Genomic DNA, 72,089 nt, shown 5'->3' with positions numbered 1-72,089 from the left:
AACTTTCCTATGACATATTGTCAGTAAGGAAGGGATCGAGGTGGACCCAGCCAAGATTAAGACAGTCAGAGATTGGCCAAGGCTAAGGAAGGCCTTAGAGCTTAGGAGATTCCTTGGATTAGCAGGTTATTACAGGTGTTTTGTGGAAGGGTTCTCAAGGATTGCTACCTCCTTGGAGCTTCCTTGAATGGAAGGGTTCCAGGAATTGAATGTAACGACCCAAAAATGCTAATAGGGTGTAGTGCCTTGATTAGCGTGTCGCAGGGCATAATTGGATATATGTGTGATTAATTGATTGAATGTGTGATTATGTGGCGTGCGTGATATATATAATGATTTGAATATGTTTCCTGGGATGAAGAAGGACATGGTTGAATACGTGGCCAAGTGTTTGACCTGTCAGTAGGTAAAGGCTGAACATCAGCGACCAGCGGGGTTGTTACAGCCTTTGGGTATTCCCGAATGGAAGTGGGAAGACATTACCATGGATTTTTAGGAGGCTTACCCAAGACAGTGGGGCAACATGACTCGGTGTGGGTGATAGTAGACAGATACACGAAGTTAGCTCACTTTCTGCCAATGAGGACGACCTATAATATTTACCAGCACGTCGAGTTATATGTGAGGGAGATTGCATGTCTCCATGGGGTTCTTAAATCTATATTATCGGACCGGGATCCCATATTTACCTCCATGTTTTGGGGTGGTTTGTAGAATGCTATGGGAATTGAACTAAAGTTCAGTACAGTCTTTCATCCTCTGACTAATGGACACTCTGAGAGGACAATTCAGATATCGGAGGACATACTTAGGGCGTGTGCACTAGACTTTGAGGGGTCTTGGAGTAAGTACCTCTCGATGATTGAGTTTTCATACAACAACAGTTATCAATCAACGATTGGAGTAGCTCCATATGAGATGTTATATGGAAGGAAATGTAGATCACCCATTCATTGGGATGAGATGGGGGAAAGGAAATATTTGGGGCCATAGATGGTTCAGAAGACTAATGAAGCTATTGAGAAGATCTGAGCTATAATGCTCGCTTTGCAGAGCAGATAGAAATGCTACGCTAATCCTAAGCGTAGGGGCATGGAGTTCTAGGTAGGAGACCACGTGTTTCTGTAGGTTTCACCATTGCGAGGGGTGAGGAGATATTGGAAAAAGGGCAAGCTGAGCCCTAGGTTCATAGGACCTTTTGAGATCCTGGAGAGGATTGGGAAAGTAGCCTATAGATTGGCTCTGCCACCATCATTATCAGGAGTTCACGACGTATTCCACATCTCTATGCTTCAGAAGTACGTCTCAGATACGACCCATGTATTGGGATATGAGGACTTAGAGCTACAGACTGATTTATCATATGAGGAGTGACCTGTTTAGATCCTAGATTGGAAGGATACAGTTTTGAGGAACAAGACAATTCCTTTAGTCAAAGTATTATGGAGGAATAGCAACGTCGAGGAAGAGACCTAGGAGCTATCAGCTATCAGATATGCGTGATCAGTTGGTAATTATTTGGGACATATCGGGTAATGGGTAAGCATTTGGTAATTATTTGGACATGACAGGGTTAATTAGGAATAGGATGATTCAAGGAATTAGCGAGAATTGGGGTTAATGACCATTTTCCTCTTAAGGGCAATTAGGAGGCAGGGTTGTACAAAGGGGCATTTTGGTCATTCTAATTAAAGAGATATAGTTAGGAGGTGATCAGAACTGGGTAGAACATATCAGAACTTCTTAGCACATTCTCTCCCTCTCACTCACGTACTCTCTCTCCTCCTGTCTTGTGTCTAGAATCTAAGGGAAAATTGAAGGAAAAAGCGAGGGAATTAAGCTTGGATTTGAGCTGGGAGAACCTAGGGGATTAAATCTAGGATCAGTCAAAGAATTTCTAGAGATATTAGGCCATCAACTGGAGGTTACCATTAAGGCTCAGGACTGAGGATCGTGCTCGTAACCGTTCCTATTCTATCGCTCGGGACTCGAGGAGAAAACTGCACCCAAGTGGTTGTGAATGGGACTGAGATTCCCTGTAATTGAACATATGTGTTCTGTGAATTATATATCTGTTATGTGTGATATGACAGTATGGCCTAAGGGAGTCGGGGCTGATGATAAGCGTATTGAATGCAACTCGGCCTAAGCGAGCCAGGAGCAGCTAAATAACCAGAGGGCTCGGCCTAAGGGCGTTGAGACCTAAACATTTGTATTAATGATTTAGTTATAAGTTTGAATGTATATGTTTATCATTGCCTAGCTTAATACTTGTATTCGGCTGATTACTTGAACTGATTGGATTAAAGTTTGTTATATGTTCTTGTTGCTGTCTATCTTGTTGATTATGGTTTTGTTGTTGAGCCTTGGCCCATGACTGCTACGTGGTGTGGGTAAAGGCAAAGGAAAGTTGGACCAACCATGAGTTGGAGAGCTTTGGGGGCGGAGTGTACATTGACAACTGCTCGATTGCCACGGCCGAGGGAATTACAAGGACTAGAGCTCAAACTTGTATTTTTCCATTTAGAATGGCTATAGCTATATTAATTTTTTAGAGTTGTTTCCGCCATGTAAACCTTATTTTTGGGATCCCATGTATCTAACTCTTATTTTAATAAAAATTAAACATTTTACGATCAAAATCTTTTAGCCCTAACTTGTCAGATGACTTTAGGAACACATTTTTGGTACAAACAACCTGATTAGCAGGTATTGCACTATTTTATACACACAGTTTAACAGTCTTGGCTACCCAGGGCATTACATTGAAGCAGATATTGATTGCAACTCCAATTATGAGTCTCTCGATAGATCAGAAGAAGATTTTGATATACTGTGATGCCTCGCATCAGGGTTTGGGTTGTGTTCTTATGTAGTCGGGGAAGGTGATTGCATATGCATCACGTCAGTTGAAAGAGTATGAATAGAGATACTCCACTAATGATCTAGAGTTGGCAGCAGTGTTCTTCACATTAAAGGTATGCAGGCATTACCTTTATTGGGAGAAGTGTGAGATATACACTGACTACAAGAGCCAGAAGTACTATTTTACACAAAAAGATCTGAACATGAGACAAAGACATTGGTTGGAGTTAATTAAGGATTATGATTGTGAAATCCTATATCCCGCAGGAAAGGAAAATGTGCTGGCAGATTCCTTAAGCCAGAAGGGTCCAGGACAGATTTACAGTGTAAGACAGACATCCAAAGAGTTGGCAGAGGATATGACCAGAGCTGGTATAGAGTTACTGGTGGGCCATTTGGACAATATCATGCTACAGTCTACGCTATTACAGAGAATAAAATAAGGTCAATTGGGTGATCCACAACTGACAAAGATCAGAGAGGACTACTTAGCTAGAGTGTCTAGGGACTATACAGTGTTAGATATAGGCTTACTGAGATACAAGGGTTGGATTTGTGTTCCGATGGACACTGTTGTCAGGCATGAGACTCTGGATGAATCTCATACTACTTATTCTTTGGATATAGGCACCATGAAGATGTATCAGGATGTGAGATCGCTGTAGTGGTGGCCTGGGATGAAGAGGGATGTGACAGAATATGTGGCTAAGTGACATGTCAGCAGGTCAAGGCTGAGCATCAGAGTCCAGTAGGGCTATTATAGCCTCTCAACATCCCATAGTGGAAATGGGAGGACATCGCGATGGATTTCATTGTGGAGTTACCCAGAACTGTGGGTCAACATGATTCGGTATGAGGCTCCAAGGTCAATCGTGTCAAATCAGGACCCCACATTTACTTTCATGTTTTGGGGAATTTTACAGAGGGCCATGGGTACACAGTTGAAGTTCAGTACTGCTTATCATCCTCATACAGATGGAAAATCTGAGAGGACGATTAAGATATCAGAGGACATGCTACGAGCATGTCTGTTGGACTTTGATGGGTTCTAGAGTAAGTATCTTCCTTTGATGGGTCCTAGAGTAAGTATCTGCCTATAGGTTTGCCCTACCACCGACACTGTCGGTCGTACATAATGTATTTCATACTTTAGCTCTTCGGAAATATTTGTCAGATGTGACTCATGTGTTGAGTTACAAGGATCTGGAACTTGAGGCAGATATCTCCTATGAGGAATAGCCAGTCCAAATACTAGACAAGAAGGACAAGGTCTTGAGAAACAAAACTATACCTTTGGTTAAGGTATTATGGAGGAACATCAAGGTGGAGGAGGTGACCTGAGAGCTGGAGTCAGATATGCAGAGTAGGTATCCCTAGTTGTTCAGGTAAAATTACGAGGACGAAATTTCTATAAGGAGGGGATAGTTGTAACGTCTCAAATTCCCTAATGTGACTTAGTGCCTTGATTAGGGGGCTAGGAAGGCAATAATTGATTTACTGTGTTATTATGTGATTATATGCAAGATTATGTGAGTTATAATATTATATAGCTATATTTGCATGCATGTGGGCCCGTTTCTTATTAGAAGGGCATTTTCGTAATTTTGGCCCATTGAAGGCATTTTTGTATATTTGTCCATGTATGTGATATATGTCTGAGACCACATTATTATGTGGATATATTTGAGATACTTAGCACGAGGCAATCCGAGGAAGCAAGTTAGCGGTTTAGTCATAACTGGATCAAATACCCTACTCAGGGTGAGCCCAGGGGTAATTTGGTACTTAGTACATTACTAGGATTAAGCGGGTAATGGAAAACTATTTGGGAATTATTTGAGAAAATATGAAATGACAGGAATCATGAGACGGTAATTATGATAAACGGGACAATTGACTAATGACAAGTTTTCCCTTGAGGCATAGGAAGGCAAGTTAAAGGGTAAGGGGCATTATGTCATTTGGGAGGCAAAACTAGTGACTGAGTCACCTTTTCCCTTGGTTGAAGGATCACTACAGAACACTCTAGCTTTCCTTTTCCCCCTCTCGATTGTGCTCTTTCTTTCTCTCAGTTCGTCACTCAATTGGACTTCAGGTTTTGGGGCAAGCTCGAGGATTCAAAGCTTAAGGTTTGGGGTTGAATTGCAAAAGCGAAGGGGGTTCAATTCACAGCTGAGGTAAGGGATTACAAACTCTATTTTTGGTTGGTATTTTTCTATGGTTTTGGTTGTTATTAAGCTTGAAATTTTAAGGTTGTGATAGTGTTTTGAGTGTGTTAAAGCTTGGGTTTTGATGCTAGTTTGGTGATAATGTTGTACTCAATTTTAGTTCTGATTTTGGGATTGTTTGGAAATTATTTTGGTTGAGTTTGGGCTAAATAGGGGTGTTGTGTTCGCAGGGGCGCCCCGCCGCCGTGTTCTTGGGCGTCGCGGCCCGTGCAAACCTTAGGGCCTAAGGAGGGGCTCTGTCTTGGTGGCGCGCCGCGACCCTCAAGGGAAAGTTGCGGCCCGCCCCTGGACCTAGACAGGGGGGATTTCTATATAGGAGGCGTGCCGCGCCCCCCTGGCCATTATTGGCGGTCTTAGGATTTTATGAAGAGTTTTAAACCTAAAGGCTCGGGCCAAATCTATTACCCGATTTGGAAGAATTTTTGGTGCTGAAGGCTAGAACTTTGTCCAGAAGCCTTTATTTGCTCTTAATTGACGATATTCTATATTTGGTTATGACTAGGTTACCGCTAAGGGCTCTAGATCAAGATCGTGCTCGAGGGTCGTTCTTATTTTACATTATACTCGGACGTGAGGCAAGAAAACTGCACCTATTATGTGACATACATGATTAGGGCTTAGCCCGAATGCTGAATATAGTTTTGCTTGGGCATTGGCCCAGTAAATGTGCATAATTATGATTATGCCTGAAAATGATAGATTAAAGCATGTTGAATGCTTATATATGGATATTTGTTATATAATGAATGATTGTTAGCGTTATATACTTGAGAAAAGTATTGACTTTTTAGTCAAGGACTACAATAGCGTTGAGCACTGGTCATAAAGAATTGACTTACTAGTCAAGGGCGGCAATAGTGCGTTGAGCGCTTGTCGATACGATTAGACCTAATCAGGAGCGCATTACATGCTTGTTCGACATAATGGTCATAGAAAAGTAAAACGCCAGATATGCTAGGTCAACTCCAAGGCTGGTTATACAAAGGATAGGGCAATGGGTGACTTATTAGTCCCAGATCCTAGTGCGCTAAACCCCAGTATGATTTATTAGTCATGTACTTGGGCAACGGGCCCCGATATGGTTCTGTTAATCATTTAATTAGGGCATTTGGTCCCATATGACATTGTAGTCTTTTATATGATTGGTATGCATGCATGAGTAGGGTTATTACTGCTGGGCATGTTTATTATGATTTGGAAATGTGCTAATCACTGCTTATGAGCATGTTTAAGTTTTCATGCTGGGCCTTGGCTCACAGGTGCTACGTGGTGCAAGTAAAGGAAAAGAAAAGTTGGACCACCATGAGTTGGAGAGCTTAGGTGGCGACGTGTACATATGCGGCCGCTTGACCATCACGACCAAGGTTTCTCAAAGGAACTAGGGTTTAACCCTATTTTTGACGCTTAGGTCAACGAATTGTAACTTTTGAGTTGTAATGACCATCTTGGAACTGTAAACAACTTTGTAAACATTTATTATGGGAGCCCATGTATAGTTTGATGTTTTAATGAAATATCCATTCCTTTTAACATAAATTTTTAACATTGGACCATTAATCACATTTAGATGCACTTTTGTGTCTTAATAACTCGTTTAGCGAGTTAAGAAATATTTAAAATACACAGTGTAACGGTCTTGGCTAACTGGAACGTTACATACATGTTCAGTCAATCTCCAGGAACCATAAACCTTGGCACGCTCTGATACCAAATTGTAACGCCCTACTACCCTAGAGTCATTACCATGCAATTTTAAAATGTATCATTAGCTTGTTAATCGAGGTATTAGACCAAAAAGTGTGATTAAATTAAAATAAAGACTCATTTGATGAAACTTAAGTAAAAAGGTTAAACATTCATTTAAATCATAAAAGTATTACATTGGGATCCCAAAATATTGTTTTGAAGAATATTTACAACTCAAAAGTTAGGGTACACACAGTGTTCCTCAAAACTACCCCAGCCGTGGCGGGCAGGTAGGCCAAATATGTACGCGCCACTCCATGCCCTCCAACTCATGCTCGGTCGACCTTTCCTTTGCCCTTACCTACACCATAGAGCACCCATGAGCCAAGGCCCAGCAACAAAATTCCACACATAAAATATAACAATTCACTCTAGTAAATGCATAACTTTAAAAAGATGCAACAGACTATTCACAAAGCGGCCTATGCTGACAAAGGTACATTACTAGGCACCGGGTTCACGGTCTTCATTGAACGATTGAGTACAACACCCTAGATGGTTATGCCATGGCGGCCAGCATTCAACATGCTTGTTGTCATTCTCGGCCTTCGCCAATCAGTCATAATCACACAAACATGACATAACAATTATAAATATTCATACATAGCATTAAGCAAAGATAATCAGGAAATGCCCTTCTCTACAGGCACAAGCAGTTTTCTTACCTGTGTCCCGAGCTGACTGAATAGTGCGATCCTGAGCATGATCCCCTAAACCCGAGTCTTAGCAGTAAGACCTAGTCACAATGCAATAATAATAAATATCCATCAAACCCTAAACCAATTAAAAACTTTGGAATAATATTCTAGCCTCTGGGACCTCGAATTCTACTAAACCGGGTAGTAGAATCCTTCCCGAGACCTTAAATTTGAGTTCCTGAGCTTAAAACCCTATTTTGGCCATTTCCCCTAATTTGAGCTGCAACCCAGCCCCTATGGTCGCGATGCGCTAAAAGTCATAGAGCCCCAAGGCTCTCTCCTAGGGGACGTGGGCCGCGACATGCCCTACTTGCGCTGCGGTGCCTGGGAAACTTCAAAGATCCTTCAGGGGAAGCAGAATTACCAATGTCTTTCATGGTAGGCAACTAGAGCTCGCGGATGGACAGAAAGGCTTCGCCTCTCTTGTTTAGGGTTCGGATTACTCTTCCAAGCAAACGCGACACAGAAGCTCGTCAGCCCTCCCGGACTCCCTAAGGGGTATCCTTCGGGGAAGCCCCTTCCAGGAGAAGCTCTTCAAGCGGTCTTCGCGGAAACAGTTCCGTGCCTTGCACGGAACAAAACCAAGCGGTCGAGTCATGGAGGAGGCATATTTGGAATGATATCCACTGACACAGGATCCCGCCTGACACGCCCGACAGGTCAAAGCCGCACACATCCCAGCACGCCTAAGGGTACCTTTTCGCCTATTGTTCCGCTGACAACTTGGAAAAGACGGCTGACTTTGTGTATTCCCCATACTTTCACGTAAATATACCCACATAGAGTCTTGTAGCCATGCGACTACAGTAATTGTATCCCCTATTTATGGCTGGTGTAATTAAGACTCATGTACGTAGAGAAAAACCCTAATCCGAAACCCTAGCTATAAAGACCCCTTCATTTTACAAGAAGGGGGACGGCCAACAAATCACATAGCAAGAACTCTACTAAAATCTCTCTAGCTTCATCTTCTTCAAGAGGACCCGAGAGAAACACTGTGAGTGTGTGAAGTTCTTGTACACCAGCCATCTTACTGTAACCTTTTCCAAGTATAATAACATCGACTCGTGGACTAGGGCTTGTTAACGCCTGAACCACGTAAAAACACTGTTTGTTTAGTTACATTTCAGCACTTCTACAGTTCTTATCTTTTTATTATTCTGTTTGTATTCGTTTCCGAAAAACTCGGTAAACACATTTCAACTATGCTTCTTTCGTGACTCGACCGCTTGGTCTTCTTCCGTGCAAGGCACGGAACTGTATCCGCGAAGGTAACCTGAAGCGCTTCTCCTGGAAGGACCTTCCCCGAAGGATGTTGTAACGACCCAAATTCGCTAATAAGGCTTAAGGGCCTTGATTAGTGTGCCAGGAGGGCAGGTTGGGATTTATGTGTGATTTTATGAGTTAAATGCATGGTTATGATTTAAAGCATGTTATTTGGCTATTTGTTTAAACTGAGATGCATGGCTGTGTTTAGTAGTATGCATGTAGGCCCGGATTGTGTTAGAAGGGCATAATTGTAATTTTGTCCATGTTGGGCATAACTGTATTAATATGTGATGATTGTTGAGACCACAGTGTTATGTGGGTATCCGTGATTTGTAACTTTCGACACGAGGCGATCCTAGAGAGCTAGTTTACTTAAAAGTCACAACGGGATTTTATATCCGACTCGGAAGGAGCCTAGGGGTACTTTGGGAATTGTTATGGTTAAATTGAAATTTAGCGGGTAATGGTTATTGGTGATTGAGTAACCTGGGTAACCATTAGTTACTGCTGTGAGTAACAAGTTTAGTTGGAAAATGGTAGAATTGAAATATAAGTGGAAAGACTAGAGTGCCCTTGAGGACTTAGTTGGGAAAGGAGTATTTGGAGGGGTAAAATGGTCATTTGGCTGGGAATTTGATATATGGCAGCTGGGTATTAAGGGGTACACGGTTTGGGGCTTGGTCATTTGAGGCTTTGATAAAATTAGAAGAGAAGAAAAAGGAGAAGAAAAGTTAGGGCATGAAGAAGAAGAAGATGAGTGAAGGAGCTGAAATTGGAGACTTAGAGGATGAAGGAAGCTTAGAGATGGATTCTCTACATAAGGTAAGGAATTTATGCATAATTAAGTTTGATTTATGTTTTGATTTGTGAAATTTGGAGCATGGTTTAAGCTTTTTCAAGCTTTGGTTTATGTTTTGGTTTACGGGTTTAGATCTCTTAAGTTGAGATCAAATGGGTGGATTTTGAGTATGATTGTGTTATTGAGTTGGGTTATGATGTTTTGAGATTGAGATATGTGTTTGGGATGGTTTAAGGTGAGGTTTAGAGATTAAAATGGTGGGTTATTCTGGGTTCGAAGGGTCGGGCCGCGGCCCTTGAAGGCTTTGATGTGCTGAGGATGGAGGGCGGGCCGCGGCATGGTCCTTGTAGGGCCGCGGCCCTTACCTGTTTCTGGGCATTTTTGTGGCTCTGTTTGGGGGCCATGCCGCGACATGGTTGGGCCATGCCGCGGCGCTTAAGGAATTTTGGGATTTTGAGAATTTAGGCTTCGGAATTTAACCGCGGGTGCTCGGGATTGAATCTTTTTATATTTTTGGTAAAGTTAAATGTTCCGAGGACTAGAACTTGGTTTAGAAACTCATTTGAGATTTATCTTATTGGTATCATTTATCTTGGTTGTGACTAGGTGTTAAGCTAGAGCTCGGGAAGTGGATCGTGCTCGGGGGCCGTCTCTTTTCTATTTAAAGTATTTGGAATTAAGGTAAGAAAACCGTAACACCCAAGAATAGGGCATGGCCCCACTATGTGAATGTAGGGCATGGCCCCAGATTGTATTATGTGCAAATGTTTAACCTTAAATGAATCATGATGTGTGTGAATGATTATTTCGAATGTACTATATGTGTGATTATGATGAAATGAACGGCAAGGGCCGAGTACGGCGTAGGCCGGGGCGGCCGTGGGCCGAGTACGGCGTAGGCTGGGGCGGCCGTGGGCCGAAAGTAACACCTAGCACATGGGATGCTATAGTCAGGGCGGGGCCCGGTGGATACATTTGTTATGTTATATTCAGGGTGGGACCCAAGGGATACATGAGTTATCCTCGCGGTGAGAACCGATACCCCAGGGCTTTGGTAAGGTTTCTGGGGCGGCATGGCCGTGTTTGCTTAGTCTAATGGTTGACTTGTTTATTTGTGGATTATCTGTTATGATAAATTGTATACATTGCATATGTTATGTTCTGCATGAGTTTTCTTGCTGGGCTTCGGCTCACGGGTGCTCTGTGTTGCAGGTAAAGGCAATGACTGAGTCAACCAACCATGAGTACGGAGAGCGTGAAGCGACGCGTACATGTTTGGCCTGCCCGACTGCTTTGGTTGGGGGTTTATTTGAAATTGGCTGTAATAATCTATGATTTTATAACTGATCAACTGTAAACTTACTTCAAGATGTAAATAGTTTTCAAACCTTATTTTTGGGATCCCAATTGTTTAAAACTAGATGTTTTTATTGAGTCAACGCATTTTCAAAGATTACAGCCTTAACTTTTATTAGTCACACTTTTGCTTCAAAACCTCGGTTAGCGAGTTCATTGCACTGTTTTGTCTTAAAAATTCACTTAGTAACGGCTCTAAGGGAGTAGGGCGTTACAACTTGGTATCAGAGCGAGCCAAGGTTTATTGGTTCTGGAGATCGACCGAACATGTACGCTCGCTGCCAGTGACAAGCTCGACTCAGGGTTGGTTGGTATGAATGATTGACATGACTGAATATATGTTTGAATGCCCTGTTTGCCTGCTTATTTATATGGAGCATGAGGAATGAAATGACATATGCATGAGATGCTGTTGGGCTAGGCCCTTGATTATTGCATGTTGAGATTGATGCATGCTGAATAATACTATTATGCATATGGATGAATATTGGCATAATGGTTTACATATTGAGTGTATGTGGTTAATTTTCTGAATTAAATTCATAAGTTATATCCGTTTATTTGCTTGTATGAAGCATGTTGAGACCTGGATATACTTAGTGATGTTAAATCTGGTAGCTAAATGTGTGACATTGTGGATTTGACCTTGTATATGCTTGTGTGTGCATTATACCTGTGGATATTTGGATCTGGATGCGGTTTGGTTCAGAGTAGGGACCACAGAGTTCAGGAGTTTGGTCGGTTTGACGGGTGAACTCGTGTTGGCTGTTCCTAGAAGGGTTTCGTGGACCTGATATTGTGTTAAAGAGGGGATTCTAGATATAAGTTGGAGTTGAGATCTCCAGTTATCCCTGAAAGCAGCAGCTAAGGGTCACTAGTGTGTGAGTTAGCTGTGAGGGTATGGACAGATAGGGGTATTATATGAAGGGTTTAAAGGGTGTTATCCTCGGGTTTTGAGGAGAGTTCGGACTGACAAGGAAATTTTCAATAGATGAGCAGAGTTAATTCCACCCTTAGCCTCAAATGACCAAAACGCCCCTTAGACCAATTTTAGCCCCTTTAATGCTTCCAAGGGCAAATTTGTCATTTGCTACATTCCTGCTAATTCCTCGAGTATTCCTATGAATCCCCAATTAATCTTGTCATACCCAAATAATCCCTAAATAGCTTCCCATTACTCGGTAACCCCGAACACATACTACGTTCCCAAAATACCCCTAGGCTCACCCCGAGCCAAGTATTTGACTCTCTTGTGCCTATTCCGTTAATCCGCTCCCTAGGACCGCCTCGGATCACACATCTCAAATATATCTCCACAATATTTTCGCCTCAGACATATCACAAAATAACACACATATACATATATATACCCTCAATGGGTCAAATATTACAAATCTGTCCATATTAACACAAATAGGCTCACATGCATATTTAATACACCTAAACATGAATATCTAGTCATTTCATATCGTAACTCAAACAATCAAATATTGATACACATATATCAAAATTAATTACGTAATAACATAATTAAATCAATTATTTTCCTCCCGGCATGCTAATCAAGGCATTAAGCCTTATTAGCAAATTTGGGGCGTTACAAATAGGTTGCAAGTGGGTATTTCGAAGAAAATACAACACTAATGGTTGATACCATAAAGCCTATAAGGAAAGATGGTGGCGAAAGGGTTTAGAAAAAAGGAGGGCATAGATTAATTATATACTTATGCATCGGTATCAAGGACAACATCTATAAGTTTGTTGTTTTCCTTATCATCAATACACAACCTATATGTTCGTCAAATGGATTTCAAAACGACATTTGTAAATGGTAACCTCGATGAGGAGGTGTATACGGAACAACTAGAAGGGTTTGTTCTAAGGGGAAATGAACAGAAGGTGTGTAGGCCTTTTAAATCAATATATGGTTTAGAATTAGCACCAAAACAATGGCATGAGAAGTTTGACGAGGCCATTGCTTCGGATGGGTTTAGACATAATAGTACGGACAAGTTCTTATACTCTAAGACTTGTGAGGACTATGTCATTCTAGTGTGTTTATATATTGATGATATGTTGATATTAAGTAATGTCTTGAAAGGCATAAATGAAACGAAGATGTTTCTATCTTCTAACTTCAAAATGATGGACCTTGGAAAGGTTGATACCATATTAGTATAGAAGTTAGAAGAAATGTAGATGGGTATGCCTTAGGTCCAGCTCATTTTTTTGAGAAAATGCTTGACAAGTTTGGTCATCTTAATATTAAAGAGGCAAACCCACCCTTCGATTCAAGTCTAAAGCTTGAAAAGAATGAAGGGAGAGAGGTGGCACAACTAGAGTATGCAAGTTCAATTGGGAGTTTGATGTATCTTGCTCATTGTACTAGAGCGAACATTGCATTTGTGGTTTGTAAACTAAGAAGGTTTACTAGAAACACAAGTATCTTACATTGGAAGGACGTGGAAAAAGTATTTGGATACCTTAAAATGACCAAAAATTTATGCATCCAATATTCTAAACTTCGTAAGATACTTGAGGGATATTCCGATTCAAGTTAGATATTCGATGTAAGAGATTATCTCTCCACAACCCATTGGGTGTTCACCCTTGGTGGGGGTGCACCGTTTCCTAGGGATATAAGAAAAAACATGTATATGTCACTCAACCATGGAGTCCGAGTTTGTAGCTCTAGTGACAACCAACATAGAGGTTGAGTGGCTAAGAGATCTCATGTTGGAGATACCGAAAACTACAATTGATGTATCGACAATTTCGATACATTGTTATTATCAAGCCACTTTGATTAGAGCTTACAACAAGATATGTAATGGGAAGTCTAGACATATAAGTATAAGACATGACTGTGTGAGGGAATTTATTGATAAGAGTATCATATCAATTTCATATGTGAAATCTTTTAGGAGAGATTTGGTGAGTTCCACAAATAGATGGATGGGACTAAAACTCCTTGACCAATAAATTCTCCAATGATGGCAACCCAACTCAAAACTTGTATACATCAAGTGTAGAGTTCAATGGGTATGAACAAGTCATTGATAAGGGAATAGTTTCAACATTAACAACTTATAAGTCCCATCAAGGATGAGTTAATGTTGGTTGCTACCAGACATGAGGGTTAAGCCATAGGCTTTAATGATATTTTTTTGAAAAGCAACAAGAAACTCTAAAGGTAGCAAAGATGTTGTAAGAATTTCAACTATGTGAACCTAGAGGTTGTGCTGCCTCTCAAGAGAGTAGGAGTTTTCTCTCTTGATGGTTCATGAATGGATCAATCACAAGGCCATAAAAGTGCTAAGCGTGAAAAGTGGGAAATATATGAGTAATCAGATAGAGTTGTGTGAGACATTACCGATTTTTATCACTATGAATAATGGGTTCAATCTTTTAAGAATACCTTAGCATTTCGGTAGAAGCTTTATAGTGTTTACAGTAAGAAAAAGTTCAAACCCAAAAGGTACTTTATTTTATGCATTGATATCGTTTGGCTAGAGAATTAAGGATTTATTTAACCAAATTGGAGAATGTTATGATTGGTTAAATACATGGTAAAATTAGTTATGCATGAGGAGGTGCAAGACCCATAACGATTTCACAAAAGTCAACATGTGAGAGTTTACTTTTGCTATAGGCATTTATAAATCATCTTTTTGGGTCCAATGTGTTTCTTTGGAGTATATGAGAGTACCCAAAACGTTTGGGAGCATTTGGGGATGTTTTGAGACAAATTTCGGAGCGTCAAGTCAGAGACATCGGCATTGCATCGCCTCTAGGAGGCAAAGCATCGCTCATTTGTGAAATAAACACCCAATCAATGTTTCGCCAAGTACTAGGCGACGCATCGCCTGGCAGGGCGTTACATAGCAGCTTGAAGGCTCTGAACACAGCTTGAAGAATGAAGAAAATGGCTGGGCACTAGGTCCTATTTATACAGTTTGAGGAGTGAAACTATCCTATTAAAAAAATACTTAAATCTTTAAATAACCATGATTATGACAAGTGTCATGCTCTTAGTGGTTCTGGAAGATTCTAGAGTTTCTAGAACTTTCTTTTATTTAAAAAAATACTTAATTTCATTCTAACTATAATCCAAATTTAAATTAAATAAAATAGAATCCTAACTTCTAACTTCCTAAATCTCGTAACTCTAAACTCGCCTGTAGGAAAATCAACATAACTGGAGCTTTAGAATTCCGATTTAGACAATCTTTATACTGTTAGAAAGATAATTCAATTATCTACAACTTTCTAGAAATACTTTTTTTTAAAATTCAAAACATAACTAGGTCAAAAATAGGTCGGAAGTTACAGCCCTAAAGTTATAGAAAATCTATTTAATTATCTAAATAACAACCTAATCCACAAATATCTTAACTAACCATAAAATAACAAACTCTAATTCCCTAGGCTGATTTCGAATTTACTAAGCCCAAAATCTTATTGGGCTTTTGGGCTTTATGTACGCTCGATCCATAATACTTTTTAATAATATCATAATTAATTTATTCTTATGAAATCACCCCATTTTCCACAAACAAGACTACTAATATCATAAACCTATACTATATTATAATAATCATAACTACTAAAAAAATTAAACCCTATGTTATAATTAATATTTCTAACCTATAATTTAAACTTATAAAATCCATAACTATTGCTACGAGTGTCCTACTAAGTCCCGACTTGAACCAAAATCCACGGAATCTAACATACTACAAACTAATACTAACTACTACTACTACTATCTAGCTAGTTAAGTAAATATTCTGGGACTCTACAATTCTACCCTGTTGACGGTAAGAACTCGTCAACGATTGATGGTTAGAAAACTTCAATCTCTATACTATAAGAAGCTATGAATTAGATAGAAAGAACTCTAAACAACAGGAGAAAACTCAGGCAAGCATGAGAACCAGAAGCATATATTTCATAAGTCTCGCTTTTACATTCAGTTTTCCAACCCCTTAGCCTAAGGGGTTGGAGCCTATTTATAGGGGGGGGCTCTATTGGCCCAGGATACAAACAAGTCCCAGACCACAGGGACATACACAGGTATTCTGATAGTGTAGTGGCCCAGGGCGTAGTGGTGTCTACCCTGATGGTGTCAGAGTCGTGGCCCAGGACAAAGTACTGTCGGCTCTGGCGTATGGTCGGGGGTGTCCAAGTGGTACCACTACTCTTCGTACAGGTCTGTACTGCCACTACTCCTCAGACAAAGATCATAGGGTCGTGCCTCTGTTCTCTCCACAACCGTACACCCCGTGTCAGCGCACGTGTTCCGTACTCGGTTGTCCTCATCAATTCCCGTTCAATGCTCCATGTTCGTTTGGCATATAAGCAAGGTTGTCCCAAGTGATCTCGTGCCTATGCCAAGGAGGCTTCAACCTATGCATGTCCTGAGAAGTCAAGGCGCCAGGGGTCAGGGCCGGCTTATGCGGGTCACATGGACACGAGACTCGCAGTATGGACGCCGTGGCAAGGCCACTCCCTCGTATAGCGAGGGTACCTCGCGTAGCGAGGCTGGCCCTTTTCCCTCAGGCGTAGGCATGGCTCAGGACACGGGCGTCATAACAAGGCAGCACCCTCGCATAGCGAGGCTGCCTTTCCTTCCCCCGGGTGCAGCGTCGCGAGGCTAGGGGCATGGATGCCACCACGAAGCCTCACCCTCGCATAACGAGGGTGCCTCGTGTAGCGAGGCTAACCTTCTTCTCCCGAGTGTAGACGAGGCTTGATGCCTGCTGGAATGGGGCGCACGCGGATGACCAGCTGGGGACCCTCGCATAGCGAGGGTGAAGTTTGAATTGGAAAGTGGCCAAAGTCCCTCGCCTAGTGAGGGTGACTCTCTTACCCCAACTCCCTCACCATCATGTGATGCCCTTTCAGGATGTCTTGTAGTATAGAGCTTCACTTGTGAATAGAATTCACAAGGAAAAAATTCCACATTTACATACCCCACTAAAAAGAATTCCGTCCTTGAAATTTACTTATCAAACAATTCCGGATACCGGGCTAACATGTCTTCCTCCAACTCCCACGTTGCCTTTGATAACTCTACAAAATAGAGCTATTTTACCATTTTTTATGTGCTAATTGTTGCTTAATTCTTGAGTTTTTAATTGATTTATTAAGTTTTTTAAGTAATTTTGAATTTATTAGGTTTATTTTAATTTTATAGATTTTTGTGTATTTTTATTGTTATATTATTGTAAAATGTTATGGCTTAATTATTTAAAATTAATATTGTTAAGTTAGGAGTAAAAATATGCAATTTTGAGCTTAAATGTTTAAGTAAATTAAATTTTAATTAATATTTTCATTGAACTTTTATTGTATATTTCATTATTGAAAATATTTAGTTTTAATTTAATTTATGTTTGTTTTATAGGGAATTTTTTGTATGAAAAACAAGAAGAATGGTGAAAAAAATGGCATTTCTGTAAAGGGAAAGCAAAGAAAGTGGTATTTTTCAAAGGCCCAAAAGCCATTCCCTACCACCTGCCCAGGCCCAACACATCAAGCATATACTCCCAGCCACCTTTCTCCTCATCCTCACGCCTGGCTTTCTCCAACCATCAACTAGCAAGATATATCACATATATCACCTCTTCAACATATATCACATATATCACCTCTTCAGCAAACACAAAGCAAGCCTCCACGCCAGCTCACCAACCTCAAAGTCATCACTCCAGCATCTCACAATTCAGCTCCTTCATCAAATCACCCACGTGAGCTCCATATAGCATCAACCTCAATCCAGCCACATGGGCCCGAATCCTTCAGCAGAAGGCCCAACTCCAAGCAGCTCCAGCTCTCTACCGAAACAGCTTCAAGGCCCACCAGCTGCCCCATTTCAGCCCGCCTGGCCCAAATGCCTGACCCAATTTACACTCTGCCACAGCCACAAAAAGACCAAAAAGTGACATTTTTAGTTCCAATATTTTTCACTAAAATATCAATTCACTCTTCCCTATTTTTCTTACCTAAATAAACATTCCTAATTCATTTTTTACCCTAACTTTTCACTAATCTTTTACCCAACCAAACATTTCATTTTTCCAATACTCTTACACTTACTCTATTTATCCTACCACTTCCCAACACAATTAAATTAATCAATTTATTTATTTTAATTTGATTAATTTAATCTCCATATTTTTCCTATAAATAGAGTCTTGTAAGACCATTTGGGGGGGCTCTTCTTCTTCATATTTTTCAACCTCTTCTACACATTTTTCTCTTCTTTTCACTAGTTTCTCTCTACCATTTTCATCTTTTGAAGAGCATGTCAAGTATGTTATTTTGTAATTTTTATCTAGTTATGAGCTTCTAATCTTTTTCAAAGGTTATTAAGATGATGATGAAGCAAAATGTAACTAGATAGTATTTTTTATTGTATGTTGATTTCCCATTTGTGTAACATTGTTTATGGATTTTTCTATCAATGATATGCATTTTTCATCTATTATTGAGTGTTAAAGCATATTACACTTAGTTCTTCATTATGCAAAAAAATATGATATTCTTTTATTAAATGTTTTTCATTAAATTGTTCACATCTAATTCTTAGAGCATAAGTATCATATTTTTCCTAAACATAATCTCTTTGATTTTTTGTAGTTTCATTAGGTTGTAACACAACTAATGCTTAGAAATTATATCTTATATAAGTGAAGAAAAATCCTACCTTTTTGAAAGAGTAACTTGTGCTTGAATAGAAAATATATTTTGAAAAAATATATAGTGTGATTTATTTCAACTATATTAAAACTTGGGAATCAATATACTTATAAATACTATTGAACTTGCATTTTGTGGATTCTAACATCTTAATAATCTTATTTTATATATCTCATTTGAAAACAATTCTTCTATTTAATCTTAAATTTTTTTTATTACTTGTGTTTTATTTTTCTAAAACAAAATCTCATCAAATATTTGGAACTAGGTTAGAATATTATTGCTTTGTTTGAAATAGTTTCTTTTGATGTTAGTCAACTCCCATGGGTTCGACCTCGTACTTACATGAACACTATATTCCGAAACGATTCGTGCACTTGCGAGTTTAATTATTAAAACATCCCGTTTTGGGACCATCAAGTTTTTGGCGCCGTTGCCGGGGAGTTGCTAGAAAGAAACGATCTTTCTACAAGGTAAGTAACATTCTTCTACTAGTTATTTTTTATTTTTTTTTATTTGCACAATTATCTTTAAAAAAAAAGTAAAAAAATATATATATATATATCTATAAAAAAAAATTGAAAAAAAGAGTAAAAAAAAAAAAAAAAAAAAGTTATATATATATTTATTTATATTGTTATATATTATATCATACATATTATTTATATTATATAAATATATTTATATTGTTATATATTATATTATATATATATCTTGGTAGTTGATGGCATTTAGTGCCTCCTACTTACTTATTAGTTGAGTGCATTAGTGCCTCCTAAATACTTGATAGTTGAGTGCAATTTTTGCCTCCTACATACTTGAGCAATTTATCTCTTCTAGTGATGGCATTAGTGCCTCCTAGCTTTTATTTTATTTTATTTATTTTTATTTATCTTAGTTGATGGCACTAGTGCCTCCTAAGTTTTATTATTATTATTATTATTATTGTTGGTTGATGGCATTAGTGCCTCCTAATTTTATTTTTGTTGATCATTTAGTTGATGGCATAAGTGCCTCCTAATTTTTATATAACTATTTACTATTGCTATTGTCATTTTATTTTATTTCTTCTTAATTATCGCATTTAGTTAGTTGTAATTTTATTGTTTAAGAAAATACTTGAAAAAAAAAACTAAAAAAACAAAAGCTTGTTCTTTCAACATAAGCAATTTTTGCTTAAAGGAAATTTGGCAAAGTTCCCATCCACGCTTATTAATTAACCTCGGGGAGTTGTTATTAAGTTGTGAGTAAGTGGAATCAAATAGGCCTGGGAACAAGTTAAACAAAAAAAAAATAAAAAATCATAAAAATCATAACAAAAAAATTATATATTTATATAAATATTGTAATCTCTTCTTGTTATAAGTATGCTCTGTGGTTGCGGTTCTAACTGATCTTCCACATCAGAAATTTGTTTTCTTGTGATTGTTTGTGTTACTTGGTGAAATCTGTGACATTGTATGCATCAGTGGCATCGTAATTCAAAAAATCGTTTGGTGAAAAAATTAGTGTCTGTACGTGAAATTGAAAGTGTTTTTGAAAGTTTAAGCATAATGGAACAAGAACCTAATGTTGTGCAAGAAAAAACTCTTCTTGAATACTTTTCACCTATTTCATCTAATGCCCCATCATGCATTGTTTTGCCCACTACTAATGCCACTCATTTTGAACTTAAACCATCAATCATTCAATTGTTACCATCATTTTATGGTTTAGAAAGAGAGGATCCATACATGCATGTAAAAGATTTTTTGGAAATTTGCTCAACCTTTCGTTTTCAAAATTTTTCTGATGAGTCGGTTAAACTTAGGTTGTTTCCTTTTTCTTTAAAAGATAGAGCCAAAGCTTGGTTAAACTCGCTTCCAACTGGAACCATAACTACTTGGGATCAACTTTTTAATAAATTCCTTGCTAAATTTTTCCCCATGTCCAAAACTGATAATTTAAGAAGAGAAATCTCCGAATTTTATCAAAAAGATAATGAAGAATTTTATGAATGTTGGGAAAGATTTAAAGATTTATTATTAAAATGTCCCCACCATGGTTTTGAAAAATGGAGACTTGTAAAATATTTTTATGATGGTTTAACCCCTTCAAACCGACAAATGATTCAATCTATGCATACTGGAAAATTTCTAAAATTGCAAGGGCAAGAGGCTTGGGACGCTCTTGAAGAATTGTCTGTTAATTCACAACAATGGAATTATTCTGAGCCTAGGTCTAGAGCCAACCCTTCACCAAAAAGAGAAGGACAATATGAAATAAAAGAAGAAAGTGATTTAAGAACATCATTTGATAAATTAGCAAGAAAAGTAGAAGCCTTAGTAATAAGTCAATCTATGAATTCTCATGTGCAACCTAAAAAAGATGTTTGTTCTTTATGTGCTAGTTCATGTCATAATGCTCAATCATGTCCTTCTTTTGTTGAAACATTTTCTGAAGAGGCTAATGCTTTACATTCATATGGAAAACCTTCTTCTGATAGCCCATTTTCCAACACATACAATCCAAATTGGAGAAACCATCCTAATTTTTCATGGAGACAAAACCAACCACAAATGAACCAAGGAAACCAATTCCACCTGCCAAATCCAAATCATGCCCAACCAAGTCAACCTTACCCTCCACAAAGAAAACCTTCCTTAGAAGACACCTTACAACAATTCATGCAATCCACCCAACAAATCTTACAAAATCAGTCTCAATCCATTGCCAAACTCGAGACACAATTGGGTCAACTTGCTAGTGCTGTAACCGAGAGAGAAAAAGGAAGATTTCCTAGCCAACCCATCCCAAATCCTAAAGGCCAATATGAAATAGGAACTCCTAGTCATAAAGAAGAAGCTAAGTCTATTTCAACTCTTAGGTCCGGAAAACAAATTGTCAAACCCGATTACATACCTCAAGTTGAAAAAGACCAAAGCCAACCTCAAAGTTCCAACACAAATGAGCTTTCAAAAGATGATGCTCAAATCCTTCCTTCCATCCCAAAAGCTCCTTTTCCACAAAGATTAATTCCACTCAAGAAAGGCAACCAATATAGTGACATCTTAGAATTTTTCAAACAAGTAAGTATAAACATTCCTTTCTTAGATGCCATTAAACAAATTCCTGCCTATTCTAAATTCTTAAAAGACCTTTGCACTGTTAAAAGAAACACAAATGTTCCAAAAAAAGGCGTTTTTAACTGAACAAGTTAGCTCCATAATTCAATATAAAAGCCTTGTCAAGTATAAAGATCCCGGTTGTCCAACAATTTCATGCATCATTGGCGATCATTTCATTAACAAAGCTTTACTTGATTTAGGAGCTAGTGTGAATTTACTGCCTTATTCTGTGTATAAGCAACTTGGTCTAGGAGAATTAAAACCAACTTCTATAACACTTCAATTAGTCGATCGTTCAGTGAAAATCCCTAGAGGTATTGTAGAAGATGTTTTAATTAAAGTGGATAAATTCTATTTCCCTGTGGACTTTATTGTTCTTGACACTCAACCTGTTGAAAATGCTCATGCTCAAATACCCATCATTCTAGGTAGACCATTTTTAGCTACATCTAATGCAATTATCAACTGTCGTAATGGTGTATTGAAATTATCGTTTGGAAACATGACTGTTGAATTAAATGTTTTTAATGTTGCTAAATCCGTTGAGTGTGAGGAAGTGCATGAAGTTAACATGATAGAGAGTATATGTGAAGATGATGGAAGTGACTTACTTGATTTTTGTGAAAAATACTTTGGTATGAACTTGCATATTGATGATTTTAATGATGATGTGAATTCTTTGTTAGAGTCTATACCCTTAAATGGAACCAAAGTTGAACCCTTTTCACCCTTAGATCATGTTCAATCAATTTCCGAGTCTCCAAAGTTAGACTTTAAACCTTTGCCAGAAGATCTAAAATATGTTTTTCTAGGAGAGTCTGAAACCTTGCCTGTTATCATAGCATCTGCTTTAGATAAAGAACAAGAAGATAAATTGTTAGATGTCCTTAGATAACATAAGGAAGCCATAGGTTGGACTATTGGAGACATCAAGGGAATTAGCCCATCCATATGCATGCATAGAATCCATCTAGAAGAAAATGCTAAAACCTCTCGGGAATGTCAAAGAAGGTTAAATCCAAATATGAAAGAGGTCGGTAGGGAAGAAGTACTTAAACTGTTAGATGTAGGTATCATTTACCCTATTTCTGATAGTCAATGGGTTAGTCTAGTTCAAGTAGTGCCTAAAAAGTCTGGGATCACAGTTGTTGAAAATGAGAAAAATGAATTAATCCCTACTCGAGTGCAAACGGGGTGGAGAGTGTGTATAGACTATAAAAAGCTAAATAATGTTACTAGAAAAGACCACTTTCCTTTACCCTTTATTGATCAAATGCTTGAACGTTTAGCTGGCCATGCATATTATTGTTTTCTTGATGGCTATTCGGGATATAACCAAATCCCCATTGCCCCTGAAGATCAATAAAAGACTACCTTCACTTGCCCTTTTGGAACCTTTGCATATCGTCGCATGCCTTTTGGTCTTTGTAATGCTCCCGCAACTTTTCAAAGGTGTATGATTGCAATATTTTCTGATATGGTTGAAAGAAATCTTGAAGTGTTTATGGATGATTTTTCTGTGTTTGGAAATTCTTTTGATGACTGTTTGCACCATCTTTCTCTTGTTTTAATTCGTTGCAAAGAAAAGAATTTAGTTCTTAATTGGGAAAAATGTCATTTTATGGTTAAAAAGGGAATTGTTTTAGGTCATGTAATATCATCTGAGGGAATCGAAGTTGATAAAGCAAAAGTTGACCTTATTTCAAAACTTCCTCCACCTAAGACAATAAAAGAAATTAGATCATTCTTAGGCCATGCCGGTTTTTATAGGAGATTCATAAAAGACTTTAGCAAAATTTCGCGCCCATTATGTCATTTGCTAGGAAAAGAAAATGCTTTTGTCTTTGATAATGATTGCCATGTTGCCTTTGAAAAATTGAAATCCCTTTTGACTAGTGCACCTATTATTCGCCCTCCTGATTGGAATATTCCTTTTGAAATAATGTGTGATGCTTCTGATTATGCTATTGGTGCTGTTCTAGGACAAAGAATTAACAAGTTACCTCATGTAATCTACTATGCTAGCAAAACTTTGAACGATGCTCAATTAAATTATTCTACAACTGAAAAAGAATTGCTTGCTGTTGTGTTTGCATTGGAGAAATTTAGGTCTTATTTGTTAGGATCTAAAATAATTGTCTATTCTGATCATGCTGCATTGAAATATCTCTTGTCGAAAAAAGATGCTAAATCTCGCTTAATTCGTTGGATCTTGCTTTTACAAGAATTTGATTTAGAGATACGAGATAAAAAAGGTTCTGAAAATGTTGTTGCTGATCATTTGTCTAGAATTGTTGTTGAGACTAATAATGAATCCACCACTATAACTGAAACTTTTCCTGATGAACAACTCATGCATGTATCTTCTTTGTCTTGGTATGCTGACATTGTGAATTATTTGGTCACTGGTGAAATTCCTGCTCATTGGTCTAAGCATGACAAATCTAAATTTTATTCTGAAGTGAAAAATTTCATTTGGGATGATCCTTATTTGTTTAAATATTGCCCTGATCAAATAATAAGGAGATGCATTCCAAATTGTGATCAAACTAAAATCATATCTTTTTGTCATGATCATGCATGTGGTGGACATTTTAGTGGTAAGAAAACTGCTTTGAAAATTTTACAATGTGGATTTTATTGGCCTACTATTTTTCATGACACTTATGTTTATTGCAAATCTTGCGAACGTTGTCAAATGTTAGGAAGTGTAACTAGAAGAAACATGATGCCTTTGAATCCTATCCTTATTGTTGAAATATTTGATGTTTGGGGCATTGATTTTATGGGTCCATTTCCTAACTCCTTTGGTAACTTGTACATTCTTGTTGGTGTTGATTATGTGTCTAAATGGGTTGAAGCTGTTGCATGCCACACAAATGACCATAAAGTTGTGCTTAAGTTTTTAAAAGAAAATATTTTCTCCCGTTTTGGCTCACCACGTGCTATCATTAGTGATAACGGTACACACTTTTGTAATAGATCTTTTGAGCATTTAATGAAACAATATGGTATTACACATAAAGTCACTACACCTTATCACCCACAAACTAGTGGTCAAGTTGAAATATCAAATAGGGAAATTAAGCACATCTTAGAGAAAACTATCAATCCATCTAGGAAAGATTGGTCCTTAAGACTCATTGATGCATTATGGGCATATAGAACCGCATACAAAACACCCATTGGAATGTCTCCCTATAGACTTGTGTATGGAAAGGCATGTCATTTACCCGTTGAGCTAGAACATAGAGCCTATTGGGCAATTAAGCAATTGAATTTTTCATTAGACAAAGCGGGTGAGAGAAGAAAGCTTCAATTAAATGAGTTAGAAGAGCTTAGGCATGATGCATATGACTATTCCAAAAAATATAAGGATCGAATGAAGATTTACCATGACAAAAACATTTTGCGAAAAGATTTCTCTCCCGGTCAAAAAGTCCTTTTATACAATTCTCGTTTGCATCTCTTCCCGGGGAAGTTACGCTCTAGGTGGGTAGGTCCATACATTGTTCGCACTGTTTTTCCACATGGAGCCATTGAAATTGAAAATCCTAATAATGGTAATGTATTCAAAGTGAATGGACAAAAATTGAAACCATTTTTAGAATTGAAAACTGCTAAAGTGGATGAAATCCTTCTTGAGGATCCTATTTACCATGGTCCTTGATCGCTCTCATCAATTATTGGTAAATGTGTGTTTTATTTATGTTTTTAGGTTAACTTCTTGTTTTGATTTTTGTTTCTTTTTTGCACTCTTGACATGCTCCATGATGAGGTACGGCCATTCTAAAACTCTAAACTCTTTCGCACTTCAATTTATATTTGTATTTTGATACATTGAGGACAATGCATAAATTAAGTTTGGGGGTAGTGGGTTTATATGGTTACTTCTTTCATATATTTGAAAATGGTAGAATTTCTTTTAAAAAAAAAAATTAATATTATCTTTCTAGTAATATATATATAGTTTTGTACTTTTATATTTTATCAAAAACTAAAAAAAAAAAAAAAAAAAAAAAACCCCTTTGGTGATATCCGTTTTTCCTATGATAATACCCTTGATTGAGTTTGATTTTAGTTTAAAAAAATATATGAATCTTTATTAAGCTTTGTGTTTAATTCTTGGGTCAATTTTGCTTAAAAAAAATGAAAATGAAATTTTGAAAAATAATTATTCATCATAATATGTGAAAATAAATAGTTTATTACAACAATTTTTCCAAAATTCACATAATAACTTGATAAATAGTTTTGGACTTCTAATTTAAAATATATTTTCAAAGCAAGATTGACTATGGAATTAATTACATAAGGTTAATTTTGATTCATATTTTTTATAAATTATTTTCAATGTGCAATCTTTGAGGACATTTTTGATATCACCAAATAAAAAATATGTGTGTTTTTTATTTTTCTTTTGCTTGAGGACTAGCAAAATTCTAAGTTTGGGGGTGTGATAACTCTACAAAATAGAGCTATTTTACCATTTTTTATGTGCTAATTGTTGCTTAATTCTTGAGTTTTTAATTGATTTATTAAGTTTTTTAAGTAATTTTGAATTTATTAGGTTTATTTTAATTTTATAGATTTTTGTGTATTTTTATTGTTATATTATTGTAAAATGTTATGGCTTAATTATTTAAAATTAATATTGTTAAGTTAGGAGTAAAAATATGCAATTTTGAGCTTAAATGTTTAAGTAAATTAAATTTTAATTAATATTTTCATTGAACTTTTATTGTATATTTCATTATTGAAAATATTTAGTTTTAATTTAATTTATGTTTGTTTTATAGGGAATTTTTTGTATGAAAAACAAGAAGAATGGTGAAAAAAATGGCATTTCTGTAAAGGGAAAGCAAAGAAAGTGGTATTTTTCAAAGGCCCAAAAGCCATTCCCTACCACCTGCCCAGGCAAAACACATCAAGCATATACTCCCAGCCACCTTTCTCCTTATCCTCACGCCTGACTTTCTCCAACCATCAACTAGCAAGATATATCACATATATCACCTCTTCAACATATATCACATATATCACCTCTTCAGCAAACACAAAGCAAGCCTCCACGCCAGATCATCAACCTCAAAGTCATCACTCCAGCATCTCACAATTCAGCTCCTTCATCAAATCACCCACGTGAGCTCCATATAGCATCAACCTCAATCCAGCCACATGGGCCCGAATCCTTCAGCAGAAGGCCCAACTCCAAGCAGCTCCAGCTCTCTACCGAAACAGCTTCAAGGCCCACCAGCTGCCCCATTTCAGCCCGCCTGGCCCAAATGCCTGACCCAATTTACACTCTGCCACAGCCACAAAAAGACCAAAAAGTGACATTTTTAGTTCCAATATTTTTCACTAAAATATCAATTCACTCTTCCCTATTTTTCTTACCTAAATAAACATTCCTAATTCATTTTTTACCCTAACTTTTCACTAATCTTTTACCCAACCAAACATTTCATTTTTCCAATACTCTTACACTTACTCTATTTATCCTACCACTTCCCAACACAATTAAATTAATCAATTTATTTATTTTAATTTGATTAATTTAATCTCCATATTTTTCCTATAAATAGAGTCTTGTAAGACCATTTGGGGGGGCTCTTCTTCTTCATATTTTTCAACCTCTTCTACATATTTTTCTCTTCTTTTCACTAGTTTCTCTCTACCATTTTCATCTTTTGAAGAGCATGTCAAGTATGTTATTTTGTAATTTTTATCTAGTTATGAGCTTCTAATCTTTTTCAAAGGTTATTAAGATGATGATGAAGCAAAATGTAACTAGATAGTATTTTTTATTGTATGTTGATTTCCCATTTGTGTAACATTGTTTATGGATTTTTCTATCAATGATATGCATTTTTCATCTATTATTGAGTGTTAAAGCATATTACACTTAGTTCTTCATTATGCAAAAAAATATGATATTCTTTTATTAAATGTTTTTCATTAAATTGTTCACATCTAATTCTTAGAGCATAAGTATCATATTTTTCCTAAACATAATCTCTTTGATTTTTTGTAGTTTCATTAGGTTGTAACACAACTAATGCTTAGAAATTATATCTTATATAAGTGAAGAAAAATCCTACCTTTTTGAAAGAGTAACTTGTGCTTGAATAGAAAATATATTTTGAAAAAATATATAGTGTGATTTATTTCAACTATATTAAAACTTGGGAATCAATATACTTATAAATACTATTGAACTTGCATTTTGTGGATTCTAACATCTTAATAATCTTATTTTATATATCTCATTTGAAAACAATTCTTCTATTTAATCTTAAATTTTTTTTATTACTTGTGTTTTATTTTTCTAAAACAAAATCTCATCAAATATTTGGAACTAGGTTAGAATATTATTGCTTTGTTTGAAATAGTTTCTTTTGATGTTAGTCAACTCCCATGGGTTCGACCTCGTACTTACATGAACATTATATTCCGAAACGATTCGTGCACTTGCGAGTTTAATTATTAAAACATCCCGTTTTGGGACCATCAGCCTTCTGTTCAGAACTATTACTCCATAGGACCTTGACTATCGGAATACTCTTAGACCATAATTCTTTCATCTTTCTATCTAGGATGCTAATCTGTCATTCCTCGTAACTCATGTCTTCCTGTAGTTCTATCGTATTGTACTTGAGGATGTGAGATGGGTCTGACACATATCTACGCAGCATCGAGATGTGAAATACATTGTGACTATCTGCTAAAGTTGGCGGTAGGGCTAATCTATATGTAACTGTTCCCAACTTGTCCAATATCTCAAAAAGACCTATAAATCGGGGACTAAGCTTTCCTTTCTTCCCGAATTGCTTCACACCTTTCATAGGAGATATCTTTAAGAAGACTTGATCTCCGACTTTGAATTCCACATCACGCTGCTTGGCATCTGCATAACTTTTTTGACGGCTCTGAGCAGCGAGCATACGATTCCTAATCAGTGTTATTGCATCTTGAGCTTCTCTAATAGCTTCAGGTCCAAGTAGTTGCCTTTCTCCTACCTCGTCCCAATGCAACGGTGATCGACACCTTCTTCCATAAAGTAGCTCGTAGGGTGCCATCCCGATTGTTGTCTGGTAGCTATTGTTTTAGGATAATTCAATTAGCGGCAAATACTTACTCCAATATCTCGATGTAAACACCGATCCCCTATTAGACACTATAGTCTTAGGGATTCCATGTAGTCGTACTATCTCCTAAATATAAATGTCTGCGTATTGGTCTGCTATGTATGAACTCTTGACAGGCAAGAAATGAGCTAACTTGGTTAATCTATCTATTATTACCCAAGCCGAGTCGTGCTACTTATTTGTTCGTGGAAAACCCATCACGAAATCCATGGCTATATCGTCGCATTTCCATTCTGAAATGCTAAGTGGTTGCAATAAGCCTGCAGGTCGCTGATGTTCCACTTTCACTTGCTAGCATACTAAGCATTTAGACACATACTCCACTATATCTTTCTTCATTCTTGGCCACCAATATAACGCCTTAAGGTCATGAGTCATCTTAGTCGACCCTGGGTGAACTAAGTATGGGGTATTGTGCGCTTCTTTTAAAATCTTCATATTAATCCCTTGATCATTTTTCACGCATACCCGATCCTTATATCTCAAGAACCCCTGTCCTGATATCGAGAAATATGTGGCTTTGCCTTCTTCAACTACTTCCATATGTGCTACCAATGTGTCGTCATGCCCTTGCCCAATCCGTATTTCTTCTAATAGACTTGACTGGATGGACAAGTTAGCCAGTTTACCAATGACTACTTCTATTTCGACATTGATCAACTCCTACTGTAGCGGCTTTTATATTCCAGCTAATGCTGCTAGACTTCCATAACTTTTCCTACTTAGCGCATCAGCAACTACTTTTGCCTTTCCCAGGTGGTATAGAATTTCGCAGTCATAATCCTTTACTAGTTCAAACCACCTGCGCTGCCTCATGTTGAGCTCCTTTTGTGTGAATAAATACTTTAAGCTTTTGTGGTCCGTGTAAATCTCACACCATTCTCCATAAAGTTAATGGCGCCAGATTTTCAACCCAAGGACCACCATTGCCAACTCTATGTCGTGTGTTGTATAGCGTTGCTCGTATTCCTTCAACTACCTTAAGGTGTAGGCAATTACCTTGTCATTCTGCATCAGCAAACCCCCCAACCCTTGCTTCGACGCATCGTAGTAGACTACAAACTTATCGTTGGGTGTTGGTACACAAAGTACTGGTGCTGAGCATAGCTTATCCTTAAGCAACTGGAAGCTCTCTTCACACTTATCCGTCCAGTTGAACCTTTGCTATTTTCGGGTCAGGTTGGTGAGTGGAGTGGCTATCTTAGAAAATCCCTCTACAAACCTTTGATAATAACCTGCTAATCCAAGAAAACATCTTACCTCAGACGCGGTCTTTGGTCTTGGCCAATCCTTCACAGCCTCTACCTTAGATGGGTCTACAACAACTCCTTCCTTGGATACTATGTGCCCGAGGAACGCTACTTGAAAAAGCCAAAATTTGCATTTTGTCAACTTGGCATAAATTTGATGCTCCTTTAGTTGTAACAAGGTCATCCTTAAATGCTCCTCGTGCCCGACTTAGTCCTTTGAGTACACCAAGATATCGTCGATGAAAACTACGACAAATTTGTCCAAATAAACCTTGAAGACGCTATTCATTAAATCCATGAAGGCGGCTGGAGCATTGGTAAGACCGAAAGTCATAACTAGAAACTTGTAATGTCCATAACGAATTCTAAAAACTGTCTTAGGAATATCCTCTTCCCGTACTTTGAGCTGGTGATACCCGGACCGTAGATCATTCTTTGAAAACACGGTTGCTCCTCGGAGTTGATCAAACAAGTCGTCAATTCGGGGTAGCGGGTATTTATTATTAATTGTCACCTTATTCAGCTCGCGATAATCTATGCACATCCGCATGCTTTCGTCCTTCTTCTTCACAAATAGTACCAGTGCTCCTCATGGCGAATGGCTCGGTCTAAAGAAACCCAAGTCTAAGAGTTCTTCTAACTACATCTTAAACTCCTTGAGTTCGGTAGGAGCCATCTGGTATGGTGCCTTGGAGGTAGGCTCGGTGCCCGGTACTAGCTCGATTGTGAAGTCAATTTCCCGTGTCGGCGTCAACCCTGGAAAATCATAAAGAAATACTTTTGGGAATTCCTTTATAATGCGGACGTCTCCAACCTTTAGTGGTGTCTCCTTTACTACATCCATGACGCTAGCTAAGAATGCGTGACATCATTTCTCTAGCATTTGTTGAGCTTTGAGAGATGAAATATGCGGCGTACGTAGTCCTAAAATTCATCCCATATAGCATAGTTTCTGACCGTCAGGAGTCTCGAACATCACTTGCTTACGTTTGCAGTCGATGGTTGCGCCATGCCTTGCTAGCCAATCTATGCCTAGTATTACATCGAAGTCTTTGATCTCTAGTTCTATCAGGTCTCCTTCTAGTTCTACGTCCTCGATTTTGATCGGTATGCCTCGTACTATTCGTGATGATAGAACTACTTTTTCACGTGAAGGCCACAAACCTAGTTCTACAAGGTTTGTCTAATTTCTCTATCATTCCTAACGAGATATACGAGTATGTTGTTCCCGAATCAAACAATACTAGAACATATACCATCGAGGATATGAATCTGACCTGTGACCACTTTATTGCTAGCTTCAGCATCTCCCTGGGTTAAGGTAAAGACTCTAGCAGGAATCATCTTGTCGTCCTTTTTCTCCTCTTGCTTGAGCTGGGGACATTTCCTCCTTTAGTGACCTTCCTGACCACAGTTGAAGCATCCTTTGGTGTTTGTACGACATTCACCATGATGTTTCTTTTGGCACTTAGCACATTGCGGGTATTCTACATAACCTAGCCTATTATCTCCATTGTTCGTCTGTGCCCTTTTATCGTTATCGGACTGCTTATTGTTAGGATACCTTCTTTTCTGACCATTACTATTGTTATTGCTAGACTGATGGCTGTTGTGGTTGTTGTTCCGACCATTCTGAGGTTGACTCTGTTGTTTAGGCTTAGGTTTACTAGCTTCCTCTTTACTAACATTCTCCTGAAGCCTTTTCTACTTCTATAGCCATTTCTAAAGCATCGGCGTAAGTAGTGGTTCTAGGGTTTGCTAGCTTAACCCCTAACTCAATCTTTGGTCTAAGTCCTCTAACGAACTTGGTCACCCTCAAAAATTCAGTTGGAACCAAGTCTAGTGCAAACTTGGCTAATATGTCGAACTGTCGAGCATACTCCGCTACCATCAAGTTTCCCTGCTTCAAACTAGTGAACTCCTCGACCCCTGCGGCGATGACTGCCGAGTTGTAGTACTTTTTGTGGAACAGCTCCACAAATCTAGTCCATGTCATGGTGGCGACGTCGTGAGTCTGCTGAACTAAGTCCCACCATATTCTAGCATCCTTCTTAAGCAGAGACGAAATATAGGATATGCGATCTGCATTACTGAGATTCATGTGCGCTAGGATCGGCTCTACATTTCTGAGCCATTCTTCCGCCTCAAAGGGGTTTTTTGTCCCTTCAAAGTTTAGAGTGTGTTGCTTACAAAACTGCTCGTAGATTTTCTCCATGTACTAAGATGGGTATGGCGCATAATTTTCTATTGGCCATCCCCCATAAGGACCTACTTGATGGGGTGCTTGAGCCATTTGCTGAGGTAGCGGTTGCGGCTGAGGGTGAGGCTGAGTCTATTGTCGCTGTTGCTGCAGCAATTCTTCCACTTATTGTCGTAGTCTGATAATTTCTGCAGTGTTGTCGACCGGTGGTGGTGGCCCACTTCAGTTAGCAGCAGTAGTGGTTGCACGTCTTCCCCTTCTTCGAACTAGAGGGCCTTCATTAGTCTCAGGAGCGACGTTTGAGGGATTGACATTGGTGCGTGCAGACCTTCTGAGCGACATCTTCAGCAAAAGTTCTAACAGTTGAGAACATGTTAGAACTTACCCTAATAGGCTCTAAGGCAAAACTTAATCTAAGCAAACATAACTCGGACCTATTAATTATGATTTCTTATGAAAAATTATGTAAGCCTTCTTTGTGATTAGGGTGTGATTCTAAACTTAGAAAATTAAGCCATCTTTATAATTTACTAAGTCTGTTTCTAATCATCCTATATGACTTAATTCTCAGGCTCGAAACTCGTCGTTGTTCCAAAGTTAACCATATTGAGGGAGGGCTAGGATCAGTAAAATCATTCCCACTACTATGGCCCCCTAAACTCTCAATATAGAACCCGGTCCATTGATTTGTATCCACCCTCACCGAACTTGGTCATTATTTATTAAATTTATTATTTATTATGATTGTAGAAAAAAATCAAACTCATACATGTCATTCAAAAATAACAATGATATTCATTTGGAAAAAGGTTTTCACTAAAAAAAAAATCACAAATAAAAAGATAATAAATAAAATAAATAAAGAAAATAAACTAATTTAAAAATATTCTTAACTGGAAACATGAGGGCTAAAACATTAACTAAATACATAATCATAACAACTATAACATAAACACTTAAATTGGCGGTTAGATTCGGAGCTTGAGCGTGGGTATCAAGGAGAACTTCATGCAAATGGACTTTTTCTCTGATACCAACTGTAATGACCCAACTATTTCTAAGACCTTGGACCATTAAAACTACTAGACATAGCTACTACTTTGAAGAAAATATATATAAGAAATAATAATAACTTTATTCAAACTCCAACATAAATATTGTGCAAATTACAAAGTAAAATATAAAATGTGTTATGGGTACCCATTGTTTAATAAAACATAAAAACATAGCTTTAAATCAATTGTTCAAAAACTAGATGCGGAATTACAAAAGAAACATAATTCAAAAGACTAAAATAAACGTCATCCTCGATCGACACGCAGTCCACTCAGTCTGTTCATCCTCAACACACAAGCCAAGCTACCAAAAATCCTTCCGCCTTCCATGTTCATTTTCCTGCATCACACTAAAAATAAAAGAGTGAGCCTAATGCCCAGCAAGGAAAATCTACTGACAACATATAACATAAATCATATACATAAGACTATATCATAAACATATACTATAAAACTTATATCATAACTCTAACCCATGAAGATGGTAAGCTTTGGGGTTTGCTAGCTAAGCAACTATGAGCCCCAAAGACTACAAGACATATTCATATATATCATAACATATCATAACATAACATATTATAACATAAACATATCATAACATATAAGCATATAAAAACTATTATATTTTCCTTACCAACACCGGGATAATTGAGAACAAGGACGGGACTTGGAACACTTCGAAAACCAAGATAAAAACATATGAGTATCTATAGAAAAGAAGATGAAAGAAAACTAAACCATCAAAGAGGGAAACTTACCGAGAACCTTAATGTTTAAGAAATTAAACACCTAACCACGAAACCATAAACAGAAGTTAGGATCTGAAAGAGACTTAAGGAAAACTAAGGAATCATAAAGAATAGAACTTATGAATAATATTATCTTGGAAGAACTAGAACTGATCTAAACTTCAATATCGAAAACACACTTTATCTCACTACCCAAGTGTTTATAAATCTTAAGATGATAAAGCTTTGATTCCCCAAAACCCAAGTGTATCACTCTATAGAAATCCTAGCAGCTTGAAGGCTCTGAACACAGCTTGAAGAATGAAGAAAATGGCTGAGCACTAGGTCCTATTTATACAGTTTGAGGAGTGAAACTATCCTATTAAAAAAATACTTAAATCTTTAAATAAACATGATTATGACAAGTGTCATGCTCTTAGTGGTTCTGGAAGATTCTAGAGTTTCTAGAACTTTCTTTTATTTAAAAAAATACTTAATTTCATTTTAACTATAATCCAAATTTAAATTTAAAAAAATAGAATCCTAACTTCTATCTTCCTAAATCTCGTAACTCTAAACTCGCTTGTAGGAAAATCAACATAACTGGAGCTTTAGAATTCCGATTTAGACTATCTTTATACTGTTAGAAAGATAATTCAATTATCTACAACTTTCTAGAAATACTTTTTTTTTTAAATTCAAAACATAACTGGGTCAAAAATAGGTCGGAAGTTACAGTCCTAAAGTTATGGAAAATCTATTTAACTATCTAAATAACAACCTAATCCACAAATATCTTAACTAACTATAAAATAACAAACTCTAATTCCCTAGGCTGATTTTGAATTTACTAAGCCCATGTTCTTATTGGGCTTTTGGGCTTTATGTACGCTCGATCCATAACACTTTTTAATAATATCATAATTAATTTATTCTTATGAAATCACCCCCTTTTCCACAAACAAGACTACTAATATCATAAACCTATACTATACTATAATAATGATAACTACTAAAAAAATTAAACCTTATGTTATAATTAATATTTCTAAACTATAGGTTAAGCTTATAAAATCCATAACTATTGCTACGAGTGTCCTACTAAGTCCTGACTTGAACCAAAATCCACAGAATCTAACATACTACAAACTAATACTAACTACTACTACTACTACTACTACTACTACTACTATCTAGCTAGTTAAGTAAATATTCTGGGACTCTACACCTGAATATTAATAGGTATGCAATTAAGCAACTAAAATCCTAGATATAACCAGGTCTGCGAGTTGAAAAATATCTGGTCGGCTCTCAAACACATACCCTGATCTAAATCTACCCCTATAACAATGCATGTGTATAAAAACTTAAAAGGTTTTAAAACACAATAATAGAAGGGAAATGTATACAGATTAAAGCTATGTTAATATAAAACGATGACAAATAACCTCGAACAGATCCATTCAGGCAAATTGTCTTGGCTGAAAATGCCTGATTACAAGGGATAAAAGGATATCCCCAATAGAAAAATATATGTAAATTATACAAGTGGACGAGGTCCTTAACTCTGAGCTCCGACAACTTGCTCGCGAGGAGAAATCTCACCCTCCCCATCCTCTCCGCAAGTTATCGAGGTCGGGTCCCCCATTTCAGTTGGCTCCTTTGCTAATTGGTTGAAGCACCAAACCTTGTAAAACATCTTCTCCATGGAATCCGCGAGGTGGGTTTCAGCTGGGTTTTAGCTCTGTTGACCTTTTAGTTGGAGCTCCTCGAAAATTCCCTGAAACTAGTCGCAAATTTGACATGCCTGGGACCATGAGTGGAATTACTTGATGGATTATATTATTATACAATATAAAATATTTGATTATGTGCATTAAATGTGTTTAAAACCCATCCATGGTTAGAATAGACATATTTGTATTGTTACCCATTAAGGATATAATTGTGATTTTATATGTTATGTGCATTGTGACAACATTATTATATGGTAATATGTTGAATGACGGCAATAGTGGACTTCTTCAAGCAATAATAGTAGAATGTCGCAATGAAAATATCCGACTTTGGTCGAGTTTGAGAATATTATTCCGGTTAAGCAAGTAGATATAAATTTTATACTTGATGATATTATTGAGGTGATTGGAGATTTATGGGATAAATATTAATAATGGTAATTAGAGGTGTAGGTGAGATGACCATTTTACCCTTGGGGTAAGTATTGAGAAGAAACTAGATGATGGGCATTTTATTCATTTGAAGGCATGGAGAGTAATAACATGACCATTTCTTTCTTTCCTCTTCTTTATCACCATTTCTCTTCTTCTCCTTCCTTTTTCCTCTCTCAAGAACACTCCCTCACCATAGCTCTCAACCAAGCTTTGAAATCTTCCAAGTTGTTTAGGTAATATTTAGCTTCTAAGGGGCATTGGCTGCTAATTAGAATACATCTTCACCATAGGATTCAATCACAAGAGATCGTAAGAATTCTCTACTTTGTTCTTCATTTGTGTTCTTGAGGATTTTGAGGTATTTGTTCAATTTTTTAAATTTGATGATGCTAGGTTGTTTCTATGGGTAGGTTGAAATTAGAAACATGTTTATGAACTATTTTCATCTCTAAATTAAAATTACAAACCATGATTTTGTTCGGTTTTAGAGAATGGGGAAAATTGGGAATTTAGCCCAAATTCTTGAATTAATGACTTGGAACATTTAATTTGATGTTAGGTTCATGTTATATGATGTATATAAGCTTGTATAACTATTTTGATGCATAAATATTGGTTTGGAAACAATTTGGGAGGATTTAGGATGAATTTGATTAAGTTCGTAATTTTATAAAAATGCATAGCTGGGCTCTCTAACATGAGTCGGTCGACCAGCATAAGGCACCTGGTTGACTAGCCTGCAATTTGGCAGGCTAGGTTTTCTAACTACCCGGTCGACCGGCCAATGCTGGCAGCCTATGTTTAGGTTTGTTTTCAATGGATGTTGATGAGTAACGTTGGGGTAACTAAAGCTAAGGTTCCTGGGAAATAATTGAACATGTTTAAAGTGTATTTAGAACCGTGTGAGTTTTAATTGAAAAGTTATGGTAGGTTATAGTTTTTAGGAAAAATAAACCTATATTATATTGATTATGACATAGGGGCGTTTAAGGACACTTAAAGGACATCGCACTTGGCTCGATATTAACTTCATTGCTGGACTCCAGGTAAGAAAAGTTGGTATATGCACATACAGCATGCATTGGGAGTTGAAAATGGGCTATGTTCCCTTATTGCCCACATTGTTATTTATGCTTATTAGAAACTATTTTGATTATGGGATTATGATTAATACCGTAATATTTTAATAAGATTACGTTTATTGCCATAGCATTGATATGATATTACGGTTATTACCATAGTATTGAAATAAGATTACGGTTATTATCGTAGTATTGATATGAGATTACGGTTATTACTGTAGTATTGACATGAGATTATGGTTATTACCGTAAGCTTAGTGCCAAGAAACACACTTTGTTATAAGTGGTGTTTATTAGGCACCTTATTAGGCATCGACCGTACACATGGTGCTAGTGATGCATCTTGATTGACATAGTTAGTATAGAATGTTTATATGATTATAATATATGTGGTTATGATTCATGAATCATAAGGATTGTTATTGAATATATATATATGGTTATGAATTATGTGCATTGTATTTTATATTGTTGATACATGTGCGGCATGATTTATTAATAATGTAAAATGTTATATATATGTTGTGATATTATTTATGCCTTGGGGAACTTTTCTTGCTGGGCCTTAGCTCACGGGTGCTCTATGATGTAGGTAAGAGCAAAGGAAAGCTAGATCATCCATGAGTTGGAGGGCTTGGCGAGAATGTGTACATGTACGGCCTGCTTAACCTACGGGGTTGAGTTATCTGATGTACTTGAGTCAAAAGTCTAATTTTGTCATTTAGGTCGACTTATTTTGTGAAGAATGGTTGTAGTTATTTTATTGGTTTAAACTAAATGGAATCCCATGTAACTTTTATTACTTTAAACAATATGACTTGAATCTTTCTATAAACTTTTCAGTATTGATTTATCGTTTTATTTCTAAATGAAACTTTTGGGTCAAAATACCTTGCTTAACAAGATAAGCACCACTTTAAACAAAATAGGTCACAGTCCTGGATTATGAAGGCGCTTCAACTTGGTATGAGAGCTTTCCAAGGTTTGATGGCTTCTGAAGACTGACTGAACATCACTACTACAATAATAGCCTTTAACTTCGATTTTTTAGGCTAATAGTCTTCAGTTCTCGCTGAAATAGAAACCGAAGTATATCCATGTGAAGTTAAAACCTTACACTAACCGAAGTTAAAAATTAAGAATAGACTTCGGTTACTACATAAAAACTGAAGTCTATTTTTACCTTTAACTTTGGTTTTTATGTAATAACCGAAGTTAAAGGGCTCCAGCGTGAATATTTAAACTTTTTAACTTCGGTTATTACATAAAAACTGAAGTTAAAGGTATGAATAGATTTTGTTTTTTTTATGTAATAACCATAGTTAAAGGTTATTTAAAAAAATTATTTTGTTTTGTAATAATCGAATTGTATATATATTTTTGTTTTGTAATAACCAAAATATATATATTTTTGTTTCATATTATATAACCAAATATTTATTTTAGATTTAATATTTAGAAATCTAATTTATTTTAATATAAATAATTTTTTATTTCCTTTACTAATATTATTATGATTTAATTTATCATTTGCATAAATAAAATTTAACAAGTTTGTAATCTTATTAAAACATTCATATACTAAACGTTCATTCTTTTGTCTAAAACAAAAAACATAGTATTCATACCAATTGATATAATTATAAGTAGCTATAAAACTAAATTCACCTAATAATACATAAAAAATGTCAATCTTGCTAACCATTCATTTTGTATTGAGAGGAAGTCATCGATTTCACTGTACACATTTTTCCCATCAAACTGTAAAATTGAAAAATAAAAATTAATGAGCATACTAATTATTTTATAGTTTATCATAAGCCAAAATAAATTATAAAAATATAAACAAACCTACTTTATTTTTTAGGACTCCCACCGCTTTTGTTGCCCTGACAAGCTTGACTCATGTTTTAGTGGGTAATGGGTTGATTATCTGTTTAACTACTTATTTCAAGTATATTGTCTTTTTTTCCTGCTAAAATAGAGAGCATGATATATTTATAGGGCAAGGCCCCATGTATGATATATATTGATAAATAAGATTGTATTATCAGCATTATCATTGATGTGAATATTGTATTTTGTTTGTTTTCACCATAAGTGATAGATATGCTTTTGTGCATTATTGTTGATTGTGGAATTGCATTTTTTTTTGGCTTAATCGTGAGATGGTTTGAGGTTGCTCTCATGGTCTAATGAATCGGAGTCATTGATTGAAGAAGTATTCAGAAATGAGATTTTATAGGTGATCAATTAGACTCTGTGGCGAGTATATAGAGGCGGGAAATGTTATTATTGAACCTCAGCTTACTCGTCAGGAGTGGGAGCAGGGGCTTGCTGATGTGCAAGCTAAAGTGAAGAGACAGAGAGAGATATGATGGTTGAGGCAAAAAATTATGTTAGAGAATGTTGCTCAACATGTGATTCTTGCACAAATACCTTTGGTAGTGACATCTGAAGTAGGAAATTGATTGGAACCATTGTATGAGAGGTTCCGGGAGCAATACCCTCATGTTTTAATGAGGGAGGCCAAATCCACTTAGAGCTGAATAGTGGATGGGCATGGTTATTTCCATCCTGGATTTTATGAGGATGGTGGGTAATGATAGGATGGCTTATGCCAAGTATATGCTAGTAGATGGTATTAGAGTATGGTCGATGGTTATAACCCAAACAAGTATATCGCCACAATGAGTGGGGAAGAATTCTTGGAAATATTTAATGAAAAGTATTATATTGATGCAGTTAGATTGCGAAGGTGGATGAGTTCACTAGTTTGGTCAGGCCAATATGACCGTGATTGAATATGCCTTGAAGTTTGGTAGGTTGGCTAAGTTTTTCGCTAACATAGTGTCAACAGAAGTAGAAAGGAATGAAAGATTTATTAACGGTTAAATTCTGTGATAGACCGAGATGTGAGAATCACCTCTGTACCAAGAGTTTCTACTTATGTTCAGGTGGTAGAGAAGACCCTTACTGCTGAGGGAGCACGGAATAAGATATGGAGTGAGATGGTGTCACAAGATGCGATTCTTTAAGGATGACTCCTCCATGTATTTGATCTAGAAGGGATAGAGGCTCCATGGATCCAAAGAGAAAGAATGGTTATTCGTTTATTTGTATTTAGTAAAATGATAGACAAGCTTAGTAAACCTTATGATATGTATGATGTGGAGTTTGGAACCCTGTTACTTACTAGGAGTTAGTAATCTCTAGGGGATGGAGTGAATCCTTACCAGTGGGGGAGGATAGTAGAAAATTTTTAGTGGATCTGATTGGATTTGAAATGGAGCATTTCAACATAATGTTGGGTATAGATTGGTTAGCCAAGTATGAGACGACCATAGATTGCAAAAGAAAGAAGATGACATTTGAGCCTGAGGGTGAGGATCCATTTGTATTTGTGGGTGCTATTAACGGCCCTCGTATTTGAATGACCTTGACATTGAGGGCTAGAGAAATATTACAGAAAGGATGCATAAGAGTCCTAGCTAGCGCAATAGATACAACTAAGGTTGTAATAGTTGGAACAGAGGAGACTAGATTGGTTTGTGAGTTCCTGGACATGTTTCCAGAAGACTTTCCTGGGTTATCACCGCAATGAGAGATCGAGTTTTTGACATAATTTGCGCCTGAAACTGAACTAGTGTAACATCCCAAAACTCCTAATAAAGTTTAGTAACTTGGTTACTGTGTCGGGAGGGAAAAATTGGAATTATGTGATTTTAATTGAGTATATGTGTGAATTATATGAGGTATATTATGATGTGACTTCCTATGCCTGTTTAAGTGTACTTAAAGACCTACTTTTGTTAAAAATGGGCATTTTCGTAACTTTGACCCATCGAGGGTACAATTGTAATTTTATATGTTATGTGCTTAAGACCACATTATTATGTGGATACATTTGAGATACTCGGCATGATTCGATCATTTTGAGCAAATCAGCGAAAAAGTCACAACAGGAATAAATACCTGGCTTGGGGTGAGCCTGGGGGTATTTTGGTAATTTGGAAAAAGTAATGGGACTTATTGGTAAATTGAATTAATTGGGAGAACAATTGGGATTAATTGATTTAATTTGGAGATTCATGGTGAAATTAGGATTTTAAGGCAAATGACTATATTGCCCTTTGGACTTTTGAAGGAAAAGAATTAGAGGGTAATTAGTGGGAGGGGTAAAATAGTCTTTTTACCTTGAAGTAGGACAGAACAAACTAAGGGTAGGAAGGAGGCTGCTTCTCACGTTCTAGGATTTCTCTAGAACTTAAAGCACTTGCTTTCTTCATAGTTATCCATACACATCACTTATTAGAAGCTAAGTTAAGCTTGAAGGATTTGAGGGATTGAGGTGTTCAAAGGAAGACAGGAGCTGCTACCACCTTCTCCAACTTAGGAATTTCAAATTATTGAGGTAAGCTTTCCTTCTTTTCTAAGTTTCATCAAGATTTTTGGATGTTCTTTCTTTGTTCTTGATGTTTTGAAGAGAATTGGGATTTCCGGTATTGTTTTAAGTTATTCATGATGTTCGATTGTTAAGAGTGGTTGATGAGTGATAAATTAGTCTTTGTATATGATTTGGGAGTTTAATTGCTTCTAAGTTGTAGAATTCGAGTGTAATTATCATATTTTTGGGAGAAAGTTTGAGTTTGAGACTCAAAGATTCTATTTAGTGTTTTTGTGTGTTTTAGAATGGTTTTGATGTTGTTTGGGAATTATGGTAGTATTTTATGATGGATTTGGTACTTAAAATTGGCTGGAAATCATGTTGGGGTCAAATTTTTGGTATGAGTTTGCAGGGAAAAATGCAACGATTGATTTGGGGAAGAACACTATGAATTATGGGCTTGTTTTGTGTTTCTGGCGACCTAGTGCAACTGAGCTAGGTTGTGGCGCAACTGCGCTAGTGTCTCAGAAACCAATGAATTTGAATTGACTTTTAGGTTTCAAAGTTAGTGGCACGACCGCGCTGGAGTAGGGCGCGTTCGCGCCAGTGCCCCACAAACCCTAAATTTATGTTGGTGCAACTGCGCCAGGTGCCATGAAACATGGAATTTCTTAATTTTTGGAATAAGGCTCGGGGTTCTGAGGTTTGTCTTGGGGGGGAGGGGGGCACTTCGAGGCTCGAGGGACGCTTTTAGTACCATGTTAACTGGAGTTAGTAGTTCCAAGGGTTATATTTTAGATTGGTATTTGGGATCTAAGTTTAATCCCTAATGAGTGATTCATTTACATTGTGACTAGGGTTTCTGCAAGGCTCGGGAAAGGGATCGTACTCGGGGTCTTATCACTATTCGCTCAGGACTCGAGGTAAGAGAATTGGCACTTGCACCAAGATTAGGGCATTGGCTCTGGTTATCAAACGTGGTTATAACCATGCTTACTATATCAATTTAAATGTGAACGTCTTTTGACTGTGTTTGGTTGTGTTGTATTTGTGGTTTATATATGTTTGTAGTTATCTGTGGATGATTGGTGCAATTGACATTCGAACATCGTGTGCAACGTAGGCTAGTCGGCCATTGTAGGTAACATGGGCCGTGGAGGCAAGTCAAGTTTAACAGTGCAGTCCCCAGCCCGGCATAGACCAAAGGCTTAGCGCTGGAGTATGGGTCGTTCGACAAGGCTGTTTTCGTGGGCTATGTAAATGATTCATGTGATTGAAATAAATATACTTGTGAACTGTGAAACATGTTTACGATTTATATGATTGGAGTAAATGCAATTTGTATTTGTGAAGCATGTGTTTATTGCTTATAAATAATTGGTTTACCATTATGCCATGTGGGGTTTTCTTGCTGGATCTTGGCTCACGGGTTCTCTATGAGTTAGAGGGCTTTAGAGTGGCACGTACATATTCGGCCCGCTTGGCCACCATGGTCAAGTTAAATTTTGGGAACATAGAACAGTTATTTCTGTTTTTTCGCTTAGGCCGGCTATTTTTGCAATGTTTAATATAACTATTTTTTTTGTTTATAAAAGTTTGAGATCCCGTGTTTATATTCGAACCTTATATTGAAATGTTCAATTTTATTGACCAAAATTTTTAGTACCTAAACCATAGTATAAATTTAATTACACTTTTGAGTTCAAATGACTCACTTATCGAGTTAAGCACTATTTTAAACACACGGTGTAACGATCCTGGATTAGTAGGACATTACAACTAGCATCTTCGCGCTGGCTAGTCGATTTGATCGCCTTGGCATAATTACACAAGTATATATGTAATTAAGGACTTAGCTTATCATGCAATGATAACAATATCCAAGAACCACCTCGCGGTCTAAAACTGAACAATCAAAGCATTCACATTCAACACCAGTGCTAATAAGCACATTCTTTATATTTGCAAGCAACATTTGTGCTGATAAGCACATCTTTTATATTCACATAGCAATCAAGGGCCAGACCCTATCAGTATATTTCATGCTTCCTAATCTAGCATGAAGATAAGGGATACACGTCCCAATTAAGCAGCTAAACACATATATAACACATTATCCACCAAAATCGACCTAAAACATATTTTTAATGACAAAACACTTCATCCTTAGTAGCAAACCCAAACCCAAGCTCCAAATTACTCAAAGCTTAAAAAAATAATATACCAAATCCCACACATTAAAATTTTTAGTTCAAAGCTTATGAACTTATCCAAATCAAAGAATTCAAGCCAAGATTACGAATTCAAGCTCAATTCCAAGCTCAGAACAGCTACCAAACCACGTTTCCATCTTCACTAACAACTCCAAAATCCCTTAGAAGCTTCAAAGTTTCAAAATTGAACTTAACCTTAAAACAACCAAGAACACTTCAAATAAGAGAGAAAACAAAGCAATTAAATCCCTTACCTCCTCTGAATTAGAAACCACTAGAGTGGGTATGATAGAGCAACCTCTAGTCTCCCCAAACACTCCAAATCCTCTAGAAACTCCTTAATTCAAGCCTTAACCTTTGAGTGTTTTGGGCTTGGAACAAAGAAGAGAACAAGGGGGAAAGAAAGAACGTGAATGAGAGTTGAGCTGCAAACTTACCTAAGTCTTTATCTATTTTAATGGAAAAAGGCCATTTTTCCCCTAGCTCATACTACCCTCCAATTAGTCCCCCCCAAGGGCATTTTGGTCAATTTCCTTAAATGCCCACTACCCCTCAAATTTCACCACCAATACCCAATTAAATCATTAATCCTAGTTATTCTCCCAATTAATTCCATTTACCAATAAATCCTGGTAGTTTTGCCAAATTACCAAAATACCCCTACGCTCACCCCGAGCTGGGTATTTATCTCTATTGTGACTATTCCGCTAAACTGCTAAAAATGATCTACTCATTCCAAATATCACAAATATTTCCACATAATAATGTGGTCTCAAGCGCATAGCATATAAAATAACAAATATACCCTCAACGGGTCAAAGTTATGAAAATGCCCATTTTTTACAAAAGAAGGTCGGGCAAGTACATACTACTAGAAGGAGAACATTATCAAATGTCCTTCGGAGGACCTAAACTTTTTTACAAGGGCTTCTTAGAACCACAAAGACTAAAGATTGATGGATATAGAGGCACAGTGAATAAGAAAGACCTTCACAGATCGAACTGCGTCATTGTAATATTTATCATTGAACAACTCCAGAATTGTTTCCAACCCAAAACAGCAACATCTCGGGTATGAGACACAACCTCCCACTAGATTTGGGCGTCAACACGTAGCATATATGTGGCACAAGATACTCTGTCATTGCCTCCTACCCTCATAAAGTCAAGGATAGAGGTGGTCATACTCATCCACTGCTCAGCTCGCAGTGGGTCTGGCCCTCCTTTAAAGGTAGGAGGGTGTTGCTTTCTAAACCTTTCATATAACGACTCTCATCTATTCTCAATCTCTGGCTACGGTAAAACTATTGCCACAGCAGGTGGCACAACCGGTGCAGCATTCCCTAGCGGAACCTGCTATCTCAGAAGTCTGATCCTATCCTCCTGTATTGAAGTCTCGCTTGCATATCAACAAGCACTTAATGCCAGACCTGAGGGGCGAGTGGAGGGTTCTGACCCTAGTTATCATCTCTGGCCTCGATCTCCACACTGGCTAGTCGATTTGATCACCTTGGCATAATTACCATAGTATATTTGCAATCAACGACTCATCTTATCAATCAATGATAACAATATCCAGGAACCACCATGTGGCCTAAAACTGAACAATCAAAGCATTCACATTCAACAGTAGTTCTGCTAAGCACATTCCTTATATTTACAAGCAGCAATAGTGTTGATAAGCACATCTTTTATATTCACATAGCTGTCAAGGGCTAGGCTTTATCAGTATATTTCATTCTTCCTATTATAGCATGTTGATAAGGCATACACGTCTCAATTAAACAGTTAAATCCATATATAACACATTATTCACCAAACTTTGAGTCGAGCTTATCTTTAGTTGTGAGCGTACACACTTAGCCTATCTTCAAGAACCATTAACCTCGACAGATCTAATACCAAGTTATAATGCCCTACTATTCCAGAACCGTTACACCTTGAGTTAAAAATATTGCTTAACTCATTAAGCGAGTCATTTGGACTTAAAAGTGTAATTAAGGTTAAACAACAAATTCGGTATTAAAAATTTTGGTCAATGAAGTTAAACTTTTGATTAAAAAGGATTGACTAAATACAAGGGATCTCAAAGGTTTTAAATAAAAATACAGTTACAAAAAAATGATAGAACTAGCTAACCTAAGTGGCAAAATCAAGCCAATAACCCATGTTCCTCAAAATATCTCGAATGTGGTGGCTGAGCAGGTTGAGTATGTACACGCCGCCCCTACAACTCTTCAACTCATGGCTGGTCCAGCTTTCCATTACCCTTGCCTGCACCATAAAGCACCCGTGACTCGAGGCCCAATAAGAGAATTATCACAACATTTAAAATTCACAATAAGCATGACAATAAATAGCACAATTCATATCAATCCAATATTTATTCATACAACATGTGTCTAACCAATGGGTTCATAACCCTTTAAGTGGCCCCGCCATCTCGACCTGCATTACACATACAATTTGCCGAAAACCTCCAATATCGATCACTCACAAATAACTATTTAGCAATAAGATGCAACAGGAAAAAACTAGATAGAATCACACAACCATTATTCACAATTTAGAAACACTCATAATTATTTCCAGGTAATAGGGCCTGTGCCCAACACATGGTGCAAGTGCTAGTCCTCTTACCTTAAATCCATAGAAAATTAGTGAAGTGACCCTGAGTACGATCCATTTCACCTAAGCCTTGCAGAAAAAAATAGTCTCAATACCAATGGTACATTTATCAAGTCTAATTCAGAAAGTGGACTCCAAGACCAAGCCCTAGCCCTCGGGACCTCAGATTCCACTAAATCGCGTAGCGGAATTGTCCTTGAGCCTTAATTTTGGTTTCCCCAAAAAACTAAACAAAGGTACCCTGAAAATGTATTAGCGCCGCGGCGCCCCGTACAATGCCATAACTCTAAAACAAGTTGAGAAACGCCTATGCAAAAGTTGGGCATTTTGAGTCGCAGTGCTCCCCATAGGGTTTTTGGCGCTCCAACAAATAGAGAGTTTTCCCTGTCATTTTTCCCCATTTAGAGCTGTGGTGAAATGGCAGTCCGAGGACAAACCAACACTTGATGAAATTTAAGCGAGCCGCGACACTACCACTAAAAAACCCAGAACTGTGTTTTTCCCTACACTTTAAATCCAATTCTAGACCCAGAAAATCGATCTAAAACTGATTTTAAACATAAAACACTTCATCCTCAAGCCAAGAATTCACCAATTCTTAACAAAATACCTTAAATCCGACAACTTAAAATTTTGAGTTCAAAGCTTAGAAACTTACCCAAATCAAAGAATTCAAGCCAAAATTACGAATTCAAACTTAGTTCCAAGCTCAAAATAGCCACCAAATCATGTTTCCATCATCCCTAACTACTCCAAAATCCCCTAGAAGCTTCAAAGCTTCAGAATTGTACTTAACCTTTAAACAACCAAGAACACTTCAAACAAGATTGAAAATAAAGCCTTTAAATCCCTTACCTCCTTTGGATTTTAAAACCTCAAGAGTGGGTATGATATAGTAGCCTCTAGTCTCCCCAAACAATCCAAATCCTCGAGAAACTCCCTCCAATTCAAGCCTTAATGTTTAAGTGTTTTGGGCTTGGAGCAAAAAAAGAGAACAAGGGGGAAAGAAAGAACATGAATGAGAGTTGAGTTGCACACTTAGCTAAGTATTTATCTATTTTAATGGAAAAAGACCATTTTTCCCATGGCTTATACTACCGTCCAATTAGTCCCTTAAGGGAATTTTAGTCAATTGGCTTAAATCCCCACTAAACCTCAAATTTCACCACCAATACCCAATTAAATCATTAATCTCAATTATTATGCCAATTAATTCCATTTACCAGGTTGTTTTCACCAAATTACCAAAATGCCCCTAGGCTCACCCCGAGTGGGGTGTTTATCCTCGTTGTGACTTTTCCGCTAAAATGCTTAAACGGATCAACTCATCCAAATATCACGAATATATACACATTATAATGTTGTCTCAAGCACATAGCATATTAAATTACAAATTTACCACCAACGGGACAAAGTTACGAAAATGCCCATTTTTGATAAAAGATGGCCTTTTAAGCATATTTAATAGACATAAACATGCATAAGCAATCATATCATAATATAACTCATATAATCCACATAATCACATATATATAATTAAAATTCACATAATTCACCAAAATCCCAATTATCTCATCCCAGCACACTAACCAAGGTACTAAACCTCATTAGGAGTTTTGGGACACTACACAATGGGTAAAAGACTGAAGTTTAGTACTACTTATCATCCTCAGACAGATGGATAATCTAAGAGGATGATCTAGATAATAGAGGACATGCTTCAGCCATGTGTATTGGGCTTCGAAAAATCATGGAGTAAGTATCTTCCCTTGATTGAGTTTTCCTACAACAATAGTTATCAGTCAACTATCAGAGTAGTTTTGTATGAGATGTTGTATGGTAGGGAATGTAGATCTCCTATCAATTAGGATGAAATGGGTTAGAGGAAGTATCTTGGTCCTCAGGTTGTTCAGAGAACCAATGCAACGATTGAGAAAATTTGCGCATGGAGGCTTGCTTCGTAGAATAGACAGAAAAGATATGTAGATCCAAAGCATAGGAACGTAGAGTTCTAGACTGGAGACTATGTGTTTCTCCGAGTTTCACCTATGAAAGGGGTAAAATGATTTGGAAAGATAGGGGAAATTGTGCCCATGGTTTGTTGGAACTTTTGAGATCCTAGAAAGAATTGAGCAAGTAGCTTACAGATTAGCCCTGCCCCAACTTTGTCCGGGATTCACAAAGTATTTCATGTATTGACGCTAAGGAAATATGTGTCAGATACTATACATGTATTGAGTTATGAGACTCAAGAATTGCAGCAAGATTTATCTTATGAAGATAAACTAGTACAGAGGTTGGATAGAAAAGATAATGTCTTAACGAATAAGACTATCGCTTTAGTGAAAGTGTTATGGAGGAACAACAAAGTTGAGAAAGGGACTTGGGAGATAGAGTCGGATATGTAGGGTCAAAATTCCAAGTTGTTCAGGTAAATTTCAAGGATGAAATTTCTATTAGGACGAGATAGTTGTAATGCCCGAAAAACTCCTAATGAGGTTAAGTACCTTAATGACATGCCTGGGAGCATGAGTGAAATTATTTGATGAATTATATTATTAATATTAGTATATAATTGAAAATATTTGATTATGTGCATTAAATGTGTTTAAGACTCGTCTATGGTGAGAATGGGCATATTTTTAACTTGACCAGTTGAGGGTATACTTGTGATTTTGTTTGTTATGTGCATTATTACCACATTATTATGTGCTAATATGTTGAATGTCGTCAATAGTGGACTTCTTCAAGCGATAATAGAGGAATGTCACAATGGAAATTTTTGACTTTGGTCGAATTTGAGAATATAATTTTGGTTAAGCTAGTAGACAGAAATTTTATACTTGATGATATTAATGAGGTAATTGGAGATTTATGGAATAAATAGTAATAATGGTAATTAGAGGTTTAGGTGAGATGAGCATTTTACCCTTGGGGTTAGTATGGAGAGGAAATTACATGATGGGCATTTTAGTCATTTAGAGGCATGGATAGTAATAAGATGACTATTTCTTTCTTTCTTATTCATTTTCACCATTTCTCTTCTTCTCATTCCTTCTTCCTCTCTCAATAACACTCCCTCACCATAGCTCTCAACCAAACTTTGAATTCTTCCAAGTTGTTTACGTAATTTCTAGCTTCTAAGGGGAATTGCCAGCTACTTAGACAACATCTTCACCATAGGATTCAATCACAAGAGAAGGTAAGAATTCTCTACTTTGTTCTTCATTTGTGTTCTTGAGGATTTTGAGGTATTTGTTCAATTTTTGAAATTTGATGATGCTAGGTTGTTTCTATGCGTAGGTTGAGACTGGAAACATGTTTACGAACTATTTTAATCTCAAAATTTGAATTAAAAACCATGATTTTGTTCAGTTCTAGATCGGGGAAATTGAGGATTTAGCCCTAATTCTTAAATTGATGACTTAGCACTGGGAATTTGATATTATGTTGATGTTATAGGATGTATATAAGATTGTATAGTTGTTTTAATGCATAAATCTTTGTTTGGAAATAGTTTGAGAGGGTGTAGGATGAATTTGATAAAGTTTGTAAACTTGGAAAAATGCATAACTAGGCTCTCTGACATGAGTCGGTCGACCGACCTAGGGCACCCGATCGACATGCCTGCATTTTGGAAGGCTAGGATTTCTAACCAACCAGTCGGCCGGCCTATGGCACCTGGTCGACCTGCCTATGCCGGTAGCCTACAGTTTGTTTTCAATGGAGTTTTATGGGTAACCTTGGGGGAACTAAAGCTATGGTTCCTAGGACATAATTAAACATGTTTAAAGTGTATTTAGAGCCTTGCTTGGTTTATTGAAAAGTTATGGTAGGTTGTACATTTTTAGAAAACTAAACCTACATTATATTGATTGTGACTTAGGGTTGTTTAAGGACGCTTGAAGGAGATAACACTTGGGTCGATATTAACTTCATTCCTGGACTCCAGGTAAGAAAAGTTAGCATTTGCACATGGACGATGCATTGGGAGTTGAATGTGGGCTATGTTCCCTTATTGCACACTTTTTTATTTATGCTTATTAGATACTGATTTGATTATGGGATTACTATTATTATTGTAGTATTGGAATAAGATTACAGTTATTACCATAGTATTGATATGAGATTACAGTTATTATCGTAGTATTGAAATGAGATTACGGTTATTACCGTAAGCTTAGTGTTGGGAAACACACTTTGCTATAAGTGGTGCATTATTAGGAACCTTATTAGGCATCGACAGTACACATGGTGCTGGTGATGCATATTAACTGACATAGTTACTATTGAATGTTTATATGATTATAATATATGTTGTTATGATTCATGAATCATAAGGATTGTTATTGAATATATATATATATGGTTATGAATTATGTGCATTGTTATTTATATTGATGATACATGTGTGGCATGATTTATTAATAATGTAAAATGTTTTGTATATATATATATATGTTTTGATATTATTTATGCCTTTTGGAACTTTTCTTGTTGGGCCTTTGCTCACGTATGCTCTATGATGCAGATAAGGGAAAAGGAAAGCTAGATTAGTCATGAGTTGGAGGGCTTGGCGAGAGTGTGTACATGTTCAGCCTGCTTAACCTGCAGGGTTGAGTTATCTGATGGACTTGAGTCAAAAGTCTAATTTTGTCATTTAGGCAGACTAATTTTGTGAACAATGGTTGTAACTATATTTTTGGTTTAAACAAAATGGGATCCCATGTAACTTTTATGACTTTAAACAAAATGAATTGAATCTTTGTATAAAATTTTCAGTATTGATTTATTTTTTTGTATCTAAATGACACTTTTTGGTTAGAATATCTTGCTTAACAAGATAAGCACTATTTTAAACATACTAGGTAACAGTCCTAGATTATGAGGGCGATACCATAGTGCACCTCGAGCCGCTTGAGTTTCTCACTGATTTAATCCAACTCCCTAGAGGTGGCATCCTCGATCAGGCGACACCAGTGTTTGACCTCCTCCAACTCCTTCTCAGATCGCTCCGCAGTAGTAAAGGCAAAGCGGATCCAGTCTCCAGCCTGGATCTAAGAAAAATATCACTGCCGTAAAATATAAGCGCAGAGTTAGATCTTGGAAAATGTCGAATAAATCTAGAGAAAACATAATAAAGAAACTTACAGTCCATCACGACCGCAGTGGTCTCTCCCTCAATCTTCTCCATTTCCCTGGTAGAGAGCTGATTGAGGTGTGCAACCACCTAGCTGGTTAGGGTTTGAAATGGGGCCTAGAGATGGCCTGGAAATCTCCCCATCTCAACTTGAGGAGCTGGGATGGAGATGGGGGGAGTTTCTTGAATGACCTAAGGAACTATAGGTCAGTCACCCGAATTGGGGGTCGGGCTAGCTGCTTGGGGAACCTCTAACTTCTGAACAACAGGAGGTGGGGAGACTCTAACAAAACTACATCATGCACTCTTTCAGACCCATGCTCTTCATCCGAGCTCAGATCATACTCTGGCTACCTAGTGACTAGGAAAAAGGTGCCTAAATCTAGAGGATACCTAGGTCGGATGTTCGTCCCATATTGCTCAAAAAATGTATGCCTAATGTGCAAAGTGTTATCTATGATTATGGTCATTTTGGGAAGGCTAAAATTGTGGCAAAGGACTAGGAGGTCGACACATTGTTGAAAATGGACATTCTTATCTAGGTCCTTGTGATGCATGGTCACAACCTTCTTAGGATCATGACGGGCTATCACAAAGCTGGCAGCAGCCCGACGAATGTCATTATTAGTGTTACCTTAGCAAGAGGTGTCAGCTGTTGCCCCCCACTTTGCCCGACTTGAGTTATTATCTAGGTCGCCCTGGGAAGGCATCTATGTACCAAGGGCGCAACCTCTTCCTCTTCCTCGAACTCCTCTATAATGGCCAGGGGCCTCTTCCTAGAAGGACCACGAGGTTTTAGGGCCAGAGATTGGCTCTCCTCTATAAGCTTACATGCCAACATGATGGTTTCTATTATAATTGTTTGCCATTCTTTTTCAGCGACAGGAGCATAAGCTAGGGTCTGGTATTGATTCTGGCGGACCAAAGCTTCGGACTTCTTGTAAATCGCTACACAAGAAAAGTAACATGATCAGAATAAGCAAATATTGTAAATCAGATAAAATTTAACAAGGCCAAGATAAAAGATAGTTATGAGGTCAGTTAAAATAACAGTACTCGCAGGCCCTAAACTCGTTTGACGTAAAGAACTAGTCCTTGTAGTCATTTGGATGGCTAGGGAGATCGATGATGCTAGTGATCTTCAAGAATCTGGATAGGTAGTAGAAACCAACACCTCAGGTTTTGGTGTATGGATTGTCCTTGAGGCAAAAGAAGTACAGGATGTCTTCAAGAGTGGGGTCCTCCCACTCATTCTTAAAGAACAAATATTTTAAACCCCGCAAGGAGGCAATAGGTATTGGGGGAAGTTGAAACGCAGTTAACTTCAAAAAATTAAGGAAGTGCGTAAAATATGAACTCAATTGGGAGGAAAGTGCCTGCCTTCATGTGCTCGTCGTTCCATGCCCAAAAGTGATGAGTCCGTTTTTAGCAAAGTTTTAACATGTGTTTAGGGTAAGTTTGAGTCATTTTGGTGGCATATTATGCTTGTTTTGGTATGTTTGTAGGAAATAGGAGAAGAAATCGTGAAGTTTGGCAAATGACTGAAAAAGCAGCTGAAATTGGGAAATTTGTGCTAAAAGTCGACAAGAAGAAAATTGAAGACTCATTTGTGGAGATAATTGGTAGATTTGGAGTTTGGAATCAAGATTTTGGAAGAATTAGAGGGGTCGTGGCGCTTGAATGGAGAGCTGCGGCGCAAGGGCGAAATAGAGAAGGAAAATTCTGGAATTTTTTGAAGGGCCGCGGCGCCTGAAGGAAGCGTCGCGGCGCTCGCTGAAGTCAGAGAAGGGGCGCGCTGGGCATAGATGCATGCCGCGGTGCCCGGATGCTAGGGTCACGGCGCGTGTGGCTGATCATGATTTTTCAAAATTGTCAAATTTGTTAGATTTTTTAGGGTTTTTGTTTAAATACGTTTTTAGTGTTAATTATTCTAGGCTATTCATAATTAGAAGAGGAGAGAAGTCATTAGGGAGAGAGGAAAACATTGAAGACCTAGAGTTTGATTTCTTATTCTCTTCTGTAATTTCTCTACTGGATTTCATGTTTATATTTAATTTGATTGATGCCATTATGTCTGCTTTGAACTAATCTTGTTATTAGGGTTTTAGTCGATTCTTCTTGAAACTTTTGATATCTTAATGAAATTTTCCTGAATTTCTTTCATCTGTTGTGGATTATTTATCATATGCTTAATGCTTGTGAATGTTTGATCATCATTTACATGTTTATATGATTTTAACCTAAACTCTGAAAAGAGAAGGGTAATTATGCTATAGATAAATAATCACAATTTTATATTAGACGAAAGTACTTTTATGAATTGTGTAGTTTAGGGATTATGCGTTTAAAGCTTGCAATATATTGATTTACCACAGAGACGTAGGAAATAGTATATTGTAGAGAATTATAGATCCTAACAAGACTATAATTTATAATTGTAATCTGCTACCACAATAGACTTAAGAAATCTTGAGAATTGGTTAGAAATCATAAGTGGATGGTTGATGAAACTAAAGCCCTAACTTTTGCATCTATTTGAATTAAATCAAATTTCATCTTTGCATTTCTTTAAGTGTTTAGTAGTTTTCTTAATTTTTAGTAATAATTATTTTATTTATCAATCTGAAATTATTACTCAAATCAATTAGAATTAGAGGTTAATTATTGGTAATTAATAGCAGTCTTTGTGGGATCGACACTTTACTTATCATATATTACTTGATTAGACCGCGTATACTTGCGTGTTACATTTTGGGATCAAGTTTTTGGCGCCGTTGCCGGGGACTGTTTTTATTAATATCAATAAGTTAATTTTTGTTCTAATTTGATTTATTTTTTTCATTTTTTTTTTACATTTAATCCGGATCAAGGGTCTCTTGTGTTTCAGGACTAGTTGGTATATGCGAAGCAATAGACAAAAACAGATTATACCAATAGACTGGGAAATTAAAAGAACGTGCAGGCAGAACCGGAAAATAAAAAAAGGAAATTAGAATTCACCATGGCTGATAATTTGGGAAATGGTGCTAATAATGGTTAAGGGGCTGCTGAGGTTCCAAGGGAGCAAGGAGCACGAACACTGAGAGATTATGTACTTCCTACTATTACAGGAGTGCATTCATGCATTAGACCTCCAACTATTGCTGCCAACAACTTTGAGATTAAACCAGCAATCCTTCAGATGGTTCAAACAACTGTTCAGTTTGGAGGTATGCCGATGGAGGACCCTAATTTACACATAGCTAATTTCCTGGAGTTATGTGCAACATTTAAGATGAATGGGGTGAGTGATGATGCTATAAGACTGAGGCTATTCCCATTTTCATTGAGGGATAGGGCAAAAAGTTGGCTGATTTCCTTACAAGCGAATTCGATCACTACATGGGAGGAGTTAGCTCGGAAATTTCTTGCCAAGTTCTTTCCTCCAGCAATGGCTGCAAAGTTAAGGGGTGAGATTAATAATTTTTATCAGTTGGATGGAGAGTCACTGTATGATTCTTGGGAGCGCTTTAAGGAGTTGCTAAGGAAGTGTCTGCACCATGGAATAGAAAAGTGGATGTTGGTGCATAATTTCTATAATGGGTTGAATGGGACGACAAGAACAATTATAGATGCTGCAGCGGGAGGTGCCTTTATGAGCAAAAGTGCTAATGAGGCATATGAGCTATTAGAGGAGATGGCGATGAACAATTATCAATGGCCAAATGAAAGGGGGCAGCCAAAGAAGGTGGCTGGAATGATGGAAGTGGATGCCATAACTATGCTTACAGCTTAAGTAGCAGCCTTGACGAAGCAATTACAAAAGACTACACTCCCCTCTCAAGCTATGCAAGTTCAAAACTTATGTGAAGTGTGTGGTACATCCCATCAACCAAACCAATGCCCTGCTATAGACATGAATAACATGCCCATGGAAGAAGTCCAAGCCATAGGAAATTACCAAAGACAGCCTAATAATCCCAATTCCATGACTTACAACCCAGCTTGGAAGAACCATCCCAACTTTTCCTGGCCTAACAACCAAAACACCCTACAACCTTATCCTCAACCTCAGCCACCATATCAACCTACCCAAAATAGGCCACCTTATCCACAACAATATGCACACCAAAATCCTCCACCGGGCTATTATCAACCACAAAATATACCACCTCCCCAAAAACCAGCTAAAACCCAACCTGATGTGCTTAACCAATTCATGACTGAAACTAGGGCATCCATAAGAAGTTTGGAGACTCAAATAGGGCAATTGGCTACTGTAATGACTAATAGAGCTCAAGGAAATTTGCCTAGCACTACAAAAGTTAATCCTAAAGAACAGTTCCATGCTATTACTTTGAGGAGTGGAACGAGATATGAAGGGCCAAAGAAGAGTCAGTCCGAAGAAGAAGAGAAAAAGTTGGATGATAAAAAGGTTACTGAAGACCTTAAGGAAGAGGAGGAGACCCCACCTATAACTATTGAGCACCATGTGAGAGTTCCATATCCACAAAGACTTCGCAAGCATAATTTGGATAAGTAGTTTGCAAAGTTTTTAGAGGTGTTCAAGAAACTACATATCAATATACCATTTGCAGAGGCATTAGAACAGATGCCTAGTTATGTAAAGTTTATGAAGGAGATTCTCTCGAATAAGAGAAAGATGGGTGATTACGAAACAGTGGCATTAACAGAAGAATGTAGTGCGATTTTGCAAAGAAAGCTTCCTCAAAAGTTAAGAGATCCTGGGAGTTTTACCATTCCATGCACTATTGGGGAGTTTGAATGTAAGCATGCACTTTGTGATTTGGGGGCGAGTATTAATTTAATGCCTTTGTCTGTATTCCGGAGGCTTGGTTTGGGGGAAGCTAGGCCAACTACAATAACATTACAGCTGGCTGATAGATCTGTGAAGCATCCCCGTGGTATTATAGAAGATGTGTTGGTAAAGGTGGATAAGTTTATTTTTCCGGCTGATTTTATAGTTCTTGATATGGAGGAGGATGAGAATGTTCCAATTATTTTGGGGAGACCATTTTTAGCAACTGGGCAAGCATTGATTGATGTGCAAAAGGGAGAGTTGAAGCTGAGAGTTCAAGGGGAGGAAGTATTATTTAATGTGTTCAAGGCTATGACTTATCCTAAAGCAAGTGATAGTTGTTTCTCTGTTGATGTGGTCAAAGAAGTAGTAGAAAGAAAAAAATTGAGAGAGGATCCTCTTGAGTTGAGTCTCATAGCTGATGATTTAGATGGTGAGGAGAATGAAGAGGTGATGAGTTATTTAAAATGGATAAAATCAGCTAAGCCGTGGAAACATAAGAAATTTGAAGAGTTGGGTGCAGGACCAGACAGACCATTACCATCGATTCAGAAGCCACCTGTTTTAGAATTGAAGGTTTTACTAGACCACCTTCGTTATGCTTATCTTGGGGAAAAAGAGACTCTTCCAGTTATAGTCTCATCATTTCTTTCGGAGGTTGAGGAGGAGAAATTGTTGAGGGTGTTACGAGCTCATAAAACTGCTATAGGGTGGACTCTGGCTGATATAAGAGGAATTAGCCCATCGACAGTCATGCATAGAATTCTTATGGAAGATGAGGCGAAACCGACTATTGACGCTCAGAGAAGGCTTAATCCAACAATGAAAGAAGTGGTGAGGAAAGAGATTTTGAAGTGGTTGGATGCTGGAGTGATTTACCCAATTTCTGATAGTGCTTGGGTAAGTCCAGTGCAAGTGGTACCAAAAAAAGGGGGTATGACGGTGGTAAAGAATGAAAGCAATGAATTGATTCCAACTAGGACTGTGACGGGATGGAGGATATGTATTGATTATCGGAAGTTGAATAAGGCAACGAGGAAAGATCATTTTCCTTTGCCTTTCATTGATCAAATGTTGGATAGATTGGCGGGGCATAATTACTATTGTTTTCTAGATGGGTACTCGGGCTATCACCAGATCGTAATTGCACCGGAGGATCAAGAAAAGACAACTTTTACATGTCCTTATGGGACTTTTGCTTTTCGGAGGATGCCATTCGGGTTATGTAATGCACCAGCCACGTTTCAACGGTGCATGATGGCAATATTCTCTGACATGGTCGAAAAGGGGATTGAAATTTTTATGTATGATTTTTCGGTATATGGGTCCTCTTTTGACACGTGTTTGACGAATTTTGAGATGGTGTTGAGAAGGTGTGAGGAGTCGCATTTGGTGCTTAATTGGGAAAAGTGTCACTTTATGGTTAATGAAGGAATTGTATTGGGGCACAAAATTTCTAAGAAAGGAATTGAAGTGGATCGGACCAAGATTTCTACTATAGAGAATTTTCCACCTCCAATTTCAGTTAAGGGAGTGAGGAGTTTCTTGGGCCATGCGGGGTTTTATCGGAGATTTATCAAAGACTTCTCTAAGATCTCAAAGTCGCTATCTACCTTGTTGATGAATGGGGTTCCTTTTGATTTTAATGATGATTGTTTGATTGCTTTCAAGACTCTCAAGGAGAAGCTCATTTCAGCACCGATAGTATGTACACCTAATTGGGACCTTCCATTTGAGCTTATGTGCAATGCTAGTGATTATGCGGTTGGAGCGGTTCTTGGGCAGCGAGTGGACAAGGTATTTCGAACTATATACTATGCTAGTCGAACTTTAAATGATGCTCAACTAAATTATGCAACAACGGAAAAAGAACTTCTAGCCATAGTTTATGCCTTTGATAAGTTCCGTCCATATTTGATTGGAAATAAGGTGGTAGTCTATACGGATCATTCGGCAATAAAGTATCTTATGACTAAGAAAGATTCCAAGCCTCGTCTTATTCGGTGGATTTTGCTATTACAAGAATTTGATGTGGAAATTAAGGATAAGAAAGGTACTGAGAACTTTGTGGCTGTTCATTTGTCTCGTTTAGAGGTTGGGGTAAATTCTCTTAATAAAGAAGTTCAGATTAATGATGATTTTCCGGATGAGCAGTTGTTCGAAGTGAATGTTGGCAAGGAGGTTCCATGGTTTGCGGATTATGTAAATTATTTGGCTGCTAAGGTTATACCCCCTGAAATGACAAGGAAACAATTAAAGAAATTTTATTCGGAGGTGAAGCATTATTATTGGGAGGAGCCTATTCTGTATAAGCATTGCCCAGATCAAGTTATTCGAAGATGTGTGCCTGAGGAGGAGATGTTGTCAATCTTAACTCACTGTCATAGTTTGCATTATGGTGGTCATTTTGGCGGAACAAGAATAACTGTGAAGGTTTTGCAAAGTGTGTTTTACTGGCCTACATTATTTAAGGATGCTAATGATTTTGTCAAAAGTTGTGACCATTGTCAACGGACTGGGAACATATCGAGAAGAGATCAAATGCTGATGAACATTATTTTGGAAGTTGAGCTATTTGACGTATGGGGGATAGACTTTATGGGACCCTTCCCATCATCGTATAATAACAAGTATATTTTGCTTGCAGTGGATTATGTTTCTAAATGGGTAGAAGCCGCAGAAACTCCTACTTGTGATGGGAATGAAGTTATTAAATTCCTTCATAAAAATATCTTCACTCGATTTGGTACTCCAAGAGCTATTATTAGTGATCGGGGAAGTCATTTTTGCAATAAGTGGTTCACCGCTCTTTGTGCTCGCTATGGTGTTCATCATCGAAAAGCCTTATTTTATCACCCAATTGCAAATGGCCAAGCTGAAGTATCGAATAGAGAAATAAAAGGTATCTTGGAAAAGACAGTAAATACTTCGAGGAAGGATTGGTCGAAGAAGCTCGATGATTCACTTTGGGCTTATCACACGGCATTTAAAACTCCGATTGGTATGTCACCATATCGATTGGTGTTTGGTAAGGCTTGTCATCTACCGGTGGAATTGGAGCATAGAGCTTATTGGGCTGTGAAAAAGTTGAATGTTAATCTCTTCATGGCGGGACAAAATAGGCTTATGGAGTTAAATGAACTTGAGTAATTCCGAAATGAAGCCTATGAGAATGCGAAGATATATAAGGAGAAATCGAAGGCTTTTCATGATAAGAGAATATTAAAGAAGGATTTTCAACCAGGGGATAAAGTTTTGCTCTTTAATTCTAGGCTTAAACTTTTTTCTGGAAAATTGAAGTCAAGATGGTCTGGACCGTATACGGTAGTCTTCTCACTTCCTTATGGAGCAGTACAAGTTCATAGTGAAAAGACGGGAGATTTTAAGGTGAACAGACAGAGATTGAAGCATTACTTGGAGGGTCCGGTGGAGACATGTAGGTCCGTGGTCGAGTTGGAACTGATTTGATCTGAGACTAAAGCAGTGTCCGGCTAAATGACGTTAACGAAAGCGCTCTTAGGAGGCATTCCTATGTTTATTTTTAATTTTTAGTTCAGTTTGTTTGTAAAAAGTATGAACAGTTTTTAGTTTTTATTTTTTTTAGTTGTGGTTGGACTTATTATTTTTTTTTAGTTTTTAGTATTTTTTAATGTAATAAAACCTTGGAAATCGTGAAAACACTAAAAAAATAAAAATAAAATAAAAAATAAAAACAATGAGGATTTGGCATTCTGGAGAGAGGGCTGCGGCGCTTGCAACTAGAGCCGCGACCTTTGACGAAGTCAGAGAAGGAGGCTCGGTTCAGAGGAAAGCGCCGCGGCGCCTATGGGAAGGGTCGTGGCGCTTGGAAAATTCCCAGAAAAGAGATTTGGGGCGCGCCGCAGCGCTTGGAGGAGCGCGCCGCGGCGTGTATGCGGGTCCGAACCTTAAAGGGGGTTTCCCTCTTCCATTTTTCCACTTCTCCCCATTTTGAAAAAATTCCACAACCCATTTCTCTCCATTTTCTCTCTAAATTCCTTTCTTCTACCCAGAAATTTCTTCCCAATCTCCTTATTATCTCTTGAATCCACATATAAATTCAGCCACATATTCCTTTCTCCTTCCCAATTCCTAATCTGATTTTGAAATCCCTAAATCCCCAAAATTTCTTAAAACCCTAAATTTTCAATATTTATCAATTGGAGTGGTGAGTTTATGATTACTTGGTGCAATTGAAGGGTGCAAGTGGAATTTATCATTATCAAGTAAGTGTTTCTCCAATTTGTTCAAGTTTTGTTGGTGATTTCTTTACATAGAAGGCATTGTGAAGGGGTTTTTGATTGAAGAGTATAGTGGGGATAGTGTAGTATTGAAGTGAATTGATTTGTTCTGTTTGAGAAGTTATTTGGAATTGAGGGAATATTGAAAACAACAGGGGAGGTGCTGTCCAATTTTTCGTAGCATACTATGGGACCTAAGAGAAATCCTTCTAGGGCATCCTCTTCTAGGAACACCAATAGACCATCTTCTTCTAGGCCATCCACTTCTAAGGAACCCGAACCACCCCCAGAATATGATGTCACAAAATTCGTAAGTAAGGCCGCTTTTGAGCGCTATACAAGGATTCGTAAAAGGAAGGTAATCAGTGAGCAGGGTTTTGAATATACGGAATCACCATGTGAACTCTCAACTTATGAAGAAATTAGGGGGGAAATTCAAAGAAGGGGTTGGGCTATGTTTGCTTCAAAGGATGTTAGCCATGCCAACTTTTCAGTGGTGTTAGAATTTTATGCAAACTATTTGGAGATGAAGAATACAGACGTATTTGTTCGAGGTGTTCAAGTTCTGGTTGGTATAGACACTATTGCTAAATTATATGAATATCATCAATGGGCTCATGGAGATAATATTAATTGGGTCCAGGTGGCGGAAACTTTAAGTATACCGGGAGCTCGGTTTACCGTTGTTGGTGGTGTGCCGAAATATCTGTGGCGCTATCAATTGAATCATGTGGCGCGGGCTTGGGTGCACTTTGTGAGTGCAAGGCTAATGCCGACAACTCATATGTCGGATATCAACAAGGAGTGGCTGTTGTTGGTTTATGCCATTATGACTGGCATGACAATTGATGTAGGCCGAGTGGTTAGGAAGAGTATGAAGGATATCAGTATGTTGACCACTACGGGAGGATTAGGTCATGGTTCCTTAATCACCGATTTATTCCGAACTTATGGAGTGGTTATGTTTGGAAGTGATGTTTTTCGGAAACCCATGTCTGCAATTTCTAAGAATAGGGAGATGGGGTATGAACTACCTTCCTTAGAAGCACCACCACCTCGGCAGCATGCCGTTGATAAGAGACCCCGAGTAGATGAAGTTGACGAGGAGGATAATGAAGCAGATATGGAGGGTACGATTCTGGAGGAGCATGCGCAAGAAGTACCGGTTGTACAGCCGCCTATTCAACCTACGGCTGGTACTTTTGATCCCTACATGCAGCTGATGCAGAATCAATTCCAGTATTTGGTTCAGGAGAACAATTATCAGATTGCACAGCAGCAGCATATGCAACAATTCATGGCGCAGCAAAGTGAGTATCAAATTGCTCACATGGACCAACTAAATGCATTAGTAAATCGGTGGTCTCTCCGGAATGATGAAGATGTGGCTCCATTTCCTTTACCATCTCAGTTTGTCCCATATCAACCGCCACCGCCGCCTCCACCATTTTAAATGTTTTTGGTAAGTCTCTTTTCCTTTACTTTTGTTTTATTTTGTTATCAAACATTGGGGACAATGTTTAGGTTAAGTTTGGGGGAAGAGATTTATTGTTGTTTGAGTCGTGTTTGTGTTGTTTTGGTTTCTGTGTTGTGTTGTTTTGGTTTTAGTTGTGTTAGTCGTGTTTTGTTTAGGGTGTGAGTTGAATCAAGTTACCAATGATTAGCCAATGATAATATGATTGAATGATGAACTGTGTAAATTGAATGGGAATAAAGCTAAAAACAAATCCGTGTGCTTGGTTGAATATTTTGTTCTATTTTTATTAAACACTTAAATAATTGAGAGCTTAATCATGATTTTGATAAATTTTTTGTGATGGAATAAACTTTATGCTTGCTAAGTTTGAAATAGGGAAGGGAAGATTGGATTGGTTTATCCTAGAACTTGTTTGCTTGCTTTTTGAGGCGAAATCTTAGGTCATGCATGCTTAGAAAAATGATTTAGGCAAAAAAAAATTTTGGACTGTTTGAGTCTTTCAAGCCAACCTTGATATGTTTAATCCTTAGTTACCCATTGTTGAGCCTAAATTGACCTTTTATTGATTGACATTTGCTTTGAGTTAATAAATTGAAAACCTAACTATTATTTTGTCTTTCCCTTGTGTATACCATGAACATATGAATGATAATTGGGATTGATTTGTAATGGGGGGTTATGTATGGCAAGTTGTGTTAACAATGAAAAATACATTTTGAGAGGAAAAAAAAAAGAAAAGAAAGAAAAAAAATATATTTCAATGATGAGATAACATTACACTCCAAATAGTATTATCAAGGAATAAGTTTGGGGGAGTGTAATGTTAAATGAAAAAAAAAAAAAAGAAGAAAATTTTTGTTTATGCAATTTCTCTCAAAATGATAAGATATTGGGAACAATGGGATTGGACTTGTGATTTGTATTCAATGTAGAGTTGGTTGGTTAGTGTTCATGGTATATGTTTAGCTTAAATGACTTTCTCATCCACCTTTGCCTAAGCCATTCAGTTATAAGCTGGAAAAGACCTATTGATTCCTGAGCATGTTTTGTCTACATTAGTGGAGATTAGCAAGTATAGCAAGCTTACGGGATATTATTTGGTTGTTGGATTGGAATGGAAACTTAGTGAGCATAAATGAAATCGATTACATATTAATTTTTAATCATGATTTTGAGAGCTTTTATTTTTGTTGTTTAATTGAATGGAATGAATGTTTCAACTGAAATTCTGGATTACAAGTTGAGTTCCTTGAAGATTATATAAGTGAGTTATTTGTCATAGCTTGAGGCTTAGTATTGTTGTTGGCTTGATTCAAAAATGTGTGTGTGTTTGTATTTTTGTTGTTTGTTGAGTTGTTTGTTTTGGTTTACTCGAGGACGAGTAAAAGTCAAGTTTGGGGGAATTTGATGAGTCCATTTTTAGCATAGTTTTAACATGTGTTTAGGGTAAGTTTAAGTCATTTTGGTGGAGTGTGTTGCGGTATTATGCTTGTTTTGGTATGTTTGCAGGAAATAGGAGAAGAAATCGTGAAGTTTGGGAAATGACTGAAAAAGCAGCTGAAATTGGGAAATTTGTGCTAAAAGTCGACAAGAAGAAAATTAAAGACTCGTTTGTGGAGATAATTGGTAGATTTGGAGTTTGGAATCAAGATTTTGGAAGAATTAGAGGGGTCGCGGCGCTTGAATGGAGAGCTGCGGCGCAAGGGCGAAACAGAGAAGGCAAATTTTGGAATTTTTTGAAGGGCCGCGGCGCTCGCTGAAGTCAGAGAAGGGGCGCGCTGGGCATAGATGCGCGCCGCGGCACCCGGATGCTAGGGCCGCGACGCGTGTGGCTGATCGTGATTTTTCAGAATTGTCAAATTTGTTAGATTTTTTAGGGTTTTTGTTTAAATAAGTTTTTAGTGTTAATTATTCTAGGCTATTCATAATTAGAAGAGGAGAGAAGTCATTAGGGAGAGAGGAAAACATTGAAGACCTAGAGTTTGATTTCTTATTCTCTTCTGTAATTTCTCTACTGGATTTCATGTTTATATTTAATTTATTTGATGTCAATATGTCTGCTTTGAACTAATCTTGTTATTAGGGTTTTAGTGGATTCTTCTTGAAACTTTTGATATCTTAATGAAATTTTCCTGAATTTCTTTCATCTGTTGTGGATTATTTATCATATGCTTAATGCTTGTGAATGTTTGATCATCATTTACATGTTTATATGATTTTAACCTAAACTCTGAAAAGAGAAGGGTAATTATGCTATAGATAAATAATCACAATTTTATATTAGACGAAAGTACTTTTATGAATTGTGTAGTTTAGGGATTATGCGTTTAAAGCCTGCAATATATTGATTTACCACAGAGACGTAGGAAATAGTATATTGTAGAGAATTATAGATCCTAACAAGACTATAATTTATAATTGTAATCTGCTACCACAATAGACTTAAGAAATCTTGAGAATTGGTTAGAAATCATAAGTGGATGGTTGATGAAACTAAGCCCTAACTTTTGCATCTATTTGAATTAAATCAAATTTCATCTTTGCATTTCTTTAAGTGTTTAGTAGTTTTCTTAATTTTTAGTAATAATTATTTTATTTATCAATCTGAAATTATTACTCAAATCAATTAGAATTAGAGGTTAATTATTGGTAATTAATAGCAATCTTCGTGGGATCGACACTTTACTTATCATATATTACTTGATTAGATCGCGTATACTTGCGTGTTACATTTTGGGATCAAAAATTCATCCTCCAAGGTGTACAGCTCCACTCGCCTTCCAGCGTAGGTCACGCATAGAACTTTGAGTCTATCTGGATCCCATGGACCCTTGTTATCTTATTTACTTGGGGCATTGGAATAATTTGAGAAATTATCCTCTCGGCCTCATAAAAACTATCTGCGTTAACCTCGACCTCCCTCTCCACAACTGGTTCAAAGTGGGGGATGGGGGTCTCCACGACCTAGCGGCCCTAGGACGAGGAGCTCGCTATACTCTTGTTCTTTTGGTTGCTCATTTTTATAGATAGTTAAGCTCGCCTGGGTACAAAGTAGGGCTAACTATTAGTGGTGACCTGAGGATGCAACCTAGGACAAGGATCATGGAAGTCAAGGAAGTTGGTCGTGGTTAGTAAATCAGAGGAAGGTCTGGGGAGAACCCGACCTAAGGCTTAAAGGCTACGTTTCATGAACTGAAGGCTCAATGAGCTAGAAAGGAGTAAAGACACGCATGCGTGGATCCACGCGTGATCCTAACTCACTCTCCCTAATATCAGAAAGGGTTGTCAACTCAGAAACTGTGTAAGAAATCTGGTTTTAGGATGTGGTTTTAATGCAAAATTGTTCAAGAAACGTGACCCTTAAGCTACCCGGTTTTAAGGTGAGAAGCCTTCAATTTTGGCCTAAAATACTATTCTTACAACCCTCAAGAACCCAGAAAATGCCCAAAAAAAATTCTCATCTTCGTCACTCACTCGAGCACTTTGGGTTTAATAAAAATATACTGCCCATTTTTCCCTTACAAGATGAGGGCGCACAGACTCAACACAAGTCATTGACAGAACCATAGTAAAAGAAATACAGACTTCACAAGCGTAGAAAAATGTGTAAAAGAAGTTTAAAAAAAACAATACTTACAATTTTTCGATCGAAGAAAGCTGGAAGTATCGTGAAGGTTGAGGTAGTGGAGAAAAGAAATTGCTTGAAAGCTTGAGGATTTCAAAGAGAAAAAAGAAGAAACTTTTGAAATGCAAAGGTGAGGAGAATCAAGTTTTGTGGCACTATATATAGACAAAACCTTTGAAATAATTAGAGCCACGTGATCAAGATAATCACTATACTTGAAACTCGAATAGACGCTTGTAAATTGACAGGACAAAAAATCAGACACGTGTCCCACACTCGAGTGAGTAGGTAGGCACGTTCCCCATGGAAGAAGTAGAAAATCCCCTACTATGTGTGTCAGGAGTGATGTCATGCATCAGCAAGGGCTCAGAGGAAAATGTTGTACCTAAAAACGCGAGCTCAATCGTCTTGTTTGAGGTACAGCTAGCAGGCAGTTAGTTAGTGAAGATTGTTAAATCCTAGGAACTTTGTACTATCTCTAGGATGAGTAGCTCGAGCAAACTCGAGTCGAGGTTAGCTATCAAAGGGTTCTCTAGTTCGAGCCAGGAAAATGTTATGGAGGTCAATTGTCATCAATCTTGGATCGCCTTCATTAGGTCGCAAGCATCTCTTGAGTCCAAACCTACAACCTCCAGGTTGATTAATGCATTCAGGTCATCGTAGTCTCATAAAGTGCACAAGCATGAATTTCTAAAAACTTGGAGGTGTTACGCGAATAAATAAGCATGATGTAACTGTTGTAACCTCTGCCTGATACACATATAATGTCAGGAAGTTAATCCATTTATGGAATTAATTCGTACGTTAGTGAATTAATGTAGACCTGAACGTTACTCAGATGTAAACGATCACCAGTATTGCCCATGAAACTCCTATAAATATAATGGGAATGGATAGAAAAAGGGATCGAAAATTGTATGCAAGAACTCTGCAAAAATTGTCTTAAACAATTTTTCTAGAGAGCCTAAAGATAATAACAGTGACTCGTGGACTAGGTGAATTCAATCACTGAACCTCATAAAATCTTTGCTTGCTATTTATTTACAGTTTACCAAAAAAAAGCCTAATTCTCTATCCCAGATTTCTTAATCAATTGTTGGCAAAAAAACTGCGTCAACAAGTTGTAATGCACAACTAAGGTTATAAGCCTCTAACCCCCAACAACCTCTTGTCTTGGGGTCTCTACTTTCCCTTGTCATGAGAAGTACTTAGGTCTTCCTTGCTTTGTAGGTAAGGAGAAGACAAATTTATTTCAGAGGATCAGAGACCATGTGTGGAAGAAGATATTTAGTTGGAAAAATAAATTTTTTTTCCATGGGTGGGAAAGAGCTTCTTCTGAAACATGTGGTTCAAGCTATCGTAATATACTCTATGAATTCATTTAAGCTTCCATTTTCCTTCATAAAGGAGATTCACTGATTATGTGCTAGATTTTGGTGGGGAGTTGATGATGAGACAAGAAAGATAAATTGTGCTGACATAAAAACTATGGGGGTCTAGGTTTCAGAAACTTATCTTTGTTTAACCAATTGATGTTGGAAAAGGAGGCTTGGAGAATTCATAATAACCCAATCTGGTTAGCGACCAAGGTTCTTAAAATGATTGTACTTTACTCAATCTAGATTTGTTTTGGCCAAAGCAAAGTCACGAGCAACTTTCTTATGGCCTAGCCTTCTTTGGGTTAGGGAGTTAATGGTTCATGAAGCTAGGTGGCAAATTGGTAATGGGGAGAATATTTCGGTTTACTACGACAAATGGGTGCCGTGAGGAAATGGGATCCTTATATCATCTCCCAGATTTCTACCACTGTATACCAATTTAAATGAATTGATGAGTTCTAGGGGGTCATTAAATCAATCTCTTATTTGACATGCTTTTTCTTCCAAGGAAACAGATGTTATTCTTTCCATTACTATATCCATCAATAGGTCTACCAATACAATGGTCTGGCGCCGCAACTCCAATGGGTTGTACACCGTCAAAAGCAGCTATTGGTGGGTTTCGAAATGGGTGGGGTATGGACAAGCTTCTTCTTCTAAGGGTTGGTTGGCTTGGTGGAAGTCCTTTGGCTACTCAATATTACTCCCAAGTTAAAAAAAAATTATTGGAAAGCCTCTTGTGATTGGTTACCTTGTAAAGTCAATTTGGTTGCACATGGTGTTAAGGAACCTTGATTACTATGCTGCTCTACTCTGTCTGTTGCACTAGCACCACATTGAATTAGTTATCTAGAATATTCTTAGCACTACAGGTTAATTTTTGTTATTGATTGGAATCCTTTTTATTCTTTGTGCCTATTAGTCATTGGACCACTTGTAATCATCCTAGTGTTTTATCATAAACTTTGTATTCCATACCCTATATATAAATACAACATTTTACTCTAGCCTCAATTTGAGCTAAGTTTTTCATTTACTATTCCATTAAGTTTCTTCTCTTGGTATCAGAGCTTAGCTCACAGCCAACGTCGACCATGTCATCCGGGAACAATCAAGGTAGTCGGACTCCACAAGCTGGACAGCATAGAGCTCAGCCAACCATAGTAGCCATAAATTTTACAGCTCAGCAAGCTATGATCACTTAGCAGCCACCAGTGACCATTCCCCATTTCTACAACACCTTGAATCAGCCATTTTCACTGAGGCTTGATCGAAACAACTTCACACTTTGGAAAATGATGGTCTCCACCATTATTAGAGGTCATCGATTGGATGGGTACTTGAATGGAACTAAGCAGCGACCTCAAGAATTCATCTCAGCTGGAGTTGCAACAGGTAACGGTACTCCTAGCTTTGGACTTCGAAGCAATCCAGAGTTTGAACGATGGATCATGAATGATCAATTTCTCATGGGTTGGTCATACGACTCAATGACAGAGGGAATTGTGACAGAGGTAATGGGTTGTAACTTAGCAACTACTTTATGGAGGTCTCTTGAACTTTTTTATGTTGTTCACTCAAAGGCAAAAATGGATGAGACTCGGGCCAAGCTACAAACAACAATGAAAGGAAGCTTGAGCATGGCTGAGTACCTGCGTCAAATGAGAGCTTGGGGTGACATTTTGGCTCTTGCAAGTAGTATGTATCTCGATTCTCACTTAATTACTAATGTGTTGAATGGTTTAGATTCATATTACTTTTCAATTCTAGTGAAAATTGAGGCAAAGGAGAACATAACTTGGAAAGAACTCTAGGACATCTTGCTCATCTATGATAGTAGGTTGGAAAGATTGATAGCCTTACCACCATCGAGCAAGCTGCTGAAGGATATTGGCTCTCCCTCAGCCAATTTTTCCAACAAGTCCAACTACACAACCCAATCCAAACACCCATTTCAGAACAACAATTATGGTGGTCATCACTCCAATCCCAACTATTCCAGAAGAGGAGGAAATCGGTCTCGTGGTCGAGGTGGAAAAGGCAGTGGTTCAAGGCCTACATGCCAAGTTTGCGGAGCGGCAATGTGCTACAATCGTTTTGGCAACACCTGAGATAGTTGATAATGAAGGGTGGTATGCCAACACTGGTGCAAGCAACCACATCACTTCTGATGCTAATACTATGAGTAGCAGGTCTGATTATAATATTAAGGAGACATTGACAGTATGGAATGGAAGTAAGTTGCCTATAGTTCATGTTGGTGCTGGATTGTTAAAATCAGACAACCACAATGACCTTATTTTGAAACAAATGCTTCATGTTCCAAAGATTTGCAAGAATCTCATTAGTATTTCAAAACTTATCGCTGATAATAATGTGTACGTTGAATTCTTTTTTGATTGTTGCTTTGTAAAGGACAAGGAAATAGGAAAGGTGGTGCTGCAAGGGAAACTTAAGGATGGCTTATATTAGTTGCAAACATTGGAACCAGAGACAACCCTCTATGCAATTACTCGGTCAAAGTTAGGTAGTCTTGAGTCTTTTTCTTTCTCTACTGAAGCATCTTTGCCGAACAACAATGTCAGTGAGTCAAGTTTTGTTGAGTCTTCGATTTCCCTAAAGGATGTATAGCATAGACATCTAGGACATCCATCAAGTAGAGTTCTGAGTCAAGTGTTAAGGGACAATAATGTAAAAAGTTTAATGAATGAAAAGGAAACTTTCTGTGATGCATGTCAGTTTGGAAAATCTCATTCTTTACCATTTGCATTGTTTGAAAATAGAGCCAAAGCACCTCTTGACTTAATCCACGCATATATTTGGGGACCCTCGCCTGTCATGTCAAACACTAACTTGAGATTCTACATCCACTTTGTAGATGACTATAGTAGGCATACATGGATCTATTTCCTAAAATCAAAATCTGATGCCTTAAGTGCCTTCATTCAGTTCAAAACTCTGGTTGAAAACCAATTTGAAAGAAAAATAAAAAGTTACAAATTGATTGGAGAGGAGAATATTAAGGTTTTAGCACCTTAGTTAAACAAAATGGCATCATTTTTCAACACTCTTTCCCATACACCTCAGCCCAAAATTGTCGAGCTGAAAGAAAGCATAGGCACATAGTAGAAATGGGACTAACTCTCTAAGCTCAAGCTAAAATTATAACTTCCCAAATTTGCTAATAAGGCTTAGTGTCTTGATTAGTGTGTTGGGAGGGCATAATTGGATTTATATGTGAAATTAGTTTAATATATGTGTGATTATGTGGCATACATAATTTATATGGTGATATGAATATTTATGCATGTTTATGTGTATTAAATATGCATGTGGTCTTGTTTTTGCTAATAAGGGCATATTTGTAATTTTGACCCGTTGAGGGTATACATGTCATTATATGTGTTATGTGATTAAGACCACATTATTATGTGCATATATCTACGATATTCTGCTCGAGGCAATCCTAGAGAGCGAGTTAGCGGAAAAGTCACAACGGGGTCAAATACCCGGCTCAAGGTGAGCCTAGGGGTATTTTGGGAAACTTAGTGCGTATTCATGATTTATTGGGTAATGGTTATTATTTGGTGATTAATTTGGTATGTTGGGATTAATTGGGAAGTTATAGTGTTATTTGAGGATTAGCGAGAAATGTGGTAAATGACGGTATCGCCCTTGGGGGCATTAAAGAGTAAGGCTTTGATTTAGGGGCACTTTAGTCTTTTTGGTGTTAAGGAATAAACTTAGGCAGCCTTGAGAAACAACTAGAAAAACAAAAAACAACACACAGCTCACATTGTCTCTCTCTCTATGTCTCTCTCTCTCTCTCTCGTTCATCTCTCTCTCTTAAGCCTTGGGAAGCATTTGAAATTTTTGGAGAATTAGCTTGGGAATCTAAGAGGTTGGAGGCTAGGATTGGTTCAGGTTCAACTTAGGGGTGGTGATCACTCATTTGTGGTAAGATTCAAACTCTGTTTAATGAATTTCAAATTTAATATTTTGGGGTATTGAGTTTCTCAAACTTAGGGTTTGAATTTTGGATTGTGATTAAGTTTTGGTCTAGTTGTTGGTGTAGTTGGGTTGCCTTGGGTGTAGTATTGAGGTGTAGGGGTTCAATTTTGCCTTGGGTTCATGTTTAGGGTGAATTTCATGATTTTGGCTCGAGTAAAACGCAGGAAAAGTGCTGGGAATTTTGAGTTCGCAGGGTCGCACCGTGGCGCTGCTCTTGGAGCACCGCAGGCCGCATGAACTCAGAGGCCTAAGGGGGTTCATTGAACCGCCTTAGCGTCGCGGTTCTGGGTGGGTTGTGCCGCGATGCATGTCCAGGAAATGGACTTGGGAAGCTCTCTGACTTGTAGAGGGTCGAGGCGCTTCTGAGGGGTGTCACGACGCAGCGCGAATAGGGAATTTTGGCCAAATGGGGATTTTGAGCTCGGGAACTCAAACCTAAAGGCTCGGGAAGAATTCTACTACCTGGTTTAGTATAGTTCGAGGTCCCGAAGGCTAGTATGTGATTTCTAAGTTTTTAATTATTTTAGATCTTAATGATTACCATTATTGCGTTGTGACTAGGTTATACCGCTAGGGCTCGGGAATAGGGATCGTGCTCGGGATCGCCAAACCTAATCCACCTGGGACTCGAGGTAAGAAAACTGCACCCTAGTTGTGGTCAGGGCTCAAACCCCTGTTATTGAATATGATTGTGATTATAAATGTGATTACTCGATTTGTCATGCTTGTATATGCTGAATTTGATTATGTGTCTTATGCAATCTAT

General features: G+C 37.5%; 1 protein-coding gene, 2 non-coding genes and 1 pseudogene across 3 annotated transcripts; 2 read left to right on the top strand and 2 right to left on the bottom strand.

Annotated features, from left to right (window-relative positions):
* The first annotated feature begins 13,198 nt into the window (after window positions 1-13,198).
* LOC133821931 (uncharacterized) lies at window positions 13,199-53,527 on the top strand (annotated as a pseudogene).
* On the bottom strand, window positions 20,606-20,712 carry LOC133813720 (small nucleolar RNA R71). Its single transcript, XR_009884723.1, has one exon. It is a non-coding gene; the product is annotated as a small nucleolar RNA R71 (small nucleolar RNA).
* A 1,686-nt stretch (window positions 53,528-55,213) lies between the features above and the next one.
* Window positions 55,214-55,320, bottom strand: LOC133813312 (small nucleolar RNA R71). The gene has a single exon (XR_009884338.1). It is a non-coding gene; the product is annotated as a small nucleolar RNA R71 (small nucleolar RNA).
* A 13,290-nt stretch (window positions 55,321-68,610) lies between these two features.
* LOC133821924 (uncharacterized) lies at window positions 68,611-69,126 on the top strand. The gene has a single exon (XM_062254106.1). The coding sequence runs from the start codon at window positions 68,611-68,613 to the stop codon at window positions 69,124-69,126; it is 516 nt and encodes a 171-aa protein (XP_062110090.1).
* The last annotated feature ends 2,963 nt before the right edge of the window (window positions 69,127-72,089 follow it).

This window comes from Humulus lupulus, chromosome 1 (genome assembly GCF_963169125.1).
Source record: "Humulus lupulus chromosome 1, drHumLupu1.1, whole genome shotgun sequence".
NCBI classification, from domain to species: Eukaryota; Viridiplantae; Streptophyta; class Magnoliopsida; order Rosales; family Cannabaceae; genus Humulus; species Humulus lupulus.
The sequence above is the reverse complement of the archived record's forward strand: the minus strand, read 5'-3'. Positions and strand labels throughout refer to the sequence as shown.

Excerpts from the sequence above, each read along its gene's own strand:
- LOC133821924 (XM_062254106.1), top strand. The coding sequence starts at position 68,611 with ATGGTCTCCACCATTATTAGAGGTCATCGATTGGATGGGTACTTGAAT.